This window comes from Chenopodium album, chromosome 4, assembly GCF_948465745.1.
Source record: "Chenopodium album chromosome 4, dcCheAlbu1.1, whole genome shotgun sequence".
Classification (NCBI taxonomy): Eukaryota; Viridiplantae; Streptophyta; class Magnoliopsida; order Caryophyllales; family Amaranthaceae; genus Chenopodium; species Chenopodium album.
The window spans coordinates 55,136,817-55,208,905 of NC_137837.1; the positions used below are offsets into that span (position 1 = coordinate 55,136,817).

Here is a 72,089-nt window from a genome sequence, read left to right on the forward strand (position 1 = left end):
AGAAACTCACAGGGTATAGGTTTAGGGATCCTACAAGAAAACGGGATCAACTACCAATAACAAACCCTTCCTATAACCATATAATACAGTTCTTGCAGAAAATTAAGTTCGATGTTCAATCAAACAATCTTGATAGCTCACATATAATATTTCACATATTGCATGCTTTCATCAATAAACATTTAGTCATACAACATGCTTGAACACCTCATATAAAAATATGCACATAGGAAAGAAATTAAATTCTAGCCTATATGCCCTTTCTTCTCCTACCCAAGCTCACCAACATGCTAATAAAAGCTTTTAACACATATTTCTTACCTCAATCCTTGCTTTCCTGCAAAAAGCACAAACTAAAAAATATTTTTGACTCCTCTTTTCAAAATAAAATTTGAAAATAAGTTTCGAAAAAGGGCCAAAATATTCGGCCATCTCAAAAAAATAATTCGGGCATACTAAAAAAATTTCGGATGTCCAAACTAAAAATTTTGGACCTCGTAAAAAAAAAAAATATTTTGGTCCTCTTAAAATCAAAATAAAATAAAATAAAATAACTCGCTTTTAAAACTACTTTATTAAATAAGCACTTGGCCAAGTTTTAGAATAAAACACTGTAAAACACGTTTTTGGCTTTAGTGGTAATAAAAATCTCAACCTAAGCTCCCAGATACCACTTTGTAACACCCTAGAAGTTCCTTTATTTTAAAATACCTGTTTTGCCCTGTATAAAACTTTAAATAGGAATATCTAAGACATTACCACCACCGTTAAAACGGTTAAGGCAAATATCAAAGATACATAGCGGAAGACTAATTTTAAAAACCTTTCCAAAACAAACCAACTTGAAAAGCTAACCAAACAAAAGTAAAGTTAAAACCAAAATGAGCGAAGTAAAATGAAAATCAACCTACAACTTGGAACCATTAAAGACCCTTATTAAAAACCAAACCAAATCCAAACTTGATATTAGTTCCACATATAAATATTAGCATAAATAATTAAAGCGGAAACACATTGTAACTAATATAAACTAGCATGATTCGCTCTTCACTCGTGCCCCATCATGAATATGCCTCAATACCTGAAAAGCTTATCTCTACTTGTCTCCACTACTCTCCATTAAAAATGGGTCATCATAGGGCCAAGATAAAGACATGGCCAAAACACACAAACACACACAATCAGCAAAGCTGAGTACATAAGCGTAATTAAACACACTAACATGCATTCTCCTATCATCACACACACTTACCTCATTGCACCTGTTTACAAGCACACACAACAATCAACAAGACACTTTAACTAGACACTAAATAATTCATTTAGCGTTGATTACGTGACAAGGGAATAAACGCGTCGTCAATTGTCTATCCCTAGATCAAATACAATTTATACAACCTAAACAAACCTAATACGAGTATAAGGCAAGCATAGGGGTCGAACCACAGAGAACGGTAAACACCACCAAATGTTATCAACAATTAAGCTAGTCCGGAATAGGGGATAAATAAACTAAAGTCTAAAAATGCTAAAACAAGAAATAAAACATTAAGGGAAATGGTTTAGGTATAGCATTCACTTGAACATAAACAAAGGCATAGAAATTGAATTAATTATGAACTAAACATGCTCGAATATCGAAATTAAGAATCCAATCTAGCCGCCTTCCGGGGTCAATTGGCTTCTCCTAACATAGCCTCTATGTTTCCACATTAGAACCATATACTAGGAGGTACTATTAAATAACAATCGATAGTAATGAACCTTAACTAAGTCAACTTCCGTTTCTTGTTAGCAAAGATTCACCTTTAATCAACCAACAATGTGCACTTGCAAGAAGATTAAAGAATATCAAGCATATAAAGACTTTAATCACAAATAAATCAATTCTAAACCCTAGAACATGCTCAAGGTCCAACTACACCACAACCATCCCCTTAATGGGGAAATTACTCACTAATCATGATAATAACAAGATTAATCAACAAATAATCAAGAATCAACATGATCAACAAGCAATACCAACAACTAAAATAATAATCAAAATAAACAAATAAAAATAGAGGAGAGAGAGTAAGAAATTGCTCATTAATTGAAGATGAAGGCCTACAAAGGATTGAACAAGCTCCTTCTTCAAAATCCAAGTTCATTAATGAAGAAAACCTCACTTTCTCTCTCTACCAAAGAAGACTAATCCTAACCTAACCTAAAACTAATTAGAGAGTTGAATAGATAGTTATTGAATTCTCCCCCAAAACGTTCTAAAAAAGGGACTTATATAGTCCGTACAGAGTCAGCTGAGAAAAGGAGAGGTCCGACCGAACAAATGGGAAGGTTCGGCCGGACTACAGGGTAGGTTCGGCCGGACCATGGGTAGGTTCGGTCGAACCATGGGTAGGTTCGGCCGAACCATGGGTAGGTTCGGTCGAACCTCCCTGATCCTGGTCTGGTCGAACTCCTGTGGTTCGGCCACTCCTGCAAAACTGCCAATTTTCATCTTGCCCCTGCCTCGAAGTTCGGCCGAACCACTGAGCAGGTTCGGCCACACTTTGGTTCGGCCACACCATCAGGAGGTTCGGCCGAACCTCTTCTGAATCATGCTTCCTCTAGCTTCCTTTGAGCTTAGCTTCCTCCTCTTGAAAATCTCGATGGTTCCTACAAAGCATAAGCATGGAAAGCACAATAAGAACAAAGCGGGAAGACTAAGAAAAGGGAGGATAAAGGAGAAAGAAAAGAGAAAGCAAAGCTAAGTAAAAATGCTTAGAAAGAGGGCCAAACAAGTGCAAACGAGGGGAGAATCCTTAGAGAAAAAAGGATAAAAGAGTGGCATAAATGCCACTCATCAAAATAAAGAACGAAATATAACAAATCAAAAGAAAATAAAATACGAAAATAAACTAAAAACTACGAAAAGAATTAAAACACGACAAAATTACCAAAATAAACTAGAAACTTTATTAAAGAGAAAGAAAGGAAAATAAGATAAAATAAACACGAAAATGACTCTAAAACTACTCCCTAAGAGTGACATAAATGTCACTCATCATTACGCATCGAACGGGTTTCCAACTAATCCTATCCCAATAAATTGGGGTTAACTGACACGGGAGCTAACCGTGCCAGCAACAAACCTATGCCAAACATAGGTGGCGAAATTCCAGCGCATAATAATAAAAAGGAATATACAGCGTCTTGTACTCCGTTAGAAGTTATGATCAAATGTAAAGTCACATAACTCCCCCCATATGTTCATACTCAAGGTATATACGTTCCAAGAGTTTTGGTGCGTAATCTCTTTCACTTTACGTTATTTACATATTATTAGACTTGGTAATGACTCTCAAGGCATAATAAGTCAATCAACAATAATTATTCAATCAAACAAATATACCAACTTAATTCTTGAATAATTAGTGACCACATAATATTTAATGTTGAACCCTTTTTAATTCTACCTCAGTGTCGAAGACACCTTAAACGCATAAAGCGCCAACAATCCTATACCTCGGTTTTAAAACACCTTAAGTGCACAAAGGCACCAACATACAATTTATTCCTTGTGTACATAGACACTTATATAGCTCCTTTCTCATGCTTAAAGCATCAATAAAAATTATTTGAACCATAATAAAATTCCTTTTCAATATTCCAAACATAATTAAACATGTAGTTTAATTAATCATGCCTTCTAACATGCCATAAATAAAAATGTGGTTCAAACACAACATGTCAAAAATATAATTTTCCAATCCATAAACCATCACAAATAATTCATGCTTCACCATTCAATCACCAACACCATTAATTCACAATTCCATACATAAACCTTAGCATGATACTACTAGTAATTGATTGAAATCAAGCCTAGCATGATTCTACATCATCAAAATATGCAAAGTACGCGAACGTACCTCAAATAAGCTCTTAAAATAATCGAGTACTCTACAACAATTCTCGAACCAACTCTCCTACATAAAGGGACAATAATACTATATTAATTACCCTTGTATACACAATTTCCAGCAACTTAAACTCACTTTAAATAACTTACAATAATCTGAAAATTATTTAAAAACCCCTAATTAAACTCCTTTTTAATGGATAATCACACCCTTTTTATTAAAAATCACAATCATACTACTTTAAATAAAATTCCAACATTTTAAACTAATCAAAAATCCTTTAAAACTTCATCAAAATACATCTTTATACTTAAATTATCCATAGAAACATTAAATTATCTCTTACCCCTTTTAAACTCAAAGATAAAATTTAAAGCATAAAAAAAAACTTCGTTAAAAATCAAAAACTGCTCGAAAATCGTATTTAGAGGCTGAATTTGGCCACGAAAGGGTAGTGCTGACCACCATAGGTGGTGAGTCTTTCTTAGAACGTTGTTTTCACTCAAAAAACACTACTTTTTTTATCAAAATCGGAGGAGTTTAGAACCTGATCGGGATTAAAACGGGATTAATATTAACGAACGGAAATCTAATTATTAAAACATGAATTTGCGTGTTCAAAATAAATCTGGAATTAAGTTAAACAAATAAGTAGTTATAATCACCAAAATTTCAAAACATCATTACTATAAAAGCCCTAAATCAATTATTCAAAAAAACCCTAAAATCATGATTTTCAATAATTAAAAACCCTAGGTTATAAAATTTACAAAATCTGAAAATTATAAAGTTCAATCATCAAAATACAATTTGATACTAGTTAAATTAATTTCAAACAATAAAATCATAACCCATAAATCAATAATTATAATTACACAAATTAATAAAACAAAGGAGAGAGAAAATAAGACTAACCTTTTTGTGTGGGAAATTTTTGGGGATTCATGGGGTATTTATAGAGTAAAAAGTGTAGGGTTAAGTTTGGGCTTATAAAAATGTGGGCTTGAGTTATGGAATAGGGCTTAAGTTATGGGTTTTGGAATGGGTTATCCCAATAAGAGTATGTAGGAATAATTTACATTGCCCAATAATTAATAAACGTTTGGCCCAAAACTTATTTTACTTTTATAAAACTTTATATTTAAAATAATTTAACCCTTTAAAATATTTAATTAAGCCCTTGACAATACACTTTATTAATACTTAAATACTTTATAAAAATACATAAAAATACGGGGTATTACAGATGCAAAAAACTAACAAAAAAGAAAATAAACTACAATGTGCAAAGCAACTAAAAAGATTTTGATAGTTTGCGCGCCATTACGTCTAATAACGATTAAAAACCTTTCAAAAAATGATCAAACGGATCAAAATTAAAATCCAAGTCTTTTAGTGACTAGTATCCCGCGTAACTCAGAAGGTCGCGCTGGCCAAGCGCGCGCATCTTTTTGAGTTGCGCTGGTATGTCACGCGCAACATCTTATGTTGCACGCGACATTTATGTCAGTAAAGTAAAAATCGCAGATGCGATTTTCACTTCACCATTATTCTCCTTCCTTCGCCATTTTCGACTTTTTCTCTCTAAAAAGCTTGGTTTTTTGCGATTTTTGAAGCTTAAGGAAGCTAATTTCGTCCTCAATTCATATTTGCCGTAATCCAATGTAAGTTTTTTGCTAAAAATTGCTCTTTTTCGGCTGAATTCGAACGATTTTCGAATCGTTAAACCCTAAATTTTAAATTTGGGGGTTTTCAATTTGGCTTATTTTTCTTTAAATTGTTTGCTCTATGATTTTATGCTATGTTTAAGGAGTGTTTTGCAACAAATTTCATGAGAAGTGGTTGAGTATTGAACCTTTTATGAGCATTTCTAATGTTCAAGTTTGTTCTTGCATCTTTTTCCGAATTTTTGCTTGATTTTTTTGCTTTTCTTGCTCATTTTGGTTATAATTGCTGATTATAAAGTATATTATAATGATGTAATTAATATAACTTTCATAAATCATTTCTTGTGAATTTTGAACTGTTGAAAAATGGCGCGAAACATACTCTTAGCTCATTTTGCCATATTCGAACTTCAAAATTGTTTGGTAGACGATAATTATGTTTATATTACTGTTATTCGTTTAGAATAAGTTGATTGTTTGGGATTTTGGAATATAATCCCTGGAATGATTAGTTAAAACTGGTATAGGATGGCTTTTGTGGGTGTTAAAAGCGCCCATTTACTAAGTTTAACTACAATTAATATAGCCCCCAAGTATTGGTGGCGTTTGATTTTCGTGTTTTTCCTTATCGGTAGCCGTTATGCTGCCGAAATGGGTCTAGAATACGTATATTAGTCTAGTTTAGGAAATAAAATAAACTAATAAAAGAAATTTATCCGTCATAGCATGGACTCGCCTCCGTTTGTCGATGCCGAAGAGGTCCTCGTTAGTCCGGACAAGGCGGTTCGCCCTCGGAAGAGGGTGACTCGTCCTCAAGAGGAGGTTCAAGAGCGACGCGTCGCGGGCGATCGACGTCGCCAGGAGGAGGTGGTTTGGGAGGCTCCTCCCAACTGGGACCTAGAACACCACGTTTCGATCCGAGGGTGGCGTGGCATCGTGAGTTTCCCGCGCTTTTGCTTTTTTCTCTTTTCTTTTGTTTCTTCTCCTTTTTAAACCATACCGCTTTTTTATTTAGAGTGAGCCTGGCATGCGTTTGTACGGTTCTGGTGACCTGCGAGCCCATTTTGAGAGTTTGCCCGAGGTGGCAAAGGAGATGGTAGCACTTTCTGGGATTGACTCCTAGCTGGCGGATCTTCAGGATTTATCGAGCTAGTCTGCGTCGTCAGCTTTCCTCCGTCGATTGCTGGAATTTTGGTGGGATTCCACCAACACTTTCCACTTTCCATGGGGAGAGATGACGGTTACCCCTTTCAATTTCTCTATGATTACGGGTTTTCCTTTCGGAGGCGAGCCTGTAGTTATAGAGCTCATTAAGGGGTCAGATGAGAGATTGCGCGACCTTGTGGGGGATCGTCTTGCGTCGACTCTTCACGTGTACGCGCAATCTTGTCCGTACTCGGTTCTTGCCGACAAGTTAACGGCTCACGAGCTTGACCGGCAGTGTACACCTGAGCAGCTAGCTCGGATATACATTGCCCACGTTCTTTCCGTCACCACCTTCAGTGATCGAGGAGAGCGTTTCGCCATTGGGTTACTTATTCGCCTCAGCGATTTGGGGCAAGTAGGTGACCATAGTTGGGCGGAGGTGTCGTATGCCTGTATACTTACGACTATGGGCAAAGCGACCCGGGTAATGGACTCCGCGGTAGCTACTGAGGTGCCTCAGATCTCGCTTACATGGGATGGTCGTATCCTTGAGGTACATGTTTTAAGCTTTTTTCGGTTATTACTTTCGTTTTTTCATTTAGGCTTATCTTTTCTCGATTTCAGGCTTGGGGATACTCTTACTTGCCTTTCTTGGCCCCCAAGGTGCTTGGTGCTACTCGTTTTCCTATCGGCCATCAATTGGTCGAGATTAAGAGGAGACGAGCTACTTCTGCGAGCGACTTTCACCGGAGGATTCTTTCGGCGACTCGTGCGTTGGTGAGTATTCCAAACTACATGTTCTCTTTTCGTTTATTTTCTCATTTTTTAACGATTTTTCATGCGGTTCTGTTTTATAGATCGATCTCCGTCCTTGGAGTTTGATCGTCGGAGTCCCTGAGGCTATCCAGTCGGGCATGGTTCGTTGTCGTTTCCGGGCCCTCTATACGGGACTCTCGGTGTTTTAGAGGACCGACGCTTGGTTCTTAGGCGAGCGTGTTCTCTGGCAGCTTTCGACCGAGGAGCCTTTGGTTCTTGCGGATCCCCCCGTTCTGGATGTTGCGTCCGGTCCTGCTGTTCACCGAGGATCGAGCTCAGGCGATCCCTCGTTATCTAGCGGAGTAGCTGGTGCTGCGGGATGCTTTTTATTCGGCTTTTATAGCATCCAGGCTGACTCCTTTTCCGGCTTTTGATCCGGTTAGTACTCTAACTTTTGTTTTCGTGTTTCCATTTATTTTTCGGAACTTTGACCCTTTTATCGTTTTTTGTCACATGTATTTTTAGCAGGTCGAGCTAGGTGGTTGGGTGCCTCCTACAGCGGAGATCACGTATACCGATGCTGTCGAATCGATAATTTGTGAGACCCTTCCAGCAGCCGAGGATGATGAGGGGATACCGTTCGTACCTGAGACGGTTGAGTCGGTATGCCTTTTATGTATATGTACTTAAATATTTCTATTTATCTCTCTAAAATCTTATTCTTTCTCTTTTTATTTGAACAATGGTGAAGACCTTTGAACAACGTTTGAAGCAATGGGTCACTTCCCTTTCAACCGAGGACAAACTAGCTTTCAAAATTTACCACTTAGACCTTTTATTGAATTATATGCAACTAGTGGTTAACTTTGATTTTCTTCATGCCACAATCAAACATTGGGACTCTTACCACCATCTTTTCTTGTTTAGATGGGATGAAATTGTCCCCCTTCCTGATGAGTTCGAGGCCTTGCTAGGTTTCCCTACAAATACTCTCCCTGTGACTTATTCGCCTACCTTGTCAGATCCCAAACCTATATTCCAAAGATTTTTTGGTTTGTGCGACAATGATATGACCAACATAGGAACTGAAGAAGGCGTGAACTTAATTCAATTTATTGAACACTTCGTCGCCCCTCGTGACACTATGACTAAACAACGCTTTAAAATTCGTGCATTATGTTATTGTCTTGTGTTAATTGTTTACTTAGGATATGCAAAGAATACGGAGATTATTTGATGGTGTCTATAGTAGAGCAAATAGAGGGATGTCATTCACCTGCTCCTTTGGTTTTGGCGGAAATCGTTCTGTGCTTGAATCGCCTTAGAGGAGATCCTAACGAAATTGGTTTCACGGGAAGTCCACTCCTATTACACGTATGTTTTTTTTTCTTTTTCTTTTTTTTCGGCGTTTATCAGCGCAAGTCAAGAAGTTGCGCTGGAACGACCAGCGCAATCTTCTAAGTTGCGAGCGGAGGGTGCGCGCAACTAGTTTAGTTGCGCGCGCCACCTGTTTGTATAAAAAATCGCAAACTAATTTTTTTTCTTTTTTTTTTTCAGATTTGGCTCATGGAGCGTTTGCGAATCGTTGATCAGCCTCAAAACATTGAGGCTAATGGAGTAAAGACATTCCTTGGACGTCGAATCCTTTATAAGCATAAGAATGAAGAGGAATGGATGTCGTTTTTCTTTCATGGGGTTCCTAACATACGGTTTGTGATTCCTTGGTGAAACATAAATAGTATGATTGGGAATAGTCTCAATTGCCCTTACATTAGGATTTTAGGCCTATCTAGTACTACTTATATTTTCCTTGTAGGGTGATGAGACAATACGTTATGAGGCAATTTATCCCTCCGCAAGATTGTGATCCCCCTAAAGATGTGACCTTTAAACCTAAAAGGATTGCTCGTTGGATGGAATATTGGTCAAGTATTCCTAAGTGGGTAGTACAAAATCCTCCCATGAGTATCATATTATCTTCCTTTTACAAGGCTTAGATGAATGCGGCAGATAAGGATGAATTAAACAAGGCTCATTCTCAACTTCAAGCCGCCACCGCTCGCAATCCACCTAAGCCTTTGATGCATTCAACCACTACTACTCCTCCTAGTGGCTAAACAAAGGAGTGAGAAGAAAATTAGACTTCTCATCCCCTAAGGCTCGTTTAAAGGAAACAAGAAGGAAAGCTCCCTCCAAACCCGTGCAACAAGGTGTGAAAATCAAAGAACCTTCACCAAATACTCGCAAGAAAGCTCCAGTAATCAAAGGGAGAAGAAAACAGGTTGCAAAGGTCCCAATCCCTAAATTTAAAAAAAATGTTTAGGTGAAGAAGAAGAGTGTAGGGGAAAGTGATGTGTCTATTTTATATAGTATTTTACCCCCGTCCCTTGGTCATAATTAGTATTGTTTTTGGCTCTTTAGAGCCACTTTTATTACTAATTGGTGTTTTCTAGTGTTTTCGTAGTTTTGGTTGACTTTTGCAGGGATTTACACTTTTGGAGTATTTTCCCGAGATATTTTAGAGCAACCACGAACATTGGAGAAGCACGACCAGACTTTATAGCCCAGGACCGGTTAGAGCAATCGAACCGTTGATTAAGGGCTCGGTATAGGTGATACCGGGGAATTTGGACCGAGTAATCAAGACCCGAGGAGGAAACCCAGATTGGCTCGAAGAATTGGAGCCCAATCGTAGTCCAATTAGTGGCCCAAGAGAGTCGCCTGGCCAAAAAGGCTGGCGCCCGGCCTGGTGGGAGAAGCTAAGGTCGGCGCTCGGTGACGTGCCCGGCCGGGCGCGAGAGTTTACCTGAAGTGCAAAAAGGCGCGCCCGATTGGGTGCGTGTAAATATTAGGAGTTAATTTTGTCGTTTAAGTTTGTTTTAGTTTAGGATTTGTACGTAGTATAAATACTCCTCCGTAATACAATTTTAGGATCTCTCTTTCTATCTCTCTCTTTCTCTCTCTCTCTCTCTCTCTCTCTCTCTATATCTCTCTCTCTCTGTCTTTTACTCTCTCTTTACTCTCTTAGTTGTTTTCTTAGATTTCTTTCTCTTAAACCTTTGTTCTTAATCTACTCTTAATTCCAGATTTATTTTGGTAACGATTTCTCTTCTCTTAATCTTAGTTGTTTAATTTATTCCTTTAATCATGTCTTGTTTTATTGCTTTGATTTGTTTAGTTTTTATTATGTGTGAGTAGTTCTATCTCTAGGGTTTATGGGGATCCATAAATAATATGAAGGGGTAATTTATTGTTGTTAATTATCAATGCTAGATTAATTTCCTATTGATTGATTTAATGCTCTGTGAATAGATTAGGCATGATCTTTTATGCATGAGTTTGAAAATATTGATTCGAGATTCGACAGATGATAATTGTTGTTTAGGTCTAGTTTCAATAGGCAGGTTAAATTTTAAATGGTTAGGTCGAGATTCGAAAGATGAGATTTAATACCAGTAAATTAATTGTGTGATTATAATACGTAGCGAAAGCCCTTTATAATCTGATTAATATATGCATTGTTGAATGATTATTATATTCTACCCTGGAATATTATTTATTGGTGAACCTATGCCCTAGATCCTTTTATATATTATTTTCTCCTTATTCTTAACCTTCGTAGTTTAGTTTCATATTCAACATATATATTCGTTACCTAATAATCTAGATTATATTAGTTAATTAGGAATAGAAAGACTTGTTTTCCTGTGGAGTTCGACCCTACTTCCCTATCTACTTTAGTTAGAGGACTTAGGTAATTACTTTTGATTAGGGGATACGACTTTACCCTGTCAAAATTTGGCGCCGTTGCTGGGGAAACGGTTTTATTTTTATTTATGATTATTTTTGTAGTCTAGGTTATTTCTTTTTGTCTCAGAGAACTGAGGCAAATCTCATATTTGCTTCTAGTTTTTTTTGTTTATGCCCAAGTGTTCCAGATCATGGTACATCCCATTCGATCCTAAGATTGAACGTTCCTTCCATAGACAGAAAAATCTCTACAAGCAAATCCTGGCGGATTCTGGTGATAATAATAATAATCACCGCGATCCTCCAACTGGTTCCAGCGATTCAGAGGTATCATCAGACGCAAAATCAGAGATGGCAGTTCCAAAGAAGCTTAGTGACTACACACAACCAAAGCTTTCAGATTTTCCACATCTAACCCCTACTCCGGCTCTTGATGGGGTTCAATTCGAAATTAAACCTCAATTTATAACGATGATAGAGAGGAAGCAATTTAGTGGAGCTAAAGGTGAAGACCCGAATCTTCACATTGCCGACTATTGTCAATATTGCAACACCATTAGGCAAGCCGGGGTCACTCAAGACCAAATCAGGGAGATTCTCTTTCCCTTCTCTTTAACTGGAAAAGCTAAATTGTGGTTTAATGGCTTAAATAGAACTACACTTGGTATAACTGACTGGGAAACTCTTGTTTTGAATTTTTATAACAAGTATTATCCTGCAGAGAGAACAGCCGTACTACGGAGTGCGATTCAGAACTTTGCCCAAGAAGCCGATGAATCTTTATATGAGGCTTGGGAGAGGTTCAAGGATCTACAAAGAGACTGCCCCCACCATAATTTAGCAAAATGGCAGTTAATCCAAGCCTTTTATAATGGCCTTGGAAATTCTTCTTGAATAATTTTAGATTCTACAGCTAGTGGGAGATTTATGAATCTTGATGTTAAAGATGCAGGTCAGGTTATTGAAGACATGGTGATACACAATTCCCAATATGGGAATCTAGAGGATTTGCTAATGAGGGGAAGCATAGTGTTGACTCTGTATCCTTTTTGCAAGCTCAGCTGACCTCTATTTGCCAAAAATTAGACAATCTGAGCACTGCTAATGTAGCTAATGTTTTTGCGATTAATAATAATTCTAATGAGGCCTTCTGTGAAAATTGTGGTATTTTAGGTCATTAGGAACAAGATTGCAAGAGTTCCGTGGAGCAAGTTAATGCCTTTCAAGCTTATAGGCAGAATAACCCATAATCCAACACCTACAATCCTGGGTATCGGAACCATCCGTACCTTTCCTACCGGAGTACTAATGTTCAGCATCCACCACCACAAGAACCACAGGCGCCACAACAACAGCAGCAGAAATATTATCATCCCAATGCTAGCCATAAGAACCAACCACAACAAACCTCCTCATCTTCCGACCCTTCTCTGGTGGAAATTAGAGCAATGTTGGTTAATATGCAAAAGCACATGGAGAGTAGAGATGCGACAATTGATCAAATTCTAGCACATAATAAAATTGTAGATAATCAAATTGCGCAACTTTCCGCTACTCTACAAGCCTGCCAACAGGGAGCTCTGCCGGCACAGTCGACCAGGCCTACGGATCAAGCATTTGCAATTACTCTAAGGAGTGGTTCAAACTATGAAGGGCCCCCTATGCCCAGAGTTGATGAACCTGTTTTATTAAATAATGCTAATCTTGATTTCGTTAAACCAAACAATGTAGTTAATGGCCCTGCAGGGCTAAAGGATAGTATTAACATATCTAATTCTACATTGCAGGGTACGACTCCAGAGAAGGTGGCTACTCCAGATAAGAGCAATAATGCTTCAAAGCCAATTATCAAACTTCCATTCCCCAATCGTCACTTGAAGACAAACTTGGACAAGCAGTTTGGTAAGTTCCTGGAGGTAGTAAATGATTTGAAGGTAACAGTTCCCTTCACTGAATTAATCACACAGATTCCTTCATATGCAAAATTTATGAAAGAAATATTGACAAGGAAAAGGTCTATTAGTGAGGTAGAGACAGTAGCTTTCACTGCAGACTGTAGTGCCGTACTTCAAAATAAGTCTCCATCTAAATTAAAAGATCCGGGTAGTTTTTCTATCCCTTGTAATATAGACAATCTAATGATTGATAATGCATTGTGTGATTTGGGTGCTAGCGTTAGCGTCATGCCATTATTTGTGTGTTCCAAGTTGAATATGGGTAAATTAAAAGCTACCAATATTACTCTACAAATGGCCAATCGTTCTTTTAAATACCCCTTAGGCGTTTTAGAGGATGTCCCCGTTAGAGTAGGTAAATTTTATATACCTGTTGATTTTGTTGTTCTTGATATGGCTGAGGATGTGCAAACCCCAATTATTTTGGGTAGACCATTCCTTAACACTGCAGGGGCAATCATAGATGTGAGGATTGGTAAGTTAACACTATCGGTAGGGGATGATAAAGTTATTTTTAATCTTAATAATGCCCTTAAAAGCTCCATGACTGAGGAGAAATGTTTCAGTGTTAATGTGGTTGAGAATTATTCTAACAAGCCCCAAGCTCTTGAAAAAGATCCCTTGGAGGCAGTATCTTGTGTTGCATCCCTTTCAGATGAGATAGACAAATTGCAGAAGGAAGTCGATGCAATAGAAAGAGCATTTTACACTGTTGGTCTTGGTTTTGAGGATGAAAGGGTGGAACCGATCAAGCAAGTTTTGCAATTTGAGCCTACGGTAAGTGTTCCGCCAGATCGAGTTGCAAGTGTTGAATGCAATGACAATTTGAAGAAATCCTCGATCAAAGAAGGATCTTTAGTGCGTAGCATTGAAGATCTCCCAGTCCAAGTCAAGAAGAATCCACTAGATAAGGTGATTTGGCGTCCCACAGGGTATGTCAGGAAGCCACGTCATAGCCTAAACACCGCTACACCGGGTGAGAAACCACCCGATCAAGCGTTAGGCCAAGGGTCCTAGTTATTTACTTGGTAAGAAGGTCGTGCGGGACCTAGGTAAACCAGCGCTTTGCGGGAGGCAACCCGTATTTTTAATGCTTTTTAGACTAGTTCTTCTTCCCTTTTTCTTATGAGGGGAGAGATGAGGGAATTTAATGAGTTTTATGAGTGTTTGTACAGGTTTGAAGGAAAAGAGTTAGCCAAATTTTGGAGAAAAGAAGAAAATAAAAATTCAAAAATTTAGCCTCGGGCTCGACCGGGTGAAGCACGCCCGATCGGGTGCGAGAGCTAGTCTTAAAAATTATGTATTTTCGCCCGACCGGGCGCGAAATTCGTCGTATACGGACTAAATTTTCCACCCGATCAGGCGAAGGGCGCCCGACCGGGCGCGAGAGTTGGAGAAAATCGGGCATTTAGATCGCCCGATCGGGCGAATGCCGCTTGACCGGGCGCGAGAGCACAGCAGAAATTACAAATTAGATCGCCCAACCGGGCGCGACGCTCCGACTTCCACTTCTTCTTCTTTCTTCGTCCCTTTTTCTCATTCTTTCTTCTTTCTCCATTACTTTCTCTCTCTAAAACTCAAATTCTCTCTACCTTCTCTCTAAGATTCCTTCTTTATTTCTCACCCAAATTCAAAACTTTTTACATATTTGTAATCCCCTCTTCATCCTCTACAATTCCATATAAAAATTTTCAGATTTTATTCTAAAAAATTTTCATGCCCATTTTCTACCATGGCTTCAAAGAGGGCTCGGTCCATTTTCGGTAGGAGCTCTAGTACGAGGGAGGAATACGACCCGGATTTGTAACTTCTGTACTGGCCGACGATCCGTATTGCTAGCCGAGAGCAAAAGGAGCGGCTGGAACACTTAATCGGTCGTGAGGTAATTCCTTCTCGGTGGTTACACCGCCCTACCTTGGAATCATTTGGTTTGTATGATTTTGTAAAACGATTTTTAAATGAAATTGGCATGAGAAAATTTGTTGATATGCACTATCCTACATTCCGAAAACTTACTTCTGAATTCTTGTCTTCTTTACATGTTGTTAGTAGTAGAAATGGGCCAAATTTAATTTTTAGGTTGAACAATAGAAATATTAGTTTAACTTTTATAGAATTTTGTAAATTATTTGAATTAAATTCTGAACTACCTCACCAATGGCATGCGGACTATAAAATGGGTGACATATATCATGCTTTGACTGGTTTACCTACTCCCGACCCCCAACATGCTAGTACCAAACCTATTCACCACCCTGTCCCAAAAATCTGGCAAAGATTTGCGGGTTTGTGTTTTTTAGGTAGGAACGAGCCCCATAATGCCCAATCTAACGAACTAGCTGTCATAGGACACTATGTGTTTGGGTTCGGGAAATTAAACATAGGTAGGTTTATTATTCACCATTTGAGTAGGCATGCCACGGCCAGCACCACTTCTCGCACCCCCATCCGTTTAGGAGGCCTTATCACTCGGATAGTAGTGAAAAAGGCTGGTTGTGTAGTGGATGGACCCCACCAGCTGACCAACTGTGGACCAGATACCTATATGACTGCTAGGTATTTTGAGGAGTTGGGGTGGGTTCGACCGGATAGCGAGCAGACACCCTTTTTGGTGTATTAGGACTGGGAGCGAGCAACCTTTGCCCAACTTTCCCCTATCCAGTCCTGACTTGACCGCCTTTCCCCCACGGCAACCATCTTACACTTATGATGTTTTAGTTGCCAACACTAGGGGGGAGGCACCACCACCACCAGTTCCACCACCCTAGCCTCAGCCTCAGCCCGAGGTGGCATTCTCTCCACCTCGCATGTCTCACTCCATCCCTCATGTTGACTCTGACCCAGTGTGGGATCTTCAAAGTATAGGTCAGGCTTTGAGACGTATCGAGCATTCCCATACTGACCTTAGGAGGATGGTTGGCTCCATGGACCATAGGTTAGGGTACCTAGAGAGGAACCAGGGTAGAGCTCTCTACCCTATGTATGATGATTATGCTCGTCGGGGCAATATTCCCGACGACGCTATTCACCCTGACTGGTTTCAGCCTCCACCCCAGGGATACGATAGGGATCCTACTGCCCATGGTATTTACACTGACTATTCTTCCTTCTATGGGTACGACCAGGACATTCCTTTCGGGGGACCGGCGGGGGGGAGTTTTCATGCTGATTATTTTGGTGGTAGCTCTTCTGGTGCAGGTGGTAGTGGAGGTGCGGGTTTCGGCTCGATGGATGAGGATGATCAGGACTAGCTATGCTGGGCTAGTTCCTGAGCCAATGAGGACATTGTCTAATTCTGGCTTGGGGGAGATTTTTGATTTGGTATATTTCTTTTCCTCTTTTCTTTTATTTTTGGTGTGTTTTCTTAGGTTAGATTTCTTGCTTTCTAGGTTAGTTTTATTACTTTCTTATATATTACGTTCCAATGAATTGTAAATTATGCTTCCCTGTGCCCCTTACTTGAGAAAATTGTTTTAATTCTTGGTATTTGATGATAAGCATTGTGGATTAGTTTATCATGATTTGATGTTTGATTGCCTTGAAACCTTAACATGCGTCAATTCTGTCCAAATACTTGTGAATATAGGGCTTGACTAGTTGATCTGGTTAGGAATGTGTGATAGTTCCATAGTTCCTGGTATGTCAATGAATTTGAGTATTGGTTTGCAACTATTAGTAATATTTATATGATTCATTATTATACACATTGTGGAGGACGAAGGCATTTGTTCTTTTAGGTAGCCTCCAGATATTGTAGATACATTTGTTCCCTTCTTGCTACCCATGTTGTTGCCTTGACTCTTTGTTGTTTTATTAGCCATATTACAAGCCTATTTTGCCCCATTGGTTACTAGTCCCAAGCTTGGCTTGGGGGAACTATTAGTGAGTGAGGTAAGGGAGTTTGTAGTGTGCTTATTATTTGCACAGCTTGGGTGGGATTTTGAGAAGTTGTTTTGTTGTTGATCATGTTTGTTTTTGAAGAGTTAGAGAGTTATATTTTCTTGAAAAAAATAAAGCATGATGTTATGAAAAAAAAAAGAGAAGTTCGAAAAAAATGTGAAAAATAAGTGAACTTCCAAAGAAAAGAAAAGTGTTCAATGTTCAAATGTTCTAGTTGGAGGTTGATCAAAGGAAAAATAATAGAGCTTCAATGAAAAATTCAAGTTTGGAAATAAAGTTTGTTTATTCACTCCACTTCTTCATTATTATATCTCATGAGTGATATGTAAGAGTTGGGATTGCTTATTATGATTGGAGTATATTTGGTTGATGTTAGAGTTGGTTATGTAGGAGATGTTGATCATTATTTATTTTGATCATGGGTTTTGATAGGATTTGCTCCCTTAAGCATAGCTTTTCTCTCACTTGTTCACAAATGATTCCTATCCTTTACCCTAGCCTTACATTACAAGCTTTAAAGACCTTCCGACCTTGTGCATAGAACTGTATGAATGTGAAAGTGTTGTTTATCAATGCAAGTTATGATTTGGCATATTTCGGGTCGACTAGTAGGACTGAGCGTTCATTGTTTTATACACACGAGAGTGTGAGTTGGGAGGGCATTGTCCGCATAAAGGGGTTGGATAAAGAGCGATCGAGTACATCTTTTACTCGCCACAAAAATGAGAGTTGAGTGCGTGAGCACTAGTATTGAATTCTATATGCTCTTGTGGTTTAATCTGTTTGACAATTGTTAGGGAAGATTGGTAATTGAATGGATTGGATTGGTTGATTTTGAAGCATGTTTATTTGATTTACCCTGAATCGTTTGTGCTTGATTTTTACTTTTTTAGGGTGAAGCATATTTATTGATTCATTGATGAAATCTTTGCTTAGGGACAAGCAAAGGTTTGGCTTGGAGGAGTTTGATGTGTATTTTATATAGTATTTTACCCCCGTCCCTTGGTCATAATTAGTAGTGTTTTTGGCTCTTTAGAGCCACTTTTATTACTAATTGGTGTTTTCTAGTGTTTTCGTAGTTTTGGTTGACTTTTGCAGGGATTTACACTTTTGGAGTATTTTCCCGAGATATTTTGGAGCAATCACGAACATTGGAGAAGCACGACCAGACTATATAGCCCAGGACCGGTTAGAGCCATCGAACTGGTGATTAAGGGCTCGATATAGGTGATACCGGGGCATTTGGACCGAGTAATCAAGACCCGAGGAGGAAACCCGGATTGGCCCGAAGAATTGGAGCCCAATCGTAGTCCAATTAGTGGCCCAAGAGAGCCGCCCGGCCAAAAAGGCTGGCGCCTGGCCGGGAGGGAGAAGCTAAGGTCGGCGCCCGGTGACGCGCCCCGCCGGGCGCGAGAGTTTACCTGAAGTGCAAAAAGGCGCGCCTGATCGGGCGGTGCCTTGCCCGATCGGGCGCGTGTAAATATTAGGAGTTAATTTTGTCGTTTAAGTTTGTTTTAGTTTAGGATTTGTACGGAGTATAAATACTCCTCCGTAATACGATTTTAGAATCTCTCTCTCTCTCTCTCTCTCTCTCTCTCTCTCTCTCTCTCTCTCTCCCTCTCTTACTCTTTCTTTACTCTCTTAATTGTTTTCTTAGATTTCTTTCTCTTAAACCTTTGTTCTTAATCTACTCTTAATTCCAGATTTATTTTGGTAACGATTTCTTTTCTCTTAATCTCAGTTGTTTATTTTATTCCTTTAGTCATGTCTTGCTTTATTGCTTTGTTTTGTTTAGTTTTTATTATGTGTGAGTAGTTCTATTTCTAGGGTTTATGGGGATCCATAAATAATATGAAGGGGTAATTTATTGTTGTTAATTATCAATGCTAGATTAATTTCCTATTGATTGATTTAATGCTCTGTGACTAGATTAGGCCTGATCTTTTATGCATGAGTCTGACAATATTGATTCGAGATTCGACAGATGAGAATTGATGTTTAGGTCTAGTTTCAATAGGCAGGTTAATTTATAAATGGTTAGGTCGAGATTCAAAAGATGAGATTTAATATCGATAAATTAATTGTGTGATTATAATACGTATCGAAAGCCCTTTATAATCTGATTAATATATGCATTGATGAATGATTATTATATTCTACCCTGGAATATTATTTATTGGTGAACCTATGCCCTAGATCCTTTTATATATTATTTTCTCCTTATTCTTAACCTTCGTAGTTTAGTTTCATATTCAACATATATATTGGTTACCTAATAATCTAGATTTTATTAGTTAATTAGGAATAGAAAGACTTGTTTCCCTGTGGAGTTCGACCCTACTTCCCTATCTACTTTATTTAAAGGACTTAGGTAATTACTTTTGATTAGGGGATACGACTTTACCCTGTCAGAAAGCTCCAAGGTTTCTGTAAATGTTGCGATGGAAACTACTCCTCCATCATTTGTGACAATCGAGGACATTGTAAAACCTTAGAGTGTTACACAATTTTACCATTAGTTTTTTTTTCGAATAAAGTGTAATCACTATTATGCTTTTTTTTTTTCCACTTACTATCTAGTTCAATAATGTCTCCCTTTTGATTTTTGAATGAAATAAAATGAGCTTTATATTTTTATATTTTGATATGACCGAATCATAAAGATTGCCTACATATTCGTATTACGAAATCAGGTCTTTGCGTTGTTCTATTTTTTTTATATTATTATGTATTTTTTATTTTTTGTTTAATCTCTTAGATAGACATTAAATAAAAAAATTAATCAAACCTTGTTTAAAATAATTAAATCAAATTTTAATTTTATTTTCCAAGTATATGTTTTATTTAAGAAACACTCTTATTTTACCGTAAGTAGAAATCGCAACTTCATTCAAACGCAAAAATTCGGGTTCACAGTTTATCATCAGGTAGCGCGCCCGCAACGTATGGAGTTGCGCAAGCATGTCACGCGCAACAAAATCAGTTGCACGTGACATCCGCGCACAACTATTCCAGTTGCGTGCAACACCTGTGCTACGAATGTCTCGAAAAAATTTTCTGTAAAAAATCGTATTATTACCCCTTCAAGTGTGAAGATTTTTTCGTGATGTTTGAAAAAATTTGAACACTTAGAACGGTTTTTTATTTCTAAATTACCCCCCTAAGTGTTATGTATCTTACCCTGTTATTCGGTAAAATGCATAACATTTAGAATCTTTCAATTAAATGCTTAATTAAAAAAATGGTTTTATGAGTTAACGAGTTTTATCCGGATTTCATATGTAATATTTCTTAAGGCAATCAATGTTTATTAATTGGCGAATTTCATCTCCTCCAATATCCATTAATCTGACGGCTCCTCCTGATAGGATTTCAATTACGCGATAGGGACCTATCCAATTAGGTTTGAATTTCCCTCTTAGATCGGTTGGTGGACCCCTAACCTCCTTTAGTACAAAGTCACCTTCTTTATATTTCTAGATTTTACTCTTTTATCGAAATGACGCGCAATGCGCCTTTGGTAGACTTGTACATGATGCAAAGCTCTTAATCGTCGTTCATCGAGGAATAAAAGCTCTTCATACCTCGCTCTTACCCATTCAGCTTCCGGTAGCTTACTTTCAAGTATGATGCGTAGGGATGGTATTTCCAGTTCAACTGGTTGAACTGCGTCCATTCCGAAAACTAAGGAGTATGAAGTTACTCCTATTGATCTCCGTATAGACGTTCTATAACCCCATAATGCGAAGTGTAGTTTATTCGGTCAGTCTTTGTAATTTTCTTGCAATTTTCTTAATGATGACTGTTATATTTTTATTTGTCGACTCTACAGCTCCATTTATTTGAGGTCTATATGGGGATGAGTGATGTTGTTTTACTTTATAATGAGTTAAGAGGGTCTCGACTTCAGCTTTGAATTACAATCCCTGATCACTAATTAGTTTATGTGGAACTCTATATCTACAAAATATGTTTCGTTCGAGAAACTTTGCAACATGTTTAGAAGTGATATTCACGTAAGAAGCAGCCTCAATCCACTTAGTAAAGTAATCAATGGCAACTAATACGTACTCGTGCCCTCCTGATCCAGTTGGAGAGAGTTTTCCAATTATGTCGATTCCCAAGTCGAAAAAGGCCAAGGAGAAGTGTGATTGTATAGTACGGATGGTGGAAGGTGTTGTAAATTGGAGAACATTTGGCACTGTGGACATTTTTTAACATATTGTATGCAATCATGTTCCATAGTGGACCAATAGTACCCTTGTCGTGAAATTATTTTTGAAAGCATTTTACCATTCATGTGAGGTCCACAAACACCTTTGTGAGTATTTTCCATAAGGCGTGTGGCTTTCGGTTGGCCTATACATAGTAAGCTTTGACCATTAGGTCCTTTTTTGCATAATTAACCATTTATTAGACCATATTGGACCGCAAGTGTTCGTAAGGCTCGTTGGTCTTTCGATGAAGTATTTTCGGGATATGTGCCATGAGCAATATATTGGAGGATATGATCATACAAAGGATTATCTCCTTCAATGTCATTTAATTACTCTATTGCGTTGCAATACGCTGGTTCTTCTCTTCTATCAACGCATAATGGCATCATATTTAAGTGATCTGGAATATTGATCATTGAGGCTAATTTTGCTAGCGCATCGGCAAATTGATTGTCATCCCTTGGGAGATATTTAAAATCAATATGTTCAAAATGCTCGATGAGTTTCTCTAGGTGTGCTTGGTATAATACCATTGTGGAGTTCTTTATTTTCCATTTTTTTAATATATGATTTATAATCAAACTGGAGTCTCCATATACCTCTGATTTTTGCACACCTATGCTAGTCGCTGCTTCTAGTCCAATAATGCACGCTTCACATTCTGCGGCATTATTAGTAACCTCAAAGTCTAACTTAACAGAGATTAGAGTATGTGCTCCCTCTGGACTTATGAGTAACACTCCTACGCCACATCCTTTTTTATTAGACGCACCGTCGAAGTACATTACCCATTTGTCATCTTGTGTCATGAGAATCTCTTTATCCGGAAGATGAGTAGTTTCTGCACGACTTGTTTGAATTGGATGTTGCGCCAGAAAGTCAGAAATTACTTTTCCTTTCATTGATTTTTCAGGAATATATTTTAGCTCAAATTCAGCCAACATCACCAACCACTTAGATTTGCTGCCTTGTATGGGTGGTTGTTCAAACAAGTACTTTATCGGATTTTGTTGAGAAATCACATGAGTAGTGTGTGGTAACATATAATGTCGTAACTTTTTGGTTGCCCACACTAATGCTAGGCTTGTCTTTTCCAAGGTGCTATATTTTGTTTCGTATTTGATGAATTTCTTACTTATATAATATATTGGACGTTTGACTTTTTCTACCTCTTGTGCTAACATGGCGTCTGTGGCTGTGTCAGTAACTGTAATGTATAGCCTAAGAGGTAGTTTGGGTACTGGTGGTGCTAAAATTGGTGGACTTTTGAAATAATCTTTGATTTTCTCAAAGGCCTTTTGGCATTCATCGTCCCATTCATGTTTCTCCTCTTTTTTCAATTTTTTAAATATTGGCTCACAAGTCATAGTCAATTTGTTGATAAGTCGACTAATGTATTGTAATTTGCCAAGGAATCCCCTAATTTCTTTTTCTATTTGAGGGGGAGGCATGTCAATAATTGCCTTTATTTTAGAGGGATCGATCTCGATGCCACGTGTGCTTACTACGTATCCGAGTAACTTACCAGAAGTTACTCCGAAGGCGCATTTTTGTGAATTCAATCGCATTTTATATTATTTTATGCGAGTGAAAAATTTGCGTAAAGCTTTTATATGTCCCATTCTATCTTTAAACTTCACTATCATATCATCCACATACACTTCTATTTCTTTATGCATCATATCATGCAAGAGAGTCGTAGTCGTTCTTTGGTACGTAGCTCCTGCATTTTTTAAACCAAATGGCATGACTGTGTTGCAATACGTACCCCAAGGGGTAATAAAGCATGTCTTTTTTTCATCTTCTTTTCCCATTAAAATTTTGTTGTAACCTGGGTATCCGTCCATAAAGGATAACATCGCATGTTCAGCCGTGTTATCTACCAATATATCAATATGTGGTAGAGGAAAATCGTCTTTAGGGCTAGCTTTATTAAGATCCCTAAAGACGACACACATGTGAACTCGTCCATCCTTTTTAAGGACTAGAACGATGTTCGCTACCCATTCTAGGTAATTATATACGCGAATAAAGCCGGCGTCCAAATGTTTTTGTACTTCTTCTTTATTTTTAATGCGACATCAGGTTTCATTCATCGAAGTTTTTGTTTTACTAGTTTAGAAGTAGGGTTCAATGGAATGGTATGTTCCGTGATTTCCCTATCTATTCTAGGCATGTCCTTGTATGACCAAGCAAACATGTCTTCGAATTCTTTGAGCGTCGGTAAGAGGGTCGATCGCTCTTCCGGATTTAGAGTTAAGCCAATTGTGACTTCTCTCTTATTTTCGTTAGTTCCTATAATAACTATTTCAGTTTCTTCAACAATAGGGTTCTTTTGTTCTCATTCATTCATTAATTCACCAATTTATTAATGTTATCATCTTCATTAGATTTATTTTTATTGCATTCGAAAGATTCAAAAGAAGGCATATACTCGGAAATAGAGCTCATATTATTAAAATCAAAAGAGAGTACATCAAGAGAAGAATCCTTTTTGGGATCTTCGTCCATAGAACTAGAAAATAAAGACTCAGTAATAGCCACAAGACCTAAATTTTCAGCTTCCCTAGAGTCTATAATAAATTCATCATCCGATTCTTCAAACATCTTCCCTTCGCCTATGACGATTTCCAGTTTATCGCCTTTGTGATTGATCTATTTGAAAGATTTCCTCTATCCATGCTGAAAAGTTTCGTTTGAAAGGGTGATCAACAAGGTTGGGGCAAAAGCTTCATCTTAAATGGCGTTTTTATTGGTCATTGTTGCGACATGATATTGCTCTAGTCTAATTAGCAAGTTAAATGCTTGCCCATCATAACACCCTAGAGTTGGGTGTTTTGATTTAACGATACTAAGATCATCATCCAAGAAGTAGCAATCATGAAATATTTCAAATTCAGGCTTCTTGATTCCTTCCAAAACTAAGGGTTCCGGAAAGTCGTAGCATGGGTAATCTTCTCCCTCCCTAATGAATTGTCCATTAAGGGTTTGTTGATAGGATGGGAGTAAAGTGATTATCCGTTTCTTATTATTGTCTCTACGTGCTTTGTTTTTTGCATCGTGAGACTCCAATTCTTCTTTGGTTGGTTTATATCCCAGTCCAAAGGAGAAGCTTTTCTTTGGGATAGGAAGGAAGAGAGATTTCTATTCCCAAAGGCATCCCAGGAAAGTAACTACTCTTGAGTAAGATGTTGTTTACTAACCGACTGGAATATGGATCAAGCTTGAATGGTTCTTCCAAGTCTTCTTCCATTTCAATTGTGAAGATTGGCTCCACGACAAATCCCCTCAAGTCCTCTTCATCATTATCATGGTTTATTTCTAAGAGTGATTGATCATTTATTGCTATTTTGAGTGGAGAAGCATGTATAGTCATAGGAAGCCCTTTATAGTTCAACCTAATCATTTGATGAAGTGAGGATGGTATTGCACCAAGCTCATGTATCCAAGGACGTCCAAGTAAAAGGTTGAATGTAGGTTTTATGTCCATAACATGGAATTCAACCATCTTTTGAATTGGGCATGTGGTAATTGGTAGCTTAACAGTTCCACACACCGATCTTCTCGAATTGTCATAGGCCCTTATGCTTTGTTTTGTTGATTGGAAATATTTTTCTAGATTTAGGCCTAAGTATTTTGTCGTTCGTAATGGGCATACATTTACATCTGACCCATTTTCTACCAAAGTTAGAGGGATATTGTATCCCTTGCATCCCACAGTTAAGTATAACGCATTGTTGTGGGTAGTGTCTTTTAAAGGCAAATCATCATTAGTGAAAACGATTGACTTGTCGGATTTATCGCTAGTAAGCAAGCTAACGAGGTCCTGAGGGGTTGTGTATGTGCTTACAGACAAAGCCGTTAGAGCGTTCATGAGAGAATTCCTATGTTCTTTAGAAGTACTTAGGAGTTCCCAAATGCTAACATTCGCCTTGGATTGGCGAAGTTGTTTGACCAATGGATCTTCCACCTCAAGTGGAGGTGGTATTGTATTTTGTGTTTGACCTTGAGTTTGATTTTGTGTGGTCGAAGATCCATTTGGTTGTGGTGCTTGGTAGACTCGCCCAGAACTAGTTGATCTATCTCATTTGGGTTAGTCATAAGACTCATAAACCAACTTTCTTCTAGAGGCTTTGGATGTGCCTCCATTTCAAGATGCTCCATGAGTTGTGCTTGATGCCATTGTTCATCCAAGGAGAGATTCGATAAATCTTGCGATTTCCCCAAGAAATGATCCCAATCAAGCACTTCATTTGTTTCATTTTGCAAACAAGATGGACGTGGGACTGTGGCATACTTAGGGACATATAAGTCTTGAAAGTCGTCGTCCCATAGTCCACATACTTCAATAGTTTCCCCTATGAGTATTGTGGATAGAGGTTCTCCTATGGGTGTGATATAGTCCAAAGGATTGAACGTATCACTTCCCATATGGTCTTCATCGATGTGAAACACCCCTAAGGGGGATGCATTATTGTTAGGTTTAGGCGTGGGAATTTTCCCATCGTCTACTAAATCTTGTATCTTGTGTTTTAAAACATAGCAACATTCAGTATCGTGTCCAACGCCTCTATGATAAGCACAATAAGCACTACCGTTCCATTGAGGAAACCTCCTTTCTGGTGGAGTGGGTGGTGTTGGCCCTGTTGGCGCAAGTAATCCTTTTTCATTTAATTTTTCTAACAATTCCTTATAGCTTAAAGGAAATGGAGTAAATTTTCTCTCTTTTGTCCATCTTTTTCTAGGATCATCATATCGATTTGTGTTATTGTATTGCGTGGAAGTTGCAAATACGTCAATAAAGGATGATGCATTATCATTCCCCTTCTTGTAGTTATTCTTAGGTTGATGATGATAATGAGGTTTGATTGCTTTTTCTTTATCAAGATCATCTTCAATCCTAGTAGCCACATAATAGACCTTTTGAAAAGTGTCTAGACCAAGGTAATGTAGATGTTTGTTGTACTTTTCATGACAGTTGTCAATGAATTTTTGTACTAACTCGAGTTCAGGAGGCCTTTGGGCAAGGTACATGGGCGGCCTTTTCTCACCATCTACCATAGAAAGCAAGGAAACCTTCGTCGTCGCCTTGCTTAAGCATCTCGAGTTCACGTAAAGTTGATTTGAACTCCACTTTACTCTCATATTGGGTGATGAAAGCTGAAACTACATCTTCCCATGTCGCTTTAAATTTTGGATCTAGCCCATAGTACCACTCTCTCGCGGTTGGGTCTAGTGATAAAGGGAAATTCAAAGCATAAAGCTTAAGATCAACTCCCTTTAGTGCCATAGTGCCAGTAAAACACATTAAATGATTTTGTGGATTATTGGTCACCTTTAATATTGGTAAGTCCGTAGTTACGAACTTTTCTGGTAAAGCAAGTCCTGGGGGAGGAGCAAACTTTTCTGCCCATTGTAGAATGAAGAACTAGCTTCTCTAACGACTTTTCTTTGATGGATAATTGCTCCATCTTTTCTTGTGAGGCTAAAGTTTCAGCCTTTTTCTTTTCAGCATTTTCCATCTTCTTAATTCTTCTCTCCTCGACCCCTTCAGCCTTCTCCTCTCTCAAACAAAGAATCTCTTGTTGAAGTTCTTTGACGGTTGTCATTGTTGTTGGACTAAGATTAGTTGTCGAAGGAAAGTGGTTTGAAAGGGGTTGATTTTTGGGTGGTAAATGTAGAATGCGAGTGCCCGGGGGTCCTCTTTCCCAAGCTTGAAAACTGGCCCTAAAGGAGTAAAAAAGGATAAGTAAATCAATACGCTTGTTTTTAAAAGGAAAAAAAAAAAGAAAAAGACAAAAAATATATTCAAATGGATAACATCACCCTTAACAATTCTTCGATGAAGATATTGTTCGGACGAGTCAATTTGTTTTTTTAGAAATCAAAACTGACTCGTCCAGTGGGCGCGCGCAAGTGACTCAGTTGTGCACGGTTGTCGCATGCAACAAAATCACTTGCGCTGGGAGGGGTCGCGCAACTTCTTGAGTTGCCCGCGCCACCTTCTCGTAATTTTTTTTTAAAATTTGAGCATTTTTTTTATTCGATTTTTTTTACTTGGCCCTTTTTTTTATGTTATCCTTTGAATATGACGCTAAATCACGAATAGACAACTTTGTAATTGGGAAACTAGATCAAACTAAAAAAAGAAAAAGAAGATTATCCTAACACATTGCACATAGACACATAATCACATAGGCATGTCATAAGTCAAGATTCACGCAATGTCGTTCTAAAGTTAAAAAGGCTTGGGTGTCCAAAGGTACAATACCTTAAGAAACGACGCATAAATCAATCGTTGAACGTGTTCACCCATGACATCGCCCTTCCAACATTTGGTTGGTGATATGGGTGGGATGATTTTTATTGATTTCGGGATAGACGCCTAGTGTTGGCGACCCCTAGTCAATGAGCCAATCCCTAATGGTTTAAGTGTGCTATGCTTATGCATGATGCAATGTTGCTTGTTTGTTTTTTACTTTTGTGCAAAAGGAAGATATTATGCATTCAATTCTCGCTCTCTAACTAGAGATTATAAAAATTAATTCTCGTTACAACCCATAGGTAACCTAGTGTTGGATACCTTGGACCATAACAACGAAATAATCATGTAACCTCTAAGTCCTTAGTGGAGTCACAACTATAAGGAGGGTGATCCCATCGTAAGAAGTACTCTCCTTAAATGTCCTTGGCCACTTAAAAGCCTAGGACTTTTGTAGACACCCATTTGTGTCTTCCCAAAACCAAACCCAGTGATGAGTACCTTCCACGTTGAATCATAATCGAATGAAGCGAAACTGTGGAAAGTCTAGTGTTGCGGATAGTTTTAATTTCTTTTCTCTTTACCCTCTGTTTTTGAAAACTTATTTTAAGAAAACAGCCAATCCAATTTGGTTTGTCCATGATAGGGGTCCAATAGTAGTGTAGTTGGATGGGGCTTGACAAGATCTTTCCAACGATCTATTATAAGCCCAATTCCGATGAATACTGAGGAAGTTATGGCCAATTTACCAAACTGGGCCCGGTTTGAGCCTTATGTGCGGTCCAATGATCTAGGGGAGGGCCTAATATGATTTATCATTCCTAATGCAATTAGAATGGTTTTAGTCTTCTAGATTCTTCTAGAAGGTTCTTTTCATTCCTAATTCAATTAGCATTGATAAATTGACTTTTGTTGACTTTTCAGAGTTTTAATTAAAATCAAATAGTATTTTCGAGGAAATTATATGATTTTATCCTCCAGTACGGCAAACTTATCTGATTTTCAAAAACGCGTTAAAAACAGGCTTGGCGCCTGACTCCAGGCATTAGCGCCTGGAACCAGGCCTGGCGCCTGGCGCTAGTGTTGGTGTCTGGCGCTTGTTAGCCAGGGTTTGCGCCAGCTCTGTTTTTTGTGCGTCAGACTCTGTTTTGTTTATTTTATCTTTTTGGCTAATTTTCTCTATAAATAACGTATTAAAACTCCGTTTTCATTCACCTACAATCAGTTTTCATTTGCAATCATTAATTCTCTAAGTCTCTCTTAATCATTCACCAATTCTCATCAAGTTTTCTTGATTATTTCATCTTTCTCTCTGTCTCTTTTCTAAACTTGCTTTTACATACAAAATTCCGCATTCATTAGATCTAGAAATACCTAGCCATATTCGAAGTTGCCTTCGCCCTAGACGTGAAAGGTTTAATTTCTGAGGGTTTGGTCACAAATCTCTATTTCAATTATTTAATTTAATTGTTTTGATTATTATTTTCCTTGAAGTTACTAACGTGTGTATTTTGTTATTAGAAAGAGGTACGAGGCATCAAAGTAAGTGCTTTAATGGTTTTAATTGATTTTATGATGTAGAAATCATGTTTAAATTGTTATTATGATATTCCTAGTATCATGTCTAGGGTAATTTTAATATTAAATATGATTGTTACGATGCTTCCTATGTTCTTCCTAATATTTATGGTTATTAGTATCATGTTAAGGTTAAAGATTTGATTTTTAAATGCTTAGTGACATGCTAGGGTTTGTTATTAATCTTGTTAGTATCATGCCCAGGATCTTGCTATTATTATGCTTTAATATTAACATGAACATGATTATTATTATTATGATTATGATGATTATGATTATAATTTTATTATCATGATATTATTTATTATTATGATGCTTATTTATTTATTGCTTGATCACATCTTTTATGCATGTTTAAAGGGAATTAGTACTTGTAATCACACTTAATAAGATAATTAATAATCTTGTTAGGGTTAATATGATTATAATTCAAGTGATCACCAATAATAGTTTGTTTGTGCATTAAATTCAACCAACATAGATAAATAGGTTTAGGGTTAATTCTAATGATTGCATGTTAATTAAAAAGCGCACATGAATACGATCAGAATAAAGTAGAGGCCTATTATTAGGGCAGGTTCAATCTCTTTTAGGTTGGATTTGTACCTTCATCCCCGAACCCTTATTTGGTTCAAGACCTTATGGAGTTGACGATCTCTTGGATCATTAAGGGGTGTAACCTTCATCCTATGAACGGTTTACAAGTTCCTAAAACTTGTTGGCGACTCTTTTGCTCTATCTTCTTCCCTTTTGGACGCCACCGTACTTTAATGTATGATCACAGTGGGGTTCGAGCTAGGGGTTAACGCTTGAAATTATTCCCTACCACTTTACACTTGTTATGGTGTAGTAAGATTTGAATTCCTGACTGTTTGGGGGACCTTGAATTAGAATTGATTCTATCACCACGCTTTTTGTAAGAAACAAGTAGAAGTCGCCAATGAGTTTTAGGAAAAACTCATAAACCTCGTTCATGCCTTTCTTCCATGTGGAGTTCATGGAATAATTAGCAAAAATCATAAGTTTACCCATGCCCAAATTGGTCTATAAACCAGAAATGAGTTTGGGAGCGAGTGTACTAAGATAACGTTCCTTTTAGAGGGGAATCGTCATCCTAGCCCTAGTACGGCCTCTACTAGCTCTTCCTTTTTACAATTTCATCACCAAACAATATATGAAACACGATATCTAAAACTATCTTAGTTGATTTTATTTACAAACATTAATTCACGTAGGAATTACATTGTAAAAGTCGTTATTCTTATTTAATAATATTCGTAAAAGAACAATAAAATAAACAACATTCGCTTTGGCTTAAGTGGTCAACCAACAATTATTTAATTCAATTCTAATTTTTATTAAACGCAAGATACTATGTGGAATTGATTAATTAATTATTTTAAAAGTGATCAAACAACACTAATTAATTAATTAAAGTCCTTTTAAACAAGAAAAAGAAGGTGATTTAACTAAGTGCTCGGGAATTTACCACTTCTCTTTGCTAGATCTCCGTTTAGAACACGTATGGACTCCTTCTTGTTGGGGAACCTCCACCGTAGCAACAAAGTATCGAAAGGGTGAGTGTTTAGGACAAGTGGGCTAGGTTGCACAAGTTCACAAGTTATTTCGCCAGAGTTTTAGGTTAATTTTCGTCTGTTGAAGCCGCGGTTTAAGCTCGTATTTATAGGGAATGATTAGGTTTAGTGTTTCGAGCATTCTGACGCAGCAGGTGTTGCGCGCAACAGATGAAGTTGCACGCGGCATCCCAGCACAAGTTATAAAATTGCGCTGCTATGTGCAGCGTAACTTTTTGTCTTGCGCGCGACTTTATGGTAAGATTCGATTTTATATTTTCCGCATAATTCCGAATAATTTTGAATCTTCCGCGGCGCAACGCTGAAAGTTGCGCTGCGTGTTGTGCGCAACTGAATTAGTTGCGCGCGGCAGCCCAGCGCGGCTTCATCAGATGCGCGCGGCTTTTTCTGCGGCAGAACTAAGTTTTAACCTAGGCGCTCCTAAATCCGTCATTATTAGGTTTTAAGCACGGGCTTAAGCCTAATTATGATCGGGTTTAGTTAATTGGACCTTTGTTTTGGCTTTTTCTTTAATTTGGGCTAGTCTTTTGTGTTTTGTGGCTTAACCAGTTATCCATAAGCATTCTTCACTTTGATCCAACATGAAGATGGTTTTATTTATCGTCATTGTACTTCCTGTCGCAATAGGAGGCCAAAAGTAGATGTCTACAGTCGTTTTCCGTCATTTGTGTAGGGGGTCCAATGTATTCCCATTCTCTTCCACATTCTCTTCCATGTTGAATAGAGTTTGAGTAAAAAAAAAAAAACTTTTCCCTAATTTCCCTTTCCACAGTACTTGGTCAAGGAGAGAAGGGTGATTAATCAAGGAAAACACCTTCGTTCAAGTTCAACTTTTTGATAAAACAGTCGGTCAAAAAAGAAAAGCGAAGAAGATAATGGCAAGTCAAGAAGAAGTCAATGAGCTTAAGAAGCAAATGGCTAATGTGGCTGAGGTGTTGAAGGCTTTAACCCTTCAAATCAATGACCCTGTGAAACAACAACAAATGGAGCTCATGCAAGAAAGCTTGAGCAAAATATCCAATGACTATATATTCCAGGGCATTAGATCACAAGAGGTCTTAGTGGACAAGGAGCTTCTTCCGCAGAAGTTCAATGCCAATGACATCCCTAAGTTCCAGCCAACGGCCAATCATTACTTTCATTTAAGGGCCTTTGAAACTATAATGAATACTAAGGGGATTGATAAGAATATTTTTCACTCTTTATTCTCAATATCTTCAGAAACCGTTTGTCAACATTAGTTCTTTTCTCTTGATAAAGGGAAAACCTCTACTTGGGATGGAATAAAAAACTCTTTCATTGACAAATATAAGTGTAATATTCAAGTCAAAACGGAATATAGACAACCTGAAATGCTAAGACAAAAGAAGAATGAAGGCTTTACTTCTTTCTTTAATAAGTGGAGGGAAACTTCCTCTAAGATGATTGAGGTGCCCACCGAAAAAGAATTTATAAGGATGTTTATAAAGAATCTCCAAGAGAAGTATTCGGAGCATTCAAAATATCAACATAGTTTGAATACTTTCAAGGCCGTCTATGACATCAGTATCAAAGTCGAAGATGAACTCGCAAAGAAAAAAGCTACTAACAGTATTAACAACAGTGGCTGGAAAGGAAAGAAGAACGACAATCCTTCTTCCAAAAACGCCCACTCTAGTAACAGTGTTAGTACCTTTGACCATAACGGTGTCTTAGATAGGGATAATAAAGGATCTAAAAAGAAACACAAAAGAGAGCTCACACCCATTTGATTGACCTATGACATTGCTTTGAATCGTATCTATAGTCAAGGATTAATCAAACCTATTGGCCCTACTGAAGATCTAACGCCAGAAAATCGATCTTCGAGATGGAATCCCAACTCTTATTGCAAGTACCATCAAGGAAATGGTCATACCACGGATGAATGTTACAGGTTTCAAAATCTCATTCAAGATCTCATAGAAGCAAACAAGATCCCATTGCCTCTAGCTAACAAGAAGACAGGGTGATGATAAAGCGAACAACACAATACACAAAGCGAGCTTCAACGACAAGATTTCATGAACTTTTTTTCTATTTCTTTTTCATTCTTTTTTTCCCCAATAAGTCTAGCATAGGCACCTTTTATTTTCCTTAGATTTACTTTGTAGGTTTTTTCTTTTTTCCCTTTTAATAAAATGACCATTTATTTCCTTGCATACGATCATTGTGTTACATCGCATTTAAAAAACAAATAAAAAAATAAAAAATAAAATAATCCATGGTGAACTAAGAACAAGGTATACCCATGATTATAGTCACCCCTTGTAGCCTATCATATCATCTTCACCCTTTCAAATATACAATCCTTTTTTGATAAACCACTTTGAGCCTTGTCTAACGATAAACCTTTCTTTCTTCAACCCACATCTACCTAACCTTGGGATGGGGCAGTGTGCAACTTATGCAATTTTAAAAGGCTTGAGTGATTTTAAAAGATCAAAATAAAAAAAATTAGCAAAAACAATAAAAGTGTATAAAAGGGCAAGTGTTCCAATGTCTTTAATATGAAAATGTATTTGATATGAACATGTCTTAGATTGCGTTTCTTATCGATTGCTCAATACCGTGCCTGAGAAACATGAATGCCAAGTGAGTGATAGACAGTATTATCGGGATTGCCCACACTTATTGAAAAAAGGTTCAAAATAAAAAAATGCAAAAGCGAAAAAAGAAAGAGAGTAAAAAAATTTATATAAACAAAAGAGAGTTCAAAAGTGAGAAACCTCAAGAATGAAAATACAAATATTCAAAAGCAAAGTTGCACACCTTGGGGGCTTATCTAGGGTCTTGAGCCTTTATCCCCTTCTTCTTCAAACCTTTAGCTTAACCACATTACAACCCTTAAAAGACCTCTTTGAGGTATACACACACTTGTGGGAGGTTTGGCAAGAGCTACGTTCGGCCTGATTCCTAATGGATACGTAGGCAACTTCACATCGAGGTGCGGCCGTAATAAAATGCATTCATATTTACGTTCATAATTGATCTTTTCCCGGAATTTCCAATGCTCATCCCTTTTCATTTAGAGCTAGACTTGGGGGGCTTGATCCTTACATCATTAGCCTTCCCAGCCTAAGAGTCACCATTATTTGACTCTTTTCAATATATTTTTCAATACACTTAGCTCTTGTGGCCTAAATTTAGTGTCACTATCACACACTGCACAGATACATGACCAAATAGTCTTCCCCATAGGAACCCTTTGTCATGAAATCTTAACACAACGTTGAAGCATGCCTTGTCACATCAAAATAATTGATCTCTTGTAATCGTTATCACATCACGAAGTATGAAGTACTTAGCCTCCGTGCCTTAGTTACCTACATACTTTCATTATTGAGTCAACTAGGATAGCCTTAAATGAATTAACCCTTGCACCTTAAGAGACAGCATCAAACACATATACTTGGCTAAGCTCATTCAACATGCACCTTATAAAACTTCTTCATTTTTGTGTCTTTTGTTTTCGAGAGAAAGTCGGTACCCTCCACAATAAATGAAGGAAATTTTTGCTTTTTTGCATTTTTTGAGTCGTGCGATCACACTATAATGCACACACGAGTCATGTACGTTGAGTCATGTCGTGTCATATCATCTTGAATTGAGTCTAACACATGTGTCAAGCACTTTGAGTCGAGTCATGACAAGTCATGTGTACTAAAAATACATTAAGTCTTAAATGAGCCTTAGGGCAACCCTAAGATAATTACAAAATTGAGCAAAGTCCTATAGTCCAAAATATAAATGCAGGTACATTCCAAAGAGCAAACGAGTAAGAATATTCCCGGATTTTTTCAACGTCGAATATAAATGCATGAGATTCTTCTGAGGATAAGAGGATGTTAAGAAAAACTTACAAATTAGAGATGAAGAGCTTTAATTTAAGCAGATTTGGTTGAAAGGAAACAAACAAGTTAAAGGTTCGGAGTGAAACCAGGCAATGAACAGCAGCAGCATAAGGAAAGAGGATTTATTCGAAAATCTCGAGTGCAGCGCCAGATGACGAAGTTGTTATCTGGCGACAATCATGTCGTCGTCTAGAGACAAGCTAAATACGCGGCGACAAGGTCTTCCAGCAGGCGCTGGTGCGGCGACAAAGTGTGTGGCCACGTAATATGGTTATGTGGACTTCATGCTGCAGTTTAGGTTCCTTGGTACGCCAGTTAGCCCTTGTAAGCAATTTGACATGATTTAGTAATCGACTCGAGTACAATCACAAAAAGTGATCGACCTGATAATTGATCGTTTCACTTCGCTTAAAGCGCCTAAGCATTGGCTTATCGGAGGCACCGACATAACGGTTCAGAAGCAGCAGAAAGCACCGTTGTAATGGTTCACGAACAGCAAAATGTGCCGACGTATTGACACTGCGGAAATTTTAGCAAATTTCAAGCGAGCTTTAAGGATCGACAAGAGTTGATCTTCGGTAATTTTCTTCGGAATATTATCGCAACAAATGAGGATGACTTCAACCGAAGGTATCTTCGACAGCGTTCCCTAGCTTGTGGAGAGTTGTCACAAACAACTGAGGATGACTTCAAGCGAAGATGTCTTCGACAATGTTCCCTGGCTTGCAGAGGGTTGTAACAAACAACTGGAGGTGATTTAAAGCGAAGTTATCTTCGATCATGTTCCCTGGCGGAATATGGTCACAAGGCGGTTGAAGATCGTTTCAAGCGAAGCAATCTTTGATAGTGTTCTCTAGCTTGCAGAAGACTATCACAACGAAAATTAGAGGCAGTTACAAGCGTAGCAGTCTTTAGGCAGTATCCCCTAGCTTGAGGGCGATAGTCAAATCAGCAAGATGGCGTTGCTCGACGGTGCAAGATACGCGTTTCTTAACTCTTTTATTTGTTTTAACTAACGCTAGTTTTTAGGTATCGTCGTTACAAGAATGGTTTAGGATCGCAGAACATTCTGAATCATTCTCCGTCCCTATCGCTACTTTGACTTTTATTTTCAAAACCTAAGTTTCTCCAAACTTAGTCAGAGTGGGGGCTTCTGTAGACACTCAAATATGTCTCCCCAAAACCAAACCCAGTGATGAATACCTTTCATGTCATTGATTATCGAACAAAGCAAAAGTGTGAAAAGTCTAGTGATGAGGATGTTTTTATTAAAATATCTCTTATTTTTGTTTTTGAAAATATTTCTTTTCTCACCCTATTTATGAAAAACGTGCACTCCAGTTTAGTTTGGTCCATGATATGGGTCCAAAAATAGTGTAGTTGGATGGGGTTTGAAAAGACCTCTCCAACAATATATTATAAGCCCAATGCCGATGATAATGAGGAAGTTATGGCAAAAATACTAAACTAGGCTCAAACTGGATTTTACCTACGGCCCAATGATCATGTGGAGGGTCCAAATTTTTAATCCTATTCCTAAACTAATTAGTCATTTATTACAAGCTTCTATAAGTTTATAAAAGATCTTAATTACCCTTTTTCAAAAGATAAAATCAAAGAGTTTCAAATTGAATAAAACTTTCCTTTTTTAAATCCTAAATTCTATTCGAATTTAAAGATATTCAAAGACAGTCATATATTATTTATGTGCCTCATAATATTTATCCAAATCTTATATAGTTGGATAGATCTTGAAATTATCTTTCGAGTGATATATTATAATATTAATTCCGAGTTATAACGAAAAAGATATAAATGGAATACGAAACTCTATCCAAAACAGACACCCTTCCATTATTTCGGCCATACCTTTTTATCTACTTAATACTTTAATCCGATTCTAATTGGTTTGGAAAGTAGACTTCAAGAACTTACAAACGACATATTATATGACTTGTTTGGACTTCTGGATCAAAATATAGGATAAAAACAAAATCAGCAAAAACTGTCTTGCATCGCCAAACGACAGGTTTGCTTGGAGACGAGCCCTGTCGTTGGCGACAAAAGCGTGTTTTATTCCTTTTCGAACTTTGATTCGTTCTTATCGATTCCGGACTATTTTCTTATAAATAGGGTCCCTGGACCTCCGTTTTCAATCAACAAAAACAATAATTCTCTAATTCTCCTCTCTCTCTAAGCTAAAGCTTATTCTCTTTCTCCCTCTTTCTAGCCTAGACTTTTACAAACACAAATCCTCATACATTAGCACTAGACACACCTAGCCAAGTTCGAAGTTGCCTTCGCCCTAGACGTGAAATGTTTTATATTTCTGACGGTTTGATCCCAAATCTCTATTTCACTTACTTTATTTAATTGTTTGTTTTATTATTTTCCTTGAATTTACTAACATGTGTATTTTGTTATTAGAAAGAGATATGAGGCATCCAAGTAAGTGCTTTAATTGTTTAATTGATATTATGATATAGAAATCATGCTTAGATTGTTATTTTGATTCCTAGAAACATGTTTGGATGTTTTATTGCTTCCTAGTATCATGTTTAGGGTAATAACTAAGATTTCTAATATCAAGTATGATTAAAAGAATGCTTCCTATTTCTTTTCTAATATCATGTTAGTATCATATTAGGGATAAAGCTTTAATTTTTAGGGAAATTCTCTCTGCTAACCACAAAATTTTATTTTTTCTTAGTTGTCAAGTCTGAAACTTTTAATTATCATTAGTAATCACAAATTAATATTACTAAGCAATGGTAACATTAATGATAATCTTTCTAAAAAAAATACATTAATGATAATAAAAAGGATTTTTTTACTTTTACCACCAAAAAAATCAAAAAAATGTTTTTTACCACCAAAACTTCTAAAACTTTTATTTTACCACCAAATAAAAAAATAAAAGTTGTTATTTACCACCTGTCGTCAAAAACCTAACGGAATTTTCTAAATTCTTCGATTTTCGTGTCAAACACAGGTTCTTTAGGGGTTTTAGGGGGCACTTTAGCCCTATAGATCCAATTTGAGGTCTGATATAACAAAAAATGATCGGAAATGCCTCGTTTTTGCGTGTTTAAAAAAACCTCGATTTGCGTGAACACACAAAACGAGGCATTTTCGATCATTTTTTGTCAATTTTGACCTCAAATTGGATGCGTAGGGCCAAAGTGCCCCCCTAAACCTATGAAAAACATCTTTTGCCCACAAAATTCGATGGAATTTTTTTTAAACCGTTAGATTTAACGGTTTTCTTGACGTTTGGTGGTAAAAAAAAATTTTTAGAAATTTTTTTGGTGGTAAAATAAAAGTTTTAGAAGTTTTAGTGGTAAAGCACAATTTTTTTATTTTTTTAGTGGTAAAAGTCAAAATTTTCTTATAAAAAATCATTTTTTATAATTAAATTAGTATAAAAATAATTTTATTTTCTTAAAAGAAAACCCAAAACCCCTCCCCCACCTACCTAGCCACCAGTCAACCCCTGTTGGCGCCCAAACTCCCTCATCCCCAGCGGAGGTCGCCCATCCCCCCCACTCCGGCCGGTGAATCCTTCCCGCACCCCTGGCGGCGGTCGTCCAACCTCTTTATCTTCAATTCAATCATTGCAACCATATCCGATGTAGATTTCATATCCTATACCTTAGAAGATTTCCACCGCCATTTTCGGATTCATTTGAGAAACCTTTGGAATTTGTAAAACGCTTGAAATTAGGGGAACCGATTGGGGTGAATTCTGACAAATGCTTTTACAATATACTCGCACTACTGTAGTAACATGAAGGTGAATTGCGCGCGGGATACAATTCGACTCAGAAATTGCATCTTTTAGAAACAAAATTGATGAATAGAGAAAAGTGGGAAAAACTTTAATTAGCTCTTGATTAAATGAAACTACTAAGTTTGAAACAACATCACATTGAAATGGGAGATGGGTTTTCGCCATTGATGATCGGTTAAGGTTGAGGAAGAAAGAGAGGGAAGCTCGATGAATTGAGAGAATAAACAACTAAAATCCTAACACCAAAACCCCTAACTTAATGATTAGAATGAAGCTGCCAACGTGGTAAGGGAGAAAGGGAGGGGGTCAGCAGGCAGTGTAGGTGGCTCATTGGGGGTGGGACGTTTTAGGTGGCGGCTCAATTAGGAAGAGGGGAAGAGATAGGATGGTGGTTGGCTGGTGTTTTTGGTATGGCCATATGGGTAAGGGAGGGGTTTTTGGTTTTTTTTTTTTTAAAAATATTATTTTTATAATAATTATATTGTTATAAATTATTTTTTATTATCATTAATGTTACCATTTTCTTATTAGTATTAATTTGTGAATAACATTGATAATCAAAATATTAGGAGTTCGCCAGTGATAAAAAAATAAAAGTTCGTAATTATCAAAGAGAATTTCCCTAATTTTTATTGTTTAGTGACATGTTAGGGTTTGTTATTAATATTGTAAGTATCATACCTAGGATCTTGCTATTATTATGCTTTAACATGATAATTTTAATTATGATTATGATTATTATGATTATCATGTTGCTTGATGCTTATTTATTGGTATTGCTTGATCACGCCTTTTATGCATTTTTAAAGGGAATTGGTACTTGTAATCACGCTTTATAAGATAATTAATAATCTTGTTTAGGGTTAATATGATTATAATTCAAGTGATCACCAATAATAGATTTATTTGTGCATTCATATACAACCAACATAGATTAAACAGGTTTAGGGTTAACCTAATGATTGAATGTTAGTCAGAAAACGCACATTAATACGAGCAGAATAAAGTAGAGGCCTATTATTAAGGCAGGTTCTTTCTCTTTTAGATTGGATTTGTACCTTCATCCCTAAAACTCTAGTCTTGGTTCCAGACCTATGGGAGTTAAAGATCTCATGGATCGTTAAGGGGTGTAACCTTCACTCTCGTGAACGGTTTACAAGTTCCTAAAACTTGTTGGCGACTCTTTTGCTCTAGCTTCCTTCCCTTTAGACGCCACCATGCTTAAGTGTATGATCACAGTGGGGTTCAAGTTTGGGGTAATGCTTGAAATTTTCCTTACACAAAGGCTTTAGCTTTTACTACTTCAACCTACCACCACGCCTTCGTCCTCCTTGAAGCTGCAAATATAATTTTCCCATAAGAATCTCGCGCCACCATTCATAATTTCGCCCATCCCTCATCTATAACACCTTAGAATTTCTTTTCCTTTAAAATACATGTTTTTCTCTTTTTAAAATACAAAATAGGAAATTCTAATACATTATCACCAAGGCAAAAATGGTTAAGGCAATTATCAGAGACATAAAGCGGAAGAGCCACTTTAAAAACTATTTAAAACAAGTAAACTTTAAAAGTCAAACCAAACAAAAGTAAAGTAAAACCAAAGTCAACTTACCACTTGGAACCATTGTAGGCCCTTATCAAAACCCCAAAACAAATATTAAAACCATTGTTTTAGTCTTACAAGCAGATATATAATAGGAAAAATTGTCACGATTAATCTCAACTTTGCTCCGTCCTCCAATACTAATCTTAACTTTTGTTTATTCCCTATCACTCCCAACTTTGCACCCTATTAATTTTTAACACTCCCAAGTTACTTGGAACCGGTTGAAGAGGTAAACTTTGCTGACTTGTAATTATTTTTACACATGTCACTACATGATAGGTTAAAAATTAAATAAAAAAAAATCCCAGCAGCCCTCCCTCAACCTCTTCCACCACCGCCACCTCCCCTTTGCTCAGCCCCAACCGCTTGCAGCCCAACCAAGCACCACCACAAGTAGCGCAGCGCAGCACAGCCCTTGCCTCATCTCCGACACCGGACGCACCCCCTTCCTAGCCCACGACTATTGGGAAACCTACCTTTCCCCACCAAAAAAATAACCGCCTCTTCTTGAAAACGACCACCAAAATGGTTAAAACGGTTGAAATCGGCAATTTTGGGGCTGAATGGTTGATTTCAACCCTTAATCGACCGATTTAGGTCGTTAGTGGCCAATTTCGTGGTCGTTTGAGGGTTTAGTGCTGCCGAAATCCTCGAAGTTTAAAAGGGAAAGGGGAAAGATTTGGGGCTGCTGGAATTCATAGTGCTCAAAGGGGTAAAGGGAGGTGGTAGGGGTCGTGCCGGCACCGGGGTAAAGGGAGGTGGTAAGGGTCGTGCCGATCTGTTGAGTCCGTGAAGTGCGCAGGGAACGGGAACGGGAAGCGAGGAGGTAGGCAGGGAGGCAACGGAGGTGGGGGAAGGCGAGGTAGTGCATAGGGTGTTTGGTTAATGGTGGCCATGGTGGAGGTAGTGCAGAGGGGGAATGGGGAGGAGAGAGAATGTGTTTTTTTAATTTTATTTATTTATTTTTAATTTTTAAGCCAATTATACGCTGACACGTGTCTTGTAACCTGTAATATTAGGTTGGATAACCTGTTGAGGGTGATAAAAATTAATAGGGTTTAAAGTTGGGAGTGATAGGGAATAAAGTGAAGTTGGAATTAATATTTGCAGATGAGGCAAAGTTAGTATTAATGGTAGCAATTTTTCCCTATATAATAATCAAAGAGAATAAAACACATCATATTCTTATTATTATGGAAACTAAACAGGAATCGTTATTCGCTCATACCTATCATGAATATGCTTCATCACATGAAAAGCTTTTCTTTACTTTGTCCCCACTACACGCCATTAAAAATGGGTCATCGTAGGGCCAAGATAAAGATAAGGCCAAACAAACATACTAACACACAATCAATAAAGCTGAGTACATAAGCGTGGATAGTACACACTAACATGCTTTTATCCTACCAATATACAATTCACCTTGTTGCACTTGTTTACAAGTATACAACATACAACATAGCCAACCAATAACAAATGGTTTGTTTATTTAATTTTATTACGCATCGAACAGTTTTTCCCCTTAGCTTGCCTGATAAAGGGGTACTAACACGCGACGGGAGCTAACCGTGCCAGTATACAAGAATCACTCGTAAGTGCCGGAATTCTTGCTCATAATAAAAAGGAAAATATAGCGTCCTTGATAGGCGGCCTCACACCTAACAAAAATAACCGAACTAACTCTACTATGTATTTGAGTAAGTAGGAGTCGAATCCCAAGAGACTAACTGATTCAAACTTAAAATTGACTTAAATTAAAGCTAAGAAAGTAACCAAACAAATATACGAAATTATACTAAACTAAATTCTAGCAAGGAAATAATAAAGAATTGAATAAACCAAGAATTAAAGACATCTAGGAATAAATATCCCCACTAATATGAATCAATGCAATAGAACAATCCCTTTCCTCAATTAAATCAATAAATATTCCACATAACATATTCTCCCTGTAACAATGCTAAGAGTTTCTTTCGATCAACTAATACAACTTCCCTAACATGCAATCATAACTATTTTAATGGAATCATACATAACATGCAATCATAACTAATTTAATGAAATCATACATATTAAAGACATCGAGAGCGGTATCCTATAAGTCCTAACAAGAATAATTAGCTATTTTCATGCATAAAAGCTCTCACTTTTAATTAAGGCTCTAAAATTAATCCAAAATGAATTATAAAATTAATTAAATATTGAATTGGAAATCAATTAACACATCAATCCATATTAAGGTTCAACCTAACCCTAGATTATGAAACTACTCAAACATGATAAATAAATAAATAGAATGAACAATAATTAGAGAAAACATAATAAAAATGATAATAAGATAATTAAGGAGAGAAAATACTTGAATTGATTTAATGGAAGCTTGAAAGTAAATATTCAATAAACAAAACTTGGAAGAACAAAAGGGAGAATAAAAATAAAGTAGAAATAAAAATAATGTAATATGAAAAGCTCCCTTATCTATCTTCCTATTAACCTATTTATATCCTAGTATAAAACTAGAAAATTATATCTTATTAGGACTCTAAATGCTTAGCTAAAAGAATGACCACAAGTGGGTTGTGGCGGGGAATAATTCGCCATAAGTAGGTTGTGGAGTAGGTTGCCACACGTCCCATTGCGCATTTTAAACGCATCCTCTAACGAATCAAACCAAGATCAAGGCTTCATCTAGGAAATCGAGCCCTTTTCCTACAAAAACAAAAGAAAAAAATATCAAGGAGAACAAATATCGAAATATAAAGAATAATAGCTCTAAAAGAGTAAAAGAATGGAGAAAACACAATAAAATATGATCAATTATAGCATATAAATCGTGAATAGTATCATGTTATTAGTCTTATACTCCTTATAGAAGCTATGGTTAAATATAAAACCTCATAACTCTCCCCATCTATTCCTACTCAAGGTATATACGTTTGGCCAAGAGTTTTTTCTTTCACTTAACGTTGTTTATATATTTTTAGACATAGTGGTGAATCTCAATCCGCAACCCAATCAATCATCATAAATCATTCAAGAAAACAAACATACCAATTTAATTCTTGAATAATTAGTGACCACGTACATTTAATTTAATGTTGAACCTTTTAAAACTAGCTCGGCATTAAATAACACCTTAAATGCATAATGCACCACAAATCCTATCCCTTGGTGTTTAAAACACCTTAAGTGCAAATAGACACCAATATATAATTTAATCCTCATACTTAAATATCTCCTTTCCCATGCTTATAGTATTAGTAAAAAGTATATGAACTATAATAAAATCCCCTTTCAATTATCCAAACTTAATTAAACATTTAGTTTAATTAAACATGCTCTCAATCATGCCAATAATAAAAAAGTGGTTCATAATCAACATGCCAACATAATTAATTTCAATCAACTATTCACCTCAATAATTCATTCTTCACAAATAAATCACAAACATCAATCCAATCAACAATTTCAACCAATACCTATCATGATACTACCATGAAATCAATTAAATAAAGTCTAGTATGCTTCTACACACACTTAAATAGTAACCATGTACGCGAACGGACCTTGAATATGATCTCCAAATCGCCACGACTAAATGAAATTACTCACTTGGAAGTCTCATACAACCCAAAATTACAAACAGACATTAATACCCATTCATAATAAATTTCCAGCAATATATACAATCAATAAATCACTTTCAAACCTTCTAAAACATATTGAATCACCTACTTTAAATCACCTACTTTAATCCCAATTAATGAGTAATTAAAAATCCTTTCAAGAAACATAATTCTAACCTTTATACAAAAATTCCAGCTTTATAAAAATGTATAAACTTACTATAATTATGTTAAAAACACCTGTTTCAATAATTTCAATCAACTACAATCAATTTCCAGCAGTAGGTACATTAATTTAGAAACCTAGGGTTTTAATTTGGGGCTTTAAAATTCAAAACTAAATCTTAATAAGTTCATATTTTATATACTTTATTATATCATTTATTATGCTATTTTAGAGTATAATTTAAGTGTTTATATAGATTTTAATGTCTTATCATGAGATGTACTTTATTATGTATAATTAATTATTTTTAGTTAATTATACTTGTATTATGCTAATATGTTACTATTATGGAAAAGAAATTAAGAAACCCATTTTTCATTTAGTCTGCAGGTTTATTTCAAGTTGGATTAGAAGAAAATCACAAAGAGAAGAAAAAGAACAAAGAAAGCACACATTCTCACAACTAACGTGCAACATATTAGACCATCTCCAATGGTGAGACTCAAGTTTGGGTATTGAAATACAAAATGAGTTGTTTTTTACCTCCAATGGTGACACTAGTAGAAAAAACGTAATGGCAAGCGGTTCAAACCCTCTAATGGCAAGCGGTTTTGAACCGCATGCGCTTAGGGGGCTTGCCAATAGCCATTTAAATGGCAAGCGGTTCAGAAGCGCTTTCCATTAGGGGAGAATGGCAAGCGGTTTAGCGCCAAAATTGCTTGCCATTTGCACTTGACATAATATTACGTCAAGTGTAATGTCAAGCGGTTTTGGCGCCAAACTGCTTGCCATTTTTTTTTTCCAAAATTATTATTAATTAATAATACTTGTATTAGTGACCTGTTTTTATATACATATTAATCTTTCATTATAAAAATTATTATTAATAATAATAATAATATTATTATTATTATTATTATTAATTAATTAATTAATATTAATAATTAATAATAATTAAAATATTACGAATTTAAGAATAATAATACAATAACAACAATAAAATGCATAATAATAACATACATAACACTCACAAATAATATATACTACATACGTACTAATTATAAATAATTAATGTACATATAAAAAAAATGATAGTAACTAAATATTGTTCATAATAACAAAAACTCTCAAGCTCACTAATATAATTCTACCTAGATGCCATCAAATGTCACGAAAAAAGCCCACATGTCACGAATTTCATCAATTTCTTGCCTTGTTAACGGGCCTTCCCTTTGAATCTTGCAAACCTTTGGAAAAATAAAAAAGAAAAAACCAAACATTAAACATCATTCATATATATTACATAAAATTCAAAATAAATGTATGTCAAATATTTCAAAGGCAACATATATAGGTTTGTTTCTTTCACAAAACGGCCCAAATAAGGCCGACATGACTTTTACTTTGCCCAATTTTTACATTGTCTATCAAATGAACAATTTCTTTCTCATGAATGCCCATATTACCTACTCTTAGGTGTCTAAGGTTTGAAATAACATAAAAAGAGGGTTTTAGTAAGTTTTAGGACGATTTTTATCCAAAATCTTCCAAATAAGGCCTATATGACTTCTACTTTGCCCATTTTCTACATTTCTTATATAGTGAACTATTTCTTTATCATAACATGACAATATTACCTAGTATTATCTGTAGGGAAAATTTCAAGCATTATCCCTAGCTTGAACCCCACTGTGATCACACTAAAGCATGGTGGCGTCCAAAGGGAAGGAAGCTAGAGCAAAAGAGTCGCCAACAAGTTTTAAGAACTTGTAAACCGTTCACGAGGTGAAGGTTACACCCCTTAAAGATCCAGGAGATCATTAACTCCAATAGGTCTGGAACCATGACTGGAAGGTCGGGGATGAAGGTACAAATCCAACCTAAAAGAGATTGAACCTGCCCTAATAATAGGCCTCTACTTTATTCTGATCGTATTCATTTGCGCTTTCTGACTAACATGCAATCAATAGGATTAACCCTAAACCTGTTTATTTATGTTGGTTGAATATTAATCCAGAATCAAAACTATTATTGGCGATATTTGAATTATAAACATATTAACCCTAAACAAGATTATTATTTATCTTATTAAGCATGATTACAAGTACAAATTCCCTTTAAACATGCATAAAAAGTGTGATCAAGTAATAACAATAAATATAGCAAGCAACATAATAATCATCATAATAATCATAAATCATAATCATGTTAAAAATAAAGCATAATAATAATAGCAAGATCCTAGGCATGATACTAACAAGATTAATAACAAACCCTAGCATGTCCTAAGCATTAAAGATCAAATATATAGCCCTAGCATGATACTAACATGCTATTAGGAAAGAAAATAGGGAGCATCACCTGAATCGCAATTGTCATGTTTGATATTAGAAATCATAGTTATTACCCTAAACATGATACTAGGAATCATAATAACAATCTAGACATGAACTTTATATCATAATATCAATAAATCAATTAAAGTGCTTACTTAGATGCCTCGTATCTCTTTCTAATAACAAAATACACACGTTATTAACTTCAAGGAAAATAATAAAATCAAACAATTAAATTAAATAATTGAAATAGAGATTTGCGACCAAACCCTCAGAAATTAAACCTTTCACGTATAGGGCGAAGGCAAATTTGAATTATGCTAGGTGTTTCTAGTGCAAATGTATAAGGAATTGTGTTTTTATAAGGGTTGGCTTAGAAAGAGAAAGAGAATCAAGAAATTCTTGATGAGAGTTGATGAGAAGAATTAGAGAATTGATGGAAACTGATGATTGAAAACGGAGGTTTTAGGAGGCTATTTATAGTGAAAATCAGCCGGATGTGAAAAAACGAATCAGAGTTTCGAAAAGAATAAAACACGATCACAGCCTCAAACACACGCATGGCGCCAAACACTGAGTGCAGCGCCAAACGCTAAGTCTGGCGCCAGACGCCAAACGCTAGGCTTGGCGTCCGGCGCAAAACAATTTTTGCGGATTTTGTTTTTATCATATCTTTTGATCCAGAAGTCTAAATAAGTCATATAATATGTCGTTAGAAATCTATTGAAGTCTAATTTCCAACCCAATTAGAATCAGATTAAAATCTTTTGTAGATGAAAAGATATGACCGAAATAGTGGAAGGGTGTCAGTTTTGGATAAAGTTTTGTATCTCATTCAGATCTTTTTCGTTATAACTCGGATTTAATATTATAATATATCACTGGAAAGATAATTTCAAGATCTATCCAACCATATAATATTTGGATAAAGATTATGAGGCAGAAAAATAAAATCTGAATATATTCCACTTCGTACAAAACAAGGATTCTAAAAAAGAGTAGTTTTATTCAATTTTAAATTCTTTGAAACATAATTATCAATCCTAACTCCATTAGGATTTAAGAGAAACTTCTAGAGTATTCTAGAAGACTATAATAAATCCTAATATCTTAAGGAATGATAATTAATAATAGGATCTCCTCTAGATCATTGGACCGCATATAAAAACCAAATCGGCCAATGTAGTATTTTGGCCATAACTTCCTCATTATTCATCAGAATTGGGCTTATAATATATCGTTGGAAAGGTCTTTTCAAGACCTACCCAACTACACTATTATTGGACTCTTATCATGGACCAAACTAAACTGGAATTCACATTTTTCATAAATACGGTAAGAAAAGAAATATTTTCAAAAACAAAAAGAAGAGATATTTTAATAAAAACATCCTCATCACTAGACTTTTCACTCTTTTGCTTTGTTCGATAACCAAATGACATGAAAGGTATTCATCACTGGGTTCGATTTTTGGGAGACACATTGGGGTGTCTACAATATCCAAATATCATTTTACTAAGTTTTAGGACAGTTTTTATCCAAAATCGGCTATTTGACTTCTACTTTGCTTGTTTTCTACATTTCTTATCTAATGAACTTCTTTTGTATCATAATATGTCATTGTTACCTAGTCTTAGGTGTTTAATGTTTGAAATCATAGCAAATTAGCATTTTACTAAGTTTTAGGACGGCTTTTATCCAAAATCGAGTATATGACTTCTACTTTGCCCGTTTTCTACATTTCTTATCTAATGAACTATTTATTTATCATAATATGTCATTATTACCTAGTCTTAGGTGTTTAATGTTTGAAATCATAGTAAATTAGCATTTAACTAAGTTTTATGATTGCTTTTATCTAAAATCGGCTATTTGACTTCTACTTTCCCGTTTTCTACATTTCTTATTTAATGAACTATTTATTTATCATAACATGTCTATATTACCTAGTCTTAGGTATCTAATGTTTGAAATCATATCAAAAGAGCATTTTACAAAGTTTTAGCTTTTATACAAAATCGACTATTCCACTTCTACTTTTCCCATTTTTTATATTATTTTTAATATGAACTTTTTGTTTCTCATACCATATCCATATTACCTAGTCTTAGGCGTGTAAGTTTTGATATCACATCAAATGAGCACCCAACTATGTTTTACTACGCTTTTTTATCAAAAATCAGCGTAAGTGACTTATTTACCATATTCACTAACAATTACGCAAAAAGTACACAAAATTGCATGAGGTACCACTTACAAGGCAAGAAATTTAATCCCCGGGCTGCTGCCCATGGATGTTGCAGCTGCTCGGGATGCTTCCATGGCTGCTGCTGCAGCTGCCTAGGCATATGCCTGGGTTACTGCTGTAGCTGCCTAGAAGAACCCAAGGCAGTTGCCTCGGGTGCTGTAGTTGCCTCGGGTTCTCACTTTCCCATTTTCTACATTTTCTATCAAATGACCTACATTTTCTCATAGCATGCCCATATTACCTAGTCTTAGTTGTCTAAGGTTTGAAATCACATCAAAAGAGGGTTTTACTAAGTTTTAGGACGACTTTTATCCAAAATCGGCTATTTGACTTCTACGTTGCCCGTTTTCTACATTTGTTTTCATATGAACTTTTTGTTTCTCATACCATGCCCATATTACCTAGATATCACATCAAAAGAGCATCCAACTAAGTTTTAGTACGCTTTTTATCCAAAATCAAACGAAAAAAAAAAAAAAAAAACCATACCTCCTCAATGTGTTGAACTTCTGTGCACCTATTGACTATGTTAAACATAAACCTCATCACGTACAGGGAACAATCAACGCCGTTATCTTGTTGCACACTGATGTGTCCATTTTATATAGTATTTTATCCCCGTCCCTCGGTCATAATTAGTAGTGTTTTTGGCTCTTTAGAGCCACTTTTATTACTAATTGGTGTTTTCCAGTGTTTTCGTAGATTTGGTTGACTTTTGTAGGGATTTATGCTTTTGGAGTATTTTCCCGAGATATTTTGGAGCAATCACGAGCATTGGAGAAGCACGACCAGATTCAATAGCCCAGGGCCGGTTAGAGACATCGAACCGGTGATTAAGGGCTCGGTATAGGTGATACCGGGGCATTTGGACCGAGTATTCAAGACCCAAAGAGGAAACCCAGATTGGCCCGAAGAATTGGAGCCCAATCGAAGTCCAAATAGTGGCCCAATTGAGCCGCCCGGCCAAAAAGGCTGGCGCCCGGAGGCGCGCTCGGCCGGGCGGGAGAAGCTTAGTCTGGCGCCCGGTGACGCGCCCGGCCGGGCGCGAGATTAGTGTTAGAGTCAAAAAAAGGCGCGCCCGATCGGGCGCGTGTATTTTTAGGAGACGATTAGTGTCGTTTTAATTTGTTGTAGTTTAGGATTTTTGTACGGAGTATAAATACTCCTCCGTAATACGATTTTAGGACCTTTTTCTTAGACTTTCTCTCTCTACTTAGTTTTCTCTCTCTCTTAATCTCTCTCTAAAACTTTGTTCTTAATTCTTTCATTAATTCCAGATTTATTTTGGTAACGATTTATCTTCCCTTAATCTTAGTTATTTATTTTATTCCTTTCACCATGATTTATTTTATTACTTTGATCAGTTTAGTTTTTAATATGTGTGAGTAGTTTAATTTCTAGGGTTTATGGGGATCTAATAAATAATATGAAGGGGTAAATTATTGTTGTTGATTATCAGTGCTAGATTAATTTCCTATTGATTGGTTTAATGCTCTGTGACTAGATTAGGCCTATCTTTTATGCATGAGTTTGACAATATTGATTCAAGAATCGAGAGATGAGAATTAATGTTTAGGTCTAGTTTCAATAGGCAAGTTAATTTATAAATGGTTAAGTCAAGATTCGAGAGATGAGATTTAATACCGGTAAATTAATTGTGTGACTGTAATACGTAGTGAGAGCCCTTTACAATCTGGTTAATTGATGCATTGATGATTGACTATTATTGATTATTGGTATTGCATGATAATTTCTTATTGGATTGTTTTAATGTTTTACAATTGCGGCTTGTAAAAGTATAGCAATATTAAATTGATGAATCGAGCAGATGTTAATTTGATATTAAAGGCTATTTTCAATAAGAACTTAGATCTAGTAAATTGCGAGAGCCTGTTAGATCTATGTTGATTAATAAATTGCGAGAGCCTGTTAATCATGTTATTTATGCAATGTCAATGATTGATTACTATGTTTTACCCTGGAGTATTATTTATTGGTGAACCTATGCCCTATATTCTTTCATATATTGTTTTCTTCTTATTCTCAACCTTAGTAGTTTAGCTTCCTACTTAATTATAAATATTGGTTACTTAAATAATTTAGATTATATTAATTAATTAGGAGTAAAAAGACTTGTTTCCCTGTGGAGATCGACCCTACTTCCCTATCTACTTTAGTTAGAGGACTTAGGAATTATTTTTGATTAGGGGATACGACTCTACCTTGTCACGCACACTGACATGATACAAATCTAATCTAGTCATGCATAGCCATAATCGAAGGCAAGTTTATTAAACAAATCACTATATCAAGGCATTACCTTCAAATATTTCCACGTAGGGCTCGCAACCGAACGACAATTCAGCTTCTTCATAACACTTCATAAAAATAATCATAATATTAGAAACATAACCACTCAATGACTTAGGTGATGATATAAAACAATAGGAAGCGGTATGTACCTATTCAGTAGGTTATTCACTAGTGAAAGTGCAGCTGGTACTCAAGAAGGGGGGGGTTGAATTGAGTACAGGGCAGTGTTAAGAATTATTGGATTTTCTTCTCTATTTATGTAGGGGGACCAGGTGATGAACTGGTCCTGCAGCGGAAACAGAAAATTCAATAAATAATCAACACAAAGATTTAACGAGGTTCAGCTCAACTCTGAGCCTACGTCCTCCACTACCCTAATTACTTTTATTAATCAACTCTGAAAAACAAAAGCAATTACAAATGATCACACTCGTGATCCCCACACCTAACTCTAGGTGTCACTTCGCACTTGAACTCACAAGCACTTGCACTCACACTCGTAAATGCTACCCAATCACTAACCTCTTAGTGATTCAATACAAACCCTTTGTTTCCCTCTAAATGCTTCCACTCAAAGCTTACAAGAGATAATTACAAAACAATTCTTACTGTGTGCATAAATAGTTTGTAAGAGATGAACTAACTATTTCCCTTAGAGTGTATTTCGAGCTTTCAAAGATAGAGAAGTTTTTCAGAAAAGCTCACTCGAAATTCTGATCGAGTTTATGCTTTTATAAGGTTGGGAGATGAATTCTTTCGTGATCTTTTCAGATCATAACTTAGGTAAATAGAATATCTTTTATTTTGTAAATAAGAGATATTCTAAGATATTATTCTACTTTCCATAAATGGGTAGAATAATATATTCTAAGTTATATGCGAAATAATTCATCTCCAACTCTGCATAAACTGAATCAATTAGTTTAGTAAATATTCTCTAAGGATAGGAAATATATATTCCAGAAAATATTTACTGAACTAATGTCCAGGTTCATGAAACAAGCTACGAAGCAGCTGTTTCCTAACCTGTTAGTGTCCTAGAGATCAGGTCAACTTTTCCTGATCTCTACAACACTAAATATTCTAAGTAAGGGATACAGATAGCTCACGTACAAACATCCATGCACACTTAACATTATAAAGACTACAAAGATCAACTATCCTAATCTGAGAGACTTCATAATCTTCAAGTCTTGACGGCCTTCCTTGATAGAACATTCTGATACATATTTCTTGAATGCTTTGATTCAAAAGGACTTCATATTGCCTCAAGTACTTGGGATAGCTGTTCCTATTCAAAATCTCAGTTGATATGATATAAAACCAACAAGAACCAGCTAGTCAGCTGTTTGTCATCACTCAAAACCTTAAGTGACTCAACAAATTCCCCCTTTTTGATGATGACAAACACTTTGAAGTTTCCTGCACCTGCACGTTAGTGAGAAACAGCAAAGTAAAGAAAGTTCTAATCTACACTTAAGAAGACAAGACTTTCTACTAGACTTTCTACACAAGGGATATCTTGTGTAAAAGACTTATGACACTGATGACTGACCAGGATAGCCATCTTTATTTAAAAGAAACAACTTGTTTTTGGATTTTTGGAAAAAGACACTGAAACAGTTAGTTAATCTAACTGTTCCCTCTATTTTAACTTGTTTTTGTGATTAACTGACTCAAGGAAATAAAAGACTCAATCTAATTGTCTAACAAGGCCTTTTCAGAAACTTCAACCTGCTTTTCCCCCTTTTGGCATCATTAAAAAGCATTCAAAAAATAGAATTGCACACCAAAATATCGCAAGGAAGCCAAAAATCAGTAGTTTCAACCACTGATCAATCTCAATGCTGCAGGTTAGCACAAACAGGTTATTCAATCACATAAAACAGAAAAAGCTTAAAACTGTTCAGGATTACACACCAGAAGGTTAGAAACATAATAGAAACCACACTGCATGAAAAACAGTCTAGCAGTGTGGGGGAACAGCAAATATTATGGCAGTTAATGGAAGGGGAGGGGGAGACTGAAGTGATCATTCATCATCATCTTCATCCTCTTCTTCATCCTCTGGGTTGATCTCCTCCTCGAAGTCAGAACCTTCCTCAGCTGTCTTTTCTTCTTCCTTCTTCTCCTTTTCTTCTGTCTCTTCTTCTTCTTCCTCATCAGATTCATTTTCCTCTTCTTCAGAACCCTCTCCTTTTTCAGCATCAGGACCCCTCTCACTGGAGGATTCCTCATCATCCGTCTCAATGATCCTACAGTGTGTAGAGTCAAACTTCATCCCAGACTCTGGGGGCAACAGGTGATCAATCACCCTGCAAATAGTGAGGAATTTCCTGTTGTTCATAAGCTTATCAAGCTTCCTTTCTTCTTCAGCCTGCACTAGACTGGTAGCCAACTTTATGATCCTCTCATCCTGCCTTTCCAACTTGGCAAGAAGCATTGCCACATCCTCAGGAGTGATTTCCTCCTGGTTCCCTGCATCCCTTGGGCTACTTTCTTGACCTACAAAAGTCAGCCTCTTTCCAGAGTAGTCAATCTTCTTTTGAGTGAGTATTTTCTTGGAGAACAACTGAAGACTCACCACCTCACCAGAAAAAGAAAACTTGGGATTCTGCTCCTTGATGATTTTGCAGATAAAGGAACCATAAGGCAGGGAGTTGTGGGATGAAGCATGGCAGTACAACATGTGCTCCATCATTAGAGCTGGCAGATTAACCTTAACCTTTTTCAGGATCAGATAGATCAGGACCATGTCCATGATCCTAACAGTACCTCTGCCTTGACCCTTGGGCAGAAAGACCTTCAAACACATGGAGTGCAGAACCAACATAATTGCCTCCCTAAAGTCACTAGGGGAACCAGCTTCTTCCTTCTTTCCAAACAAAAACTGAGTAACCTCCTCAGGTGTTACTCCTCCCATTAGGGGCCACCCATCACTGCTATATCTACCAAAACCATCTCTAGGTATACCCAGCAACTCAGATAAAACAGACTCAGAAACATGGACAATACTACCAGAAACAGTTGATGCCACAGACATATCAATGTTTTGCTTCAGATTAACAAAGAACTGACGAACAGGACCAACAAAAGCATCATTTAAATCATTAAACAGAGACATCCATCCTTGGAACTCAAGAAGTTCCTTAACTTGACTCAAAGCAGGAATATCAAAATATTCATTCTCAACACCACAACCAGATAACACAGTCCTAGAACTTAAAGAAGTTGCACCAGTACTGGGGTTAACAGGTTGTTTACCTTTAGCAGCCTTGGAGATACGGGAAACAGATGATGTTGCTTTCCTTTTCTCTCCTCTCTTAGGCTCAGATGGTGTAGTCTCCTTCTCTTCTGAGCCCTTAATGACCTTTGAAGCAGCCCTAGTCTGCCTTTTCCTTACAGAACCAGTAGTGGTACCAGCAACCACCTTGGTCACCACTACATCTAGATCCTCCTCCATCTTCTTGTCCTCCTTCTCCTCATCCAATCCTTCATCAGCCAGTTCCTCTAACTGTTTTTCAAGTTTCTTGGCTATCTTTTTAACAGGTTCCCCCTCAGAAGGTGATTTGGGGTTTGAAGAAACGGTTTCAGTTATTTGAGTGAGGGTTTCGATGGATTTCTCTTTTGGGGCCTTTTTGGATTTGGATTTTTGTGGAGAAGGGGTTAAAGTTTTAGTCTTTGATGGTGAAGCAGGTTTTTCCTTCAAGACATTCTCGTTTGAAGGAGTTTGTCTCAAGGGAACGGCCTTGATGGGTTCAGTTTCAGAGGGGTTGATTTCTGGTGTTGCTTGTGAAGGAGTCTGCTCAGAGACGTTCATAAGAACATCCTTGATTGTTTCTTGAGATTTTGACGAGGGGGAACTAGCCAAACTTGCTTTGGAACCTCCTTTCCTTCCTCCTTTCCTTCCAGTTCCAGCCTTTCTCACCATTGTTGCTTGTCTAAGCTTCGAAGAATTGATCTTGTAGAGAGAGAAGTTGAGAATTTTTGATGAATGATGAATAATCACGGAGCAAGGAAAGGGAAGCAAATATATAGCAAGAGGAATTATAGAGACAATCAGAAATAAAATCAGAGGATCAGAAGATATTTGGAAGTTATTTTAATTTGGAAATAACTTCCATAAATGAACAACTGCCCATAATTGCAACTGTCAGAACAAATTGCCGTTGGAGGAAAATAACTGCCATATTTAAAAGATTTTAAAATCAAATAAGAATATAAAAAATATTTTCTCACGGTTTAATTTGAAATTAATTTCAAAATTAATCCGTTTGTATTTGCTGCTGTTTCCTCTGCTGGTAGGGTTACTGAAACAGTTACTTATCTGTTCAATATGGCCTTCAATCCTGAAAGTGATTAGCTGCAATATTGCTCACATAGAGATAAGCAATTAACATTGAGATAATAGACAGATTGCAAAGGTATGATGCACGCACACATTTAAAGAATACTTAATTAGCCAATCATTGGGGAAAACAGCTGAGAGAGGTCTCTTAGTTTGACCTAGTCAGACCTAACATGACTCTAAACTTGTAGAAAGACTCTTTACCCAATGGCTTAGTGAAGATATCTGCAATTTGTTCTTCACTGTTGCAAAAACTCAGCTCTACAAGACCTTTCTCAACATTATCTCTTAGGAAATGATGTCTTATCTCAATATGCTTTGTCCTGGAATGCTGCACAGGATTCTTAGAAATGTTAATAGCACTTGTATTATCACATAAAATAGGTACATTTTCATAGAAAATACCAAAATCTTTCAACTGGTTTCTTATCCACAACAGCTGGGAGCAGCAAGCTGCAGCAGCTATGTATTCAGATTCTGCTGTGGATAAAGCAACAGAATTTTGTTTCTTTGATCCCCATGAAATCAAGCAGGGACCTAAGAAATGTGCCATACCAGATGTGCTCTTTCTGTCTACTAGGAATCCAGCATAATCTGCATCTGTGTATCCTAATAGTTCAATTGAACCACCTTTGGGGTACCACAAGTACAGATCATCTGTTCCTACTAAGTATCTAAGTATTCTCTTGACAGCCTTTAGGTGAGATTCTTTGGGATTGCTTTGAAAACGTGCACACAATCCCACAGAAAACACTATATCTGGCCTACTAGCTGTCAAGTAGAGAAGAGAACCAATCATACCTCTAAACAGTGTAGCTTCCACACTCTCTCCTTTATCATCACTGTCTAGCTTTGCATTTGTAGGTATTGGAGTTGCATATGATTTACTGTCTTGCAATCCATACTTCTTGATTAGTTCCTTTAGATACTTCTGTTGATGTATCATGATCCCATCAACTGTTTGCTTGATCTGCAATCCTAGGAAGAATCCTAGTTCTCCCATCATGCTCATCTCAAATTCACTTTGCATCAGATCTGCAAACTCACTACACAAAATTTGATTAGTAGCACCAAATATTATATCATCTACATATATCTGTACTACCATCAAATCAAAATTCCTGGTTTTGATAAAGAGGGTCTTATCAACCGTTCCCCTTCTATAGTCATGTTCCATCAGAAAGTTGGACAGCCTTTCATACCAAGCTCTAGGAGCTTGTTTAAGACCATAGAGTGCCTTGTCCAGCTTATATACATGATTTGGGAATTGACTATCAGCAAAGCCAGGGGGCTGCTCAACATATACTTCTTCTTTCAAATAACCATTAAGAAATGCTGTCTTAACATCCATTTGAAAGAGCTTAATGTTCTTATGAGCAGCAAAGGCAATCAAGATCCTTATTGCCTCAAGTCTAGCTACTGGTGCAAAGGTTTCATCATAATCAATGCCTTCTTGCTGATTATAACCTTGCACGACCAGTCTAGCTTTGTTTCTGACTATAGTACCCAGATCATCCAATTTGTTTCTGAAGACCCACCTGGTACCTATGACTGACCTGTTCTCAGGTCTTGGCTCAAGATGCCACACTTTATTTCTTTCAAATTGATTTAATTCATCTTGCATAGCCAAAACCCAATCAGGATCTTTTAAAGCCATCTTGTAGTCAGTTGGTTCTATATTGGATAAAAATGAGAAAAATGCACAAAAGTTTTCATAAACTGCTCTCCTAGTCTGAATGCCTTTACTGATATCACTCAGAATTTGTTCAGTAGGATGAGAAGATTTATATTTAAAAATGCTAGATCTAGGTGCATTCTCATTTAATCCATCAGAACCATCATGCATCCCTGGTTCATTTGTGCCATCAAATTGGTTTTGCACAGATGGACCAGTATGCTGAGATGTTCCCCCTACCTCTCTTACCTGGGTGGAAAACTTGTCCTGAAAGTTTTCTGTTCTCCCTGAGGTGTTGCTTTCTCCATTTACTTGGGGACCTTCATCTCCATCCTCATGAGTATCTACTTGTTGAGGATCTCCTTCATTGTGACCAAGTCCTTCACCAGCAGCATCTGGTGAACCAGTATGTGAACCTGGTTTTTCTAAGGAAACATCAGTTGATTCTCCTGTAAAATACAAAAGTCCTATCTCATCTAAGTCATCAACCTGCACATTCTCACAACACATATTAAATTCATCAAAGACTACATGAACACTTTCTTCAACACACAAAGTTTTCTTATTGAATACTTTATATGCCTTACTGTGAGAAGAATAACCAAGGAAAACAGCTTCATCACTTCTTGGATCAAATTTATCCAAGCTGTTCTTACCATTATTATGCACATAACACTTACAACCAAAGGTTCTGAAGTATGCTATGTTTGGTTTCCTTCCTCTAAGAAGTTCGTATGGAGTCTTCTTCATTTGAGGCCTTAACATCAACCTATTTAACATGTGACAAGCTGTATTTACAGCTTCTGCCCAAAAAGACTTGGGGAGACAACTCTCAATGAGCATTGTTCTTGCCATTTCTTCCAAAGTCCTGTTCTTCCTCTCAACTACTCCATTTTGTTGAGGAGTTCTTGGGGCAGAGAAATTGTGAGAAACTCCATGTTCCCTGCAGAACTCTATGAAGCTAGAGTTATCAAACTCTGATCCATGATCAGATCTTATGGCAGCCAGTTGATGATTGATCTTGTTCTGAACCTGCTTTACTAATACAATAAACTCATCAAAAGTTTCATCTTTAGAAGACAGAAATAGAGTCCATGTGTATCTGGAATAATCATCAACAATGACACACACATATCTAGAACCATTTCTACTTTGGACTCTCATGGGTCCACATAAATCAATATGAATAAGTTCTAGAGGTCTGCTGGTACTGATAGTTTTCTTTGGCTTAAAAAAGGATTTGACTTGTTTCCCTTTAGCACATTCTTCACAAACTCTATCTGCTTCAAACTTGATGTTAGGCAGGCCTATCACCAATTCTTGAGACCTGAGTTTGTTAAGAAGTCTAAAGCTGACATGTCCCATCCTTTTATGCCAAAGCCACTGGTCCCTATCAGAAACAGCACTCAAACAGATGGACTTGTTCTCAGGGATTTGGTTTAAATAAGTAATGTAAACGTTTTCATGTCTGAATCCCTGGCAGACAAGTTCATTTGTTTGCAAATTCACTATGTGACAAAGGTTGTCTTTGAACTCAACTTTATTACCTTTATCACATAATTGTGAAATACTCAAGAGATTATGTTGTAAACCATCAACATAATATACATCACTAATAGCATGGGAAAGTGACTTACCAACCTTACCAATTCCAAGAATGGTACCTTTGCTGTTATCACCAAAAGTCACCTTTCCCCCTTCATGAGCTGTAAGTGAGAGAAACTGTTTCCTATCCCCTGACATGTGTCTTGAGCAGCCACTGTCCAAATACCAGTAGGTATTGTCTCTCACTTCAGCCTGATGTTGATCCAAGGGGTGCTTCTTTGCCATGAGGCAGTGGACATCTGAGCTGGTTCCTCTGCTGTTCCTGGTACCTTCTTCTGAACTTTGATTCAGTATTGCTGTCATACATACATCTGACTGACTTGAATCATCTCCCTCTTCATCACTGTCTGTATCTCCCCAGACAGCAGCAACCATGGCCTTTTTGTAGGCCATCTTGTCTGCTTCCTTGGACTGGTTGTCCTTCCATTGAGGACAATTCTTCACAAGGTGTCCCTTCTCACCACACTTAAAGCATCCTGTTGCAGAGAAGTTGTTAGATTTTTTATTTGATGCATTATTAAACTTACCCTTGATGAATTTTCCCTTCTGGTTTCTGAAACTTCTTTCAAACCTTCTAGCCATCATTCCTATCTCATCATCCTCATCTTCGACTGTTCCCTTTAGAGCAATTCCTTTTGCTGGTACCTTCTCTGACTTAGATCCAACCAGCATTTCATGGGTCATGAGGGAACCTATCAACTGTTCAACTGAAAGAATTGAAAGATCCTTTGCTTCATAAATGGTTGTAACCTTGGGAGTCCATTCACCTGTCAAACTTCTCAAAATCTTTCTAACAAGATCTTCATCAGTAAAGCTTTTACCAAGAGATTTTAAATCATTTACAATAGTCATGAATCTACCAAAACAAGTATTAATATCTTCATCCTTAAACATATTAAAAGATTCATATTTTGACATAAGTAAATCAATTTTAGACCTCTTTACCTCACTGGTACCCTCAAAGGCAAGTTCAAGGGTATCCCAGATCTCCTTGGCAGTGGTGCATGCTGAGATCCTGTTTGTCTCATTCTCAGCAATGGCCTGTTGCAGTATCGACATAGCCTTAGCATTTTTCTCCAGCTTTTTGTAATCAGTGGAGATGTATTCATCTTCAGTCTTTGGGACTAGCTTCCCTTCTGGATCAGACTTCTCAATGGTCAAGGGACCATTCTTAACAACCAACCAGCATTCATAATCAATGCCAATGATGATGTTCTTGATTCTGTTCTTCCACCATGCATAGTTCTTCCCATTGAACTTTGGTGTCTTGTTGTCATATCCCATAGCATTCATTTCCTGAGTACTCATGATCTACTTCTCTAGGTGTTACCCTTACAAGAAGCCGAGGCTCTGATACCAATTGAAAGTGCAGCTGGTACTCAAGAAGGGGGGGGTTGAATTGAGTACAGGGCAGTGTTAAGAATTATTGGATTTTCTTCTCTATTTATGTAGGGGGACCAGGTGATGAACTGGTCCTGCAGCGGAAACAGAAAATTCAATAAATAATCAACACAAAGATTTAACGAGGTTCAGCTCAACTCTGAGCCTACGTCCTCCACTACCCTAATTACTTTTATTAATCAACTCTGAAAAACAAAAGCAATTACAAATGATCACACTCGTGATCCCCACACCTAACTCTAGGTGTCACTTCGCACTTGAACTCACAAGCACTTGCACTCACACTCGTAAATGCTACCCAATCACTAACCTCTTAGTGATTCAATACAAACCCTTTGTTTCCCTCTAAATGCTTCCACTCAAAGCTTACAAGAGATAATTACAAAACAATTCTTACTGTGTGCATAAATAGTTTGTAAGAGATGAACTAACTATTTCCCTTAGAGTGTATTTCGAGCTTTCAAAGATAGAGAAGTTTTTCAGAAAAGCTCACTCGAAATTCTGATCGAGTTTATGCTTTTATAAGGTTGGGAGATGAATTCTTTCGTGATCTTTTCAGATCATAACTTAGGTAAATAGAATATCTTTTATTTTGTAAATAAGAGATATTCTAAGATATTATTCTACTTTCCATAAATGGGTAGAATAATATATTCTAAGTTATATGCGAAATAATTCATCTCCAACTCTGCATAAACTGAATCAATTAGTTTAGTAAATATTCTCTAAGGATAGGAAATATATATTCCAGAAAATATTTACTGAACTAATGTCCAGGTTCATGAAACAAGCTACGAAGCAGCTGTTTCCTAACCTGTTAGTGTCCTAGAGATCAGGTCAACTTTTCCTGATCTCTACAACACTAAATATTCTAAGTAAGGGATACAGATAGCTCACGTACAAACATCCATGCACACTTAACATTATAAAGACTACAAAGATCAACTATCCTAATCTGAGAGACTTCATAATCTTCAAGTCTTGACGGCCTTCCTTGATAGAACATTCTGATACATATTTCTTGAATGCTTTGATTCAAAAGGACTTCATATTGCCTCAAGTACTTGGGATAGCTGTTCCTATTCAAAATCTCAGTTGATATGATATAAAACCAACAAGAACCAGCTAGTCAGCTGTTTGTCATCACTCAAAACCTTAAGTGACTCAACAACTAGCAACTTCCTTGGTGGCCAGATACGAGCCGAGTCAAAGTAGTAGATTGTGTTATTGGAAACACAAATCACTATAAGGCTCCAATGAAGACTACATATATATTAAAGCAAACAAAAATCCATCAATTGTTATACGTCAATATCTATACTTAACAAACAACTTAAGAGTGACATATTTAAACTTACTCCTCAAAACAGGGGGCTAATATGAGTTTGTTTCCTGCACGTATTGATTCTTTAATACCCCGCTCAAGGTAATCTACCACATCACGAGGGTTATGTAAGCATTTGGTTACACAGGTCTTCTCGGGGCATAACCACCCAACTGCTGCCTCACCATCGGGTTTACTAATTAGGAGCTCCTGTAGTGACCTTCAAGAAAGTAATGTGGGCAAATAATTACTATTTGCATTGTTTTGGTACGAAAATATCATAAATACAATATGATTAGAAATAGTCGCATTAATTTACCTCATGAAATTCTGAATGATGGAAATGTTAAACATGGAACCGGTTAGAAATTCCGTCACATCCTCTCTGGAAATGTATGCGATCGCATCCTCATCGTAGCGGAACAATGCCTTAGGCAAGTTGACTTGAATATGTCTATCCGTAGGCAACTCACTAACACGGTTGTGAAGAAAAGTACATGCTTTAGAAAGCGACTTAAGGACATCGTCTTCTACCAGTGGAGTACAAGAAGCTCTCGAACTCTTCTTCAACACTTTTCCTTGTTCCATGTTTGGAGGACCTTCTTCCTTGGATTTTGGCTTCTCCACCTTCTTTCTTTTAGCGGACTGATTTTCCTTTGTAATATAGTTATATAATAGAACATGTTCATTGCACAAAGCACATGGTAATCTAGTTACATACAAGTAGTGTATATTTACCCCTCCTACCAGCCTCAGCCGATCACGTGGCCACTGCACAAAGTTACCAGTCGCATCACGCAGCTTAAAAAAATCATATTCCTCTTTAGGCACCGGTAGTGGTAAGTCCTCAAACCCAACAACTATAGAATCGATCACGACCGAGATATAGTGGGTGCTAGTATTAGACTTGAAATGGACCTTGCCTAAAGGTTGTATACTACAATACCCAACCAACAGCAACTATCCATCCTTTTTTCCCCGGGGTGAAGAAGCTCACAAGGCGTCTCTTCCTACATATTTGATTAGGACTTAGGACATAAGTTATAAAATAACAAACGAAAGCCTAACAGAAGCAAATTTGATTAGGTACTGAAGTTTACCTTAACATCTGGGAAAGGTTCAGGCATCGGATTTGCTCTCTTCATTGACTCTACATCCATAGGACTAGGAACCAACAAAAGTAAAATAATTAAGCGTACAAAAGACCTCGTTTAACCAACTTCATATGACGTAATTTGTCCTTGTACTGAAATTACCTCTCTCTCAACTACTGGATTGTCCTCGGGGACTTCTGGGTGACTACATGAGTCCACTGGGGTACTCGAGGATAATGGCAAAATCGGCAAGTTCATGTGCTTCAAAATGGCATTGAATTGACTTTGCATCTGTTCTTGCAGCTCTGCGCGTATCTCCGCCTTGATTGATTCCTTTTCCTTCCATACAGTGTGGCGAATTAACACCTGATCTGCTTTTTCCCGATCTAGTGTATTCAGAACCCATCACCTTCTCCCACCCTAGTTGTTTCCTGCCAGAACCAATTACTCGCCCAGGGTGGTATGGTTTTCCCAAAGCTAAGGTGAAAGGATCTTTTTCAATGCTTGGAGTGAGCTTGCCTTCAATCACTTCCGATGTATGCTCGAGCTGTAACAACACAAAAAGTTATCAGTTCTAAGTCAGATGTACTTTACATGAATATATAATTAATAAGTAGTAAAGTTTGCTTACAAGTTCATCTACTACTACTTTTGTATCCAGCTGCATGACATACTTGCCGGTTTTCTTGTCGATCCCATGCATAGCACACCACCAGTCAACTGCATGATTTACCAAAGTTGTGACCGTGGAAGAAAGTGGTTTCTCAGATGATGAAATTATGGATTTAGGGTATAGACCCGCTTTGATCCACTTTGCTCTACATTCCGCAAATGTCTTACAACCCATATGATGGCTATACCTATACAATTTCTTCCCAGCATTAATTCTAGCTTGTTCACCTTTTTCCTACACATTCAAAAATATAAGTTAGCATCAGCCTTTGTATTAAACAAAAATTCAGTAGCCTACTCTAGTGATAAATAAAAACATACAAGTGCGGTTCTGGTGGAAGATTTTTCCACAAACTTCTCCCAGTCCTTCATCGTTATTTGTGGATATAAATCCCATGGTTTCTTATCAGGTTTCTCCTCTTCTTCAGCAGCAGTCACATTTTTCTTTAGTCTTTTCCTTTTTTTTCTGATGGTTCCATCTCATTCTCAAGTAACTTTTGAAGCTTTTGAATCTCTCATGTACAAAAGCTTCAAAGCACTTTCTCTTGGTTGGCTCATCAAGAATATGGAACAGACTCTGTAATAGGCGCAAACATCTACGTTAGGCAAGGCAAAAAAGAAATCAACATAATAAAAAAAAATGTGAATTGAGGCAGCTACAATACCCAGGTTGCTGCCCAGGCAGCTGTAGCAGCCCAAGCAGCTACAACACCCAGGCAACTGCAGCATCCAGGCTGCTGTCCAGGCAGCTGCCTAGGAAGCTGCATGCAGCAGGCCTCGGGTTATACGCTATGATTCTAAGCCCGTGAGCGGGTTATGCGCTATGTTCCTAACTCATCATAGTTACCATTGTGTCGTCCCAAAATGTTTGAAGCAACCTGTGAGGTATATCGGCCCACTCAAGTGTGATGGGTATTTTACGAGTTAGTATGCCAACTTGACTAGAAAATTTGTCGCGCCATTGGCCAGTAGGTTGACCTAACTCATCAAACTCAAGCACCATGGGAACCCCGGGTTTCTTGAAAGCTTTTATTGCACCCCTACTCATTCTGTTCACCGGTGCCTTTACCCCTCCTCCACCACCGGTGGTTTTCACTTGACTTTGTATTAGAGTTTGACCTTGTGAATCATCTACAAACTCGAAAAGCACATTATCTTGAATAGGCGGGGCACTTTCAGCTATATGCTCATATTCATCAAGCTTAGGTTGCAACTCGTCATAAGCTTGGTCATCCGGTTCCCCCAAATCTGTCTCCTTATTAATATCATACAACTCGTCATCATCTTCATCATCCATATCATCATCACAATGAAGGTTCTGATAAGGATCCATGATATATACACACCTATAGTAACAAGCAAAGCATGTTGTTAGTCATTAGTAATGGCAATCAAATCCGAGGCACCAAAAAAGCCAAACACTTACCCAACTTCTTTGTTTTCATAACAAATTCACATATAATCCTCTTAACAATTCATATTTAGTGTATATTACATGCTTATACGTTGAAAATGCAAAAGAAAGTAAAATACTTCCTGAAATAAACAAGGTTGTAAGAGCGAAAGATATTTAGTAAATAAAATATGCATCAATAAAAGTACCTCATTCGAGTATTCTCTCATTGTGGTCAGATCGAATATAAGTAGCATCATCGTCTACATTAGTTGCTACATCAACTGTAGGAGCAATGAAAGGGGGAGAATCATCAAATGCATCATATTCTTCCTCGTCTTCAACCTCTCCAACCCCTAAAATTCTCCTTTTGACGATGGACCATTTTGGATCGGATGGGTCAGTTACATAGAACACTTGCTTAGCTTGAGATGCAAGGATAAATGGTTCCAGACTATCCCGCAAGTGGCAAAGGTCTACAAGAGTGAAGTCGTCATTTCTGACATTGCGCCTATTATTATTGACCTATTTACACTTGAATATACCTACTTTGAACTCACGGTAATCTAGTTCCCATATTTCCTAAATTCGTCCGTAGTATGATAATAGTGCGTCAACTGGTGATGTATCCCTTGCACTTGCAAACTCTCTTGATGAAGCCACAAGAGTGACACCACTATTTTGAGTTGATGAGGATTTCTGATCCCGACTCTTAGTCCAAAATGTGTACCCATTTATGTCATATCCCTCAAATGAATGAACATCTTCCTTTGGACCATAAGCTAGCCACTTTATTGCATCAGACACAGTCTCATCCAATTGACGCATCACACGATCATGGAACCACTTCATAAACATCTTATTATGCAACTACATTAGTTCTCTTTCCCCTTTTGATGGAAATTCAACAGGCAAACTATCCATGTGCTCTTCTAAATATGGGTGAACCTTCGCAATATGATGCAGCACAAATAGGTGAGCTTGCAAGATTTGATCTCGAGTAGCCCAGATCCTTTTTGACCCAATTGAGCCATGATCATCAAGTCTCCCTTCATGTATGGAAGTGGAAAGCCCAATAGGTTTGGCAACGGCAACATACTCTGCCACGAAATTCCCAATCTCCTCGGACGTAATTCCTTGTATCATACTGCCTTCCGGAGGGGCTGGATTTCTGACCTTATCTTGCAGTGTACCCATGTGTCTTTCAAAAGGGTAGCACCACCTCATAAAAACTGGACCGCACTACTTAATCTCACGAACCAAATGCAGAATCAAATGCACAATTATGTCAAAAAGTGACGGTGGGAAATACATCTCAAATTTGCACAAAGTTACAGCAACATTTTCCTGGAGAGAACAAGTGTAAAGGGATCAAGAACTTTGATGAAAATAGTATTAAAAAACCCACAGAAGCTTGTAATAACTTCTCTCATGTGCTTTGGTAAAATACCACGAATTGCAATCGATAGGAATACTTGCATCATCATATGACAATCATGGGATTTCATACTTGTCAACTTCAATTCTCCATTTAAGGAAACAAAACTTTTCATGCTTGACGAAAACCCAAATGGACGCTTAATGTCATACAAACAAGCACAAAACCTTCGTTTTTCTTCCTTTGATAATGTGTAGCAAGCTAGTGGTAAATACACCTTTTGGTTCTTGCCTTTTCTGTCACCTTTCTTCTTTAAGATACCCGTGGCCTTTTCTTTGCGCTTCCCCTTACGGTTTTGTCCACCATCTTCGGTTCCCTTTTCCTTTACCTTTGATTCCCTACCTTTGTTTGAACCCACAATTCTTGACGAACACCCCACGCTTGCAAATCTAATCACGCACTCTTTCCATCCTTCGTTTTTCCAGGAATGTTCATAATTGTCCCAATAATTGCATCACAAACTTTCTTCTCTAAATGCATCACATCGAGAAAATTTCTAACATCATGTTCTTTCCGGTACTCAAGCTTTCAAAAGATTGATTCCTTTTTAAAGAGAGCATGTGGGTCAATTAGTTTTGTTGTTTTACCAAAAACACATGGTATACCCTTCACTCTAGCATAAACCTCCTTTCCACTCAATGGCCTAGGTGCAACCCCCTCTTCAAGTTTCCCATTGAAGGCCTTTTTTTGCTTACGATACGGGTGATCGCGCCTAAGAAATCTTTGGGTCCTCACGTACAGATCATTGCCATAGTGATTAAGGTACATGTTCAGTGTGTCATCGATACAAATGGGACATGCTTTATGCCCTTTGTTCTTTTACCAGGACAGGTTGCCATATGCGGGAAAATCATTGATGGTCCACATAAGGGCAGCACGTAATAGAAACATCTTGTTCTTATGGGCATCAAAAACGGTAACTCTTTCGTCCCACATCTTTCTCAAAACATCAATAAGGGGCTCAAGGTAAATATCAATGTCGTTTCCAGGTTGCCTTGGCCCCGTTATCAAAAGTGAAAGCATTATGTATTTTTGTTTCATGCATAACCACAGACGCAAGTTGTATATCAGTAAAAGTACCAGCCATGTGCTATGTTTAGTACTAAGAGTGCCAAATGGATTCATACCGTCCGTGCACAACCAAAACCTTAAATTTCTAAATTCATCACCAAATGTCCTAAACTTCATATCAATGTTCTTCCATTGTGGAGAGTCAACATGATGCTTCAAAAAACCATTTTTCTTTCTTCCCTCAACATGCCATCTCAAGTTCTTAGCATCTTTTGGTATTGAAAATAGACGCTTTAACCTTGGAATAATAGGAAGATACCACAACACCTTGGCAGGAGGTCCTTTCATACCAGCATTGTAGCTTGATCGCTTGTAACACGATTTATCGCAACGTGGATACTCCTACAACTCTTCATATTAATTTCGATATAAAACACAATCATTAGGACATTCATGTATCTTTTTATAATCCAAACCGAATGGACACATGAGTTTCTTTGCATAATAGTAGGAATTAGGAAGTTCATTCCCATCTGGCAACATATCACATACCGCATTCAACAAAGAAATGAAACTGGTGTCGTTCCAATTTTGCTTAGATTAAATGTTAAAAAGTGTAAGCACGGATGAGAGTTTTGTGTATTTTTTGGACCCAGGATACAAAGGCTTTTTGGCAGCCTCTGATAATTGAAAGGAATGGTGTCCTTCGAACAAGTGTATTATTCTGAAAGTGGGTTCAGAATGATTAAAAAGCTAATATATTCAGTAAGGTCAAGTGATCGGAATGCCTAGGTGGAGGTCGCTTTCGATTAGTAATATTAATGCATAATTAATATTATAGCTTAATCTTGACTGAACCCTTCGGGTCACACCCTTAGCAGTAAACGAATTGACTCGACGAATTAATTCGGAAGAAATTAATTCGTCGCCCGAGTATTAAATATTTAAACGTCGGGAATTCAAGCTTAGAGCGTCGAAACCGAGCGTCGGAGAATCTCAAATGTCGAGCCAAAATTTAGGATTTGGCCAGACAAGAAAATGCTTCAAGTAACAAGTAAAATCCTAGCCACGCTAAAGGCTAGAAGAGTGCGCCAAATAAGAGCGTGCCACGTGGCAGCACACATGGCATCGCGCCATGTGGCAGCTTACGTGGCAGCACCACGTGGCAGCGTGTCATTGTGGCAGTGCGCCACTATTGCGACACAGGTAGCAAGGGTCGTGGACCCGAGGCGATGGGTCATGGACACGGGCCAAAACATAATGGCCCAACCGAACCCAACTTGGGGCTCAAGGTTGGGTGACACATGGTTAGTTCACAATGCATGTGAAATGCCTTGGGGACCAAGTGGGAAAGTTGTCCTCACCTAGCCATGTGACACTTGTTACTTGTTCCTTGGTTTTTTTAACTAAGGATTGAATTCATCAATCTTTCCATGTGGGATCTTTTTGTGAAAAAGTCCCACATTGAAAGAAGAGTGGAATTCACTAGCTATCCTTCCTCATAAATAACCAAACCATGGCTTGAGAATTCTTTGCTTGAGTAGGAGTTCAATAGAGCATTGCATTAGCAAAAACACTTAAACTCATATAATACTCGGGTTTTGGTTGGAACTTGCTAACCTCGAGGTAACGGACCTAAAAGTCGCTAGTAGTTTTTGCGGGTGGATTTCCGTAGGATGCTCGCGTATTTTCGGAGCTTAAGATTTCAAGTAAGAGCCCGACTTGGGGGCGAAGCACGGTTCAAAGGTAAATTCTGATTTTATCCTTTTATGTTTATTTTTTATGATTTATGGTTATATTAATTGCGAGTGGTTCTTTGGGTCGAGTTGTTTCCGCGGTGAGTCGGACTCACCAAACCCCAACAGCGGTATTGGAGCCTCGCTCATTTATTTTTAAAATCATAATATTTTCAAGGTGTTTTTATGGCTTAATTTTTCTGGTTTTAAGTTACTAATTAGATTAGTAGCTCGTTTTATTTATTTTAACCTCGTATTAGAGCTGTCTTCAGCTCCCGAACCCAGATTTTGACCAAAAATAGTGAATTTTGGGTGGAAAAGGTGTACTGGAATGGTTTTACCCTTTTAGAACTCAGTTTTTAGCCAACAAACAACCAGAAATGCATTTTTCGAGGGGTTTTTCATTTTTACGAAAATTTTTAAGTCTTTCTAACCTTGAAAACTAATTGCATATTTATGGTGGTTATGTAATTATTTCAATACATATTTTATATGCAATTTTAAACCTCTTTAGGCATGATTACTTGGTGCTAATTTGTGTTTGAAAGCTTGGTTTTATTTTTCACATAATTACAAACTAATAGCATTAAGTGTGAAATTGTTGTTTTTTGAGGCTTCCAAGTACTAAAGATTGAATCTTTAATTATGTTAAGTGATTGAAACTTTGAGTTACTAAATTCCATGAATTTTTGTTGAACTTTGTTAGTTTAGTCATTTTTAGTTGATTAGAATCATAAAGTTTGAAACTTTGTGATAGAAATTTGTTTATCTTCATATTGGAAGATATAATTTTTTAAGGATTCACAAGTATTAAAGTTGGAATCTTTATTGAACTTATGTTCATTTTTCCAACTCCCTTTTATTTTGTCAAAAACTCAAGATTAATTTAAATTAATTAAATTGATAGTGAGTAATTTCCATCTTATTTTTGTTGCACCAAGTTAAACCAATTTTATTAAAGAATGGTTCTTGGAAATAATTTTGGTTACATGCACTTGGATGATTTTTTATTTAAGTTAGACTTATTTAAATTTTTAATGTTACTCACGAAAATTAGTTCTAAAATTAATTTAGAATTAATAAATTGTCACGCGAAATTTGGGATGAAAATCCCGAGGTTGTGGCACGCAAATCGAGGCAAAGCCTCCCTTGGCTAGTCGGGCTGCATAGCAGCCCGCATGTGGCTGCCAAGGACATGCTCGATGCGTGCGGCCATGTGTGTGGGGTGTGCGAGCATTTAGTGCGTGTATGAGCTTGGTGTTTTGGTGTAGAGGGGCAAGCAGACGTGGCCTTGTGTCTAGCACCTTGTAACCCGTAGCAAACGCTACTAGTGTGTACCTAACTAGTGCTACGTGGGGTGGTGAAGGCACGTGCGCCAAGTCGTATAGTGAGGGGTTGTTATACAACCTTGACTTTCATGTGGCACGCATGTAGTGCGTGAACCACTTGAGTACGGTTGGCTTCGTGTTTTCTTATTTTGCCGTTTTAATTATTTTATTAATCTAATTTGGTTTTAATTATTCTAATAATTTTTGGAGGCTAGACCTCGGGTGTTGAGCAGCATTGGAAAAATTTATTTTGATAAATTTTGGGTTTTACCGGCTTAATTAATTGGATTAATTGAGTTGGATGCAGAATTTAGTGGGAGCTTCAAATATTAATTGCGCTTATTTACATAATCGGTTAAAACAACTTTGACTAGTTTTAATTAGGCATGTTAATTGGATTAACCACCTAGATTAGTTACTAGTTCTCGCGTGTTTATGCATTGTTACTTGTTTATCGTTGTATAATGCATGAGCCATTCACAGATAGTTAATGGATGAATGGAATGTAAATTCTCTCACAGGTTTTATGAAATGGCAACTAATGGGGCCCGATTAGGATAGAAAATACGGACTATGATCCGTGGTGTATTTTTGTAAATCTAAATATGGTCTGCGAACCGTTGAGTATTTTTGTACCTTAATATTTAGATTTGTCCTAATCGTAGATACTAGTAGTTGCATTTATTTTTGGTGAAGTTTTGGAAGACGAAGCCGTGAAGTTGCAAATGAAGAACTTTTGAAGATTTGAAGATCTCAAGGGGTCATGCTAGTTGCCAAATGCATCTCTATTTATGTTTTTCGATATATACATGTTTATGTATATGAATTATATGTTAGATGCATGTTCAGGATTTCGAATGTTGTGATGATTAATTAAGTTCACTTAAATCAACCAACATAGAAACCTTAGGTCCCTAAATATTGAGTAAAGCTTTCCATTCCAAAACAACACTTACCAACCGAACGAGGGTGGTGGTGGGCTACGCCAAAGCGAGGCATCACTACTTCTCCAAGGAACGTTAGGCATACCGGGTATGCAAGTTGGTTTTGGTTGTACTCAACGATATGAGTGATGGAGTCCTAACATGTCGTGGCAAAGTGGATAAATTGTTGAGGGAGCATTAGATGCGACGATTTATTCAACCAAGAGTGGCTTAGAGCCATTAGCAAAGCGTTGCATACCTTAGGAGATTGAGTGTTAAGACAAGCCAAAGCATGCTTAACTACTCTTTGTTTCTTTGGATCTTGGAATCGACTTATTCTCGCCAAATGGGGACAAATTTAATGCGTGGATAAGACATTTAATAAGATTGAAAATTTGAACTTATTATGTTATATACATGATAAATGGTTATACTTTGCACTTATATTTGTAGAATTCCAAATCAAACTGTATTGTTTTCCATGATTGGTAAAGGAAATCTTTGAGAATGGTTCTCAAAGAAAAGTAAAGCATTTCTAAAATACAATTCTCATAAATGACTTTTATAACAAAGTCCGAAAGGACGGTTTGGACATCATGTATTTAAAATACTAGGTAGTTTTGATAAAACATGAAGTATTGAGTTTCATACTCAAATTGTCAATATTGACAATCAACATATCTTTTCGCTTAATACATTGATGAGTAGGACTCATTAATGTAGTAATTCAAGCGTGAATTAAAGAAAAAGATGGAACTTTGTTTTACGGCGCATTAGATGCTTAATAATGCCTAACAAAGTATAAAAGTCAAAGAATCTTGAAGAAATGGGTTTTAAAGATTATGAGATAAAGTATGATGAGAAATATAGGAAACGAGGAACGAAGAAAAGGAATAAGATTCCATTTCAACCCATGAGTTCATGTTATTATAGTTAACTTAGCAATTTGTTATCTTAACAAGTATCGGATACTGCTTGAGTGTTCCACTTTGAAAGTGACCTCAAATTATTGAAGATAAGCTAAGCTATCGACTTACAAGCTTAGAATGAAGCAAGTGGTGCTACATCAGTTGTAAGGTCGTATGCTTTGTTTAAAGACCTTTAGGCTAAGGCTGGAAAAAATAAATGGTTATTATTATGTTCCATAATCAGCAATTGATCCGTTTACACACAGAAAGACTCACATTCAAAGTAAAAGCAATAGTTGCGAATTTATTTGAATGGCATGGTTATCCAAGCGTTGAGTCAAGAATGCTTGATTATAAACAAACATTTCCCTAACATGATAAACTCATTAAGTTCAAGTCATGGGCTTGATTTGCGTTCTAAACATATTTAGCAATGTCACATCGACAAGAACATACTCAAGGCTTTATTAGATAGGCTCTTGATAATTGATCGTTTCGGAATCGTTCTAAGACAAGCAAGTCTTACTTGTTGAAACCGACAA

General features: G+C 37.1%; 1 non-coding gene across 1 annotated transcript; it reads right to left on the bottom strand.

The window, feature by feature from the left end:
- Positions 1-11,953: 11,953 nt before the first annotated feature.
- Positions 11,954-12,060, bottom strand: LOC145629661 (small nucleolar RNA R71). Its single transcript, XR_014111820.1, has one exon. It is a non-coding gene; the product is annotated as a small nucleolar RNA R71 (small nucleolar RNA).
- Positions 12,061-72,089: the final 60,029 nt, after the last annotated feature.